The 70,844-nt window shown below is 48.8% G+C and overlaps 2 protein-coding genes across 2 annotated transcripts in view; both read left to right on the forward strand.

Annotated features, from left to right (window-relative positions):
- The first annotated feature begins 217 nt into the window (after positions 1-217).
- LOC115403027 (aryl hydrocarbon receptor-like) lies at positions 218-36,094 on the forward strand. The gene is made up of 11 exons (XM_030111779.1): positions 218-582; positions 11,003-11,193; positions 24,708-24,814; positions 26,281-26,370; positions 26,654-26,768; positions 27,898-28,028; positions 28,115-28,305; positions 28,605-28,714; positions 28,816-28,957; positions 30,151-31,627; positions 32,689-36,094. The coding sequence occupies exons 1-11, from the start codon at positions 524-526 to the stop codon at positions 32,764-32,766; spliced, it is 2,691 nt and encodes an 896-aa protein (XP_029967639.1). The 5' UTR covers positions 218-523; the 3' UTR covers positions 32,767-36,094.
- Positions 36,095-45,978: 9,884 nt separating this feature from the next.
- The window catches only part of LOC115403662 (aryl hydrocarbon receptor-like), a 26,665-nt gene continuing 1,799 nt past the window's right edge, over positions 45,979-70,844 (forward strand). Inside the window, exons 1-10 of the mRNA XM_030112637.1 lie at positions 45,979-46,112; positions 50,571-50,758; positions 59,230-59,336; positions 60,021-60,110; positions 60,894-61,038; positions 62,895-63,028; positions 63,535-63,737; positions 66,526-66,635; positions 69,201-69,342; positions 70,268-70,844. The exon at positions 70,268-70,844 is cut by the window's right edge and continues 118 nt beyond it. Of these exons, the coding sequence (XP_029968497.1) occupies positions 46,072-46,112; positions 50,571-50,758; positions 59,230-59,336; positions 60,021-60,110; positions 60,894-61,038; positions 62,895-63,028; positions 63,535-63,737; positions 66,526-66,635; positions 69,201-69,342; positions 70,268-70,844 (1,737 nt within the window). The 5' untranslated portion in view covers positions 45,979-46,071. The remainder of the gene's footprint in view (positions 46,113-50,570; positions 50,759-59,229; positions 59,337-60,020; positions 60,111-60,893; positions 61,039-62,894; positions 63,029-63,534; positions 63,738-66,525; positions 66,636-69,200; positions 69,343-70,267) is intronic.

Below are 70,844 nucleotides of genomic sequence, written 5' to 3' on the forward strand. Positions count from 1 at the left end.
GAGCTGCTGTTCTCTGGAACTTCTAGAAGGAACCTTGAACGGCAGCAGAGCAGAGCTCCAGTCCACCTTAAACACACTGAACACACACATTTCCTGAAAACGCCCCGAGAGAGAGAGAGAGAGAGAGAGAGAGAGAGAGAGAGAGAGAGAGAGAGAGAGAGAGAGAGAGAGAGAGAGAGAGAGAGAGAGAGAGAGAGGAGAGAGAGAGAGAGAGAGAGAGAGAGAGAGAGGAAACACCGACACACCGACTCGACGCCGTCTTCCTCCACCAGCCGCGGAGGCCTCACTCCGAGATAAAACTTTTTCTTTTCCTCTCAAACTTTTCCGCCTCCACCGTCCGCACCGCACCGACCCGCGGTCCGGAGCCGCGCCCGCCCAGAGGAGCCTCCAGGGCGACCCTCCCCGCCCCGGCTGAACCGGCGGCGGACTCCGGGACACCGGGACTCCGGCCGATGGAGGGTGCCTGCGCTCGGGACTAGAGCCCCAGAAGAGAGCTGCTGGTTCGGACCGGACGGTCGACAGGATGTTGGGGAACCCGGGGACGTACGCGAACAAGAAGAGGAAGAAGCCCGTCCTCAAACAGTAAGCTCCCGGGCCCTGTCACCGGGCCGGGCCGGGCCGGGCCGGGCCGGGCTCCCTCTCCTCCGCCGCCACCCCGCTTTCACCACCGGACACCCGAACACTGCAGTCGCGCGAGGCTGAGTTATTTAAAGTTTCCATGGAGGAGAGAGAGCAGACTCCATTTCCCAGCTGTGCTCAGCTGTGGCTCCTGCCCCTGTTACCTGTGTCTGAGGTTTAGTCCTTCATTCTGCTGCACACTGCCCTGGTTCCCTCCTCTAGACCTCCACTCTGTCCGGTGTCGATGCACTCTGGGGGGTCAGCAGTGAACACTGTGTCATAACACACTCAGGTTTTGGTCACTCATCAATACACAGCTGCTCTCCATGTCCGACATGTGCACTGTGAGTGATCTTAAGGTGAATTAAAGGTGCTCTGAGAGCACCAGACTGTCGTGTTAGGTTCTGAGTATTAGACTTAAACAGAACATTCAGGTCTTCCGGGAGTGGAAGAACGATTCTGTTGAGCCGACCTCAGGTTGTGTCTACACATCTCCCGCCATGGAAACTACCATCTGACCCAGTTTGTTTAAAGGACTGACGAAGACTCCTCCATTTACACTCTGTATTGAAAATTACCTGCACTGATACAGTCTCCACTCGCTGAAGTCACTGAATAGTTTTTACACCTATATAGAGTGTTAGATAACACTGACATTGGGTACATAAGATATAACGCTATATCACCATACGTATGCTAAGATGCAGTTTATTTATTTTCACACAGCCATGGTTCAGACAAAGTGCTATAAACTGTAAAATACAACAGCAGCAGGGATTACAAAAACCAGCTCAGCGTGTCACGCTGGGTCAAGAGCCAGGGCACGGTGCTAATGATACTTCTATGAAGAAGATCTGTCCAAAACATTCCATTATTTTGTGTTTTGTGGGCATATATAAAGTGGAACTGTACTCGCTCACTACAGTGAAGTTCCTTTGTGTTTGCTCAGCCAACAAGTTATCAAATGAAGTAGTGTTAAAAGTGGAGATAAGAGGCATTAAGGTGGACTGCAGGCTCTGCTCCAGCTCCGTCACCAACATGACTGGTGTTTATTTGACACAAAACGTCCAAACAGGTCAGATTTTTCCACTTGCAGCGGTTCCGTGTGGCTCTGGCGGAGTGGTTTTCTCTTTTTCTGGTAACTGGGAGTGACGGCTGGCTGCGCTGGCTTTGTGTTTCCCACTTCTCTTCCAGGCCACCTTAAGAATGTGTGTCTCTCTTTGGATCTGGCATGGATATGTTGCCCTCTCGCATTAATCACAATCAAGTTGGAGAGTCGGCTGCTGCTCTCACGCGATGCTCCGAGGAGGGGGAGGCTGCCGGGCTCACACTGTGTTATTGTAATCTGATACTCCGTCTGCCGCTTCCCCTCGTCCTCCCTCCCTCATCCCTTCTTCAGCTTGCCTCAACTGCACTGCTCTGAAAACACGAGGCCGGAGAGAGCAGTGGACATACTTTACGGAGCGTCTGTCCGACGGCGGGACAGACAGGATTTTCACGACGCTCACAGACGCTTCTCTGTTTTTGTTCGTCCCGTTTACACGGTGACGTCTTCGCCTGAAAACAAAGACTCTTGTTGTGTTTCGGGTGTCTGTTGACTCGACAGTCATGACCCCAGCCACTCAAAACGCAGCTTTTTGAAGAGGGCTCCCAGGGGGCAATTTTTCTAAAACAATATCTGTCTCTGTGTAAACAGGGGAAAACTCAACTTTCCTGAAACGCAGCTGCTGCTCATGTGAACCACGGCCCCAGTCCCAGTCCACATTCTCCTGGTCCTGGTCCTCGTCCTGGTCTCAGTCCAGATCCTCCTGGACTTGGCAGTTTTTGGAGTTGGTAGTCACCGTAACGACAATCCAACTGGGTGTTCTGCCAGTATGAAAGTCTGAGTTCTCCACTGGTGATATTTACAGTGGATTGTTCTTGGTGTTCTCCCGTTATTGATGTTTAAGGTGGATTGTTCTCTGTGTTCTCCCGTTGTTAGTGTGTGTAGTGTATTGTCGTCTCTGCAGAATGTGTGTGTGGTTTCATTCATTTCATGCTAACAGCCTGAAACACGTTTACTGAAGTAAGTTTCCACCGTGTCAGACTTTGTGATGTTTCTGCTGCGCTTTGTGCCAGCCGTATTAAATCTAACAGACGTCTCTCATGCATCGCTGAGTTTCACTCGTTAATATTCCCATCAGCTCGTAACAGGAGCTCGCTGAGGCTGTTAGAACAGCTGAGCCTGGCCACCGGACTGCGGCGCAGCCTGGTCAGAACGAGGCTCACCAGTTACTCTTGGCATCAGCATGTGGAATGAATCCGACCCTGGTGATGCTTCTGAGGCACTGTCATCGCTTCACTCGTTACCTTCTGGAAGGATCACTCAGTGGAGTAGTGGAGAGCTCTCACTGTTTATGGCGAGGACTTCCCTGGTTCGATTCCGTCAAGTCATTTGAGTTTTCCCTCTTTACTTAATGTCCTTTCATTACAGATACAGGTTTTTGGTGAAGAGGCCACTCTGAATTGGCTGTGTCGGTGAAGCAGATCGGGTGTATGGTTCTCTGTCTCTGTCTTTTCCTGTTAGCCTCTGTGATGGACTGTCCAGGGTGTCCAGGGTCTGTTTTTCCTGTATAACCTGGGATCAGCCTCTGCACTGCTTGACCCTTCAGTTTGAGAAATGGGGTGCAGGAGATGGGTAAACAGATACAGCTCTTGACAAGGTTTACAGAGAATGTTTCAGAAAAGCGTAAACAGCGGTTTAAAGATGTCAGAGGTCAAAGGAAACAAGTCAGACGGGCTGGAGATTCAAATAAACTCCTGGTACGACTACCTTATGCAGCTATTTCTGATTGCACAACATGCTGATCTTTGTAGTTGGTGGACTTCTGCAGGCAGCGAGTCCAGCTAATGCCGACATTCAAACAAACTCGCCAGAGCTGCTCAGGAGAAACTCTGTCCTCTGATAAGTCTGGATTCCTCTGCTAATGGCCCAGCTCAGTGTGGTGTAAACAGCATGTCAGCCTGGATCCATCCTGTCTTTATCAACAGTTCACGCTGCAGCTGGTAGTGTGTGCGTGTGCGTGTGTGTGTGTGTAGAGGGGTTCTTGACGTACTCTGGTGTTGTCCCTCCATCCCTGATTGACTGTGTTATTTTCAGATGACCACTCTCGATTTTTAACGGGTCAAAACATTTGAGACTGGCTCAGCGGCTCCGTGGGTTTCAGTCTCAGCCTGACGCTGCTGAGGATTTCAGTTCCATTAATGTAGAGCTGAATAACAGGGCAGCAAAACACTGATTTACGACTGTACTGGTGATTAAGACATTATCAGAAACATTCACCCGCCGAGGCTGAATCAGTCATGTATTCATGATAGCGTTTTCTTGTCTCATTGCGATCCAAGTGTTGCTCCTGTGTTTTCCACTAAATAGCGGTTCAGTGTTCAGTTCAATGGTGTATATTCAAATTGAAATGATAAAGGACAGTACTTGAAGTCTTCAGCATGAATGGAACAAACTGCAGGAGAGCGTCCCAGATCCCTGAAAGAACCGTCTTTTTAGACATGTCTGACTTTCACACATTGATGGACAGTGCTGTATGAGCTCTGTCCACGTCCCATCGTCACGTCAGTGAGGTTCTGCTGGTCTTACCGTCACACGTGGCTCTGGAGCCGTTTTCTTAAAACAGTGAATGGAATGGTCGGACACGGCCTGTTATTTCAGGGGTGTTTGTCTTTTACAGGCTCAGCTGTCATTAAACTGGTTTGTGGCTACAGAGAGGCTGGTCCTCTCAGTCTAATGAACCATTGTAGACAGGAAAACAATCACTTGGTTGCTGGGAAGGAGCTGCAAATTCAAATGGTATTTGTGGAAATCTGAACTGAGCCAAGAGAAGAGTGAATATTTAACATCTGCCCAGTCGCTTCAATAAAATAAAGAGATGTTCTCCAGTCTAAATAAAACAACACCAATCACTAGTTTCTATCAGAATTGAAAACATGCCCCTGGACCATTTCTGGTGGCTGTGGTCTGATGGACACAACCGTAAATGCAGGGATTAATTCTTGACATCAAACCAAGTGAAGTTGTGTGTTTACATGCAGCTGCAGACATATGGCGTTTATAAATCCTCTTTCAATTGGTAACACTTGTTTTTTGCAGAGAACGTGCATCAGGCTGTGCAGCGTAAAGCGCCGGGCTGGGCTGGGCTGTGTGTTGGCTGTTCCCAGTGTAAATCCCCGGAATGAGAAGGTGGCCTGTGTGCAGACGGCTGTGTTTCTGGCGCAGTGGGGCTGAGGTTTCCTGCGCTGCCAGCTGGCCTCGGCCGCACAAAGGCACCATTGAAGCCGACTGTAAAACGCTGTGGTCACTGTACAGGGGCATTCCAGGCAGACCTGCCGTCCAGATCCCCGGTTCATCACCCCGACAGTCACTGTGTGCTTCTGCTCCTCCGAATTACTACAAAATGCCAGATTAAGGTGTTCTGTAATGAGAGAGCAGGCCTGGGAGGAGCCTTGTTGTCATAGTCACACACACACACACACACACGCGGCTCCCTCAGACAGGCCTCCAGTGCAGGGTAAAGCTCTCTGTAGATGATGGATGTATTTCTGTAGCATGACCTGAAGTCGGCTTCCAGCTTCCTCCCTGGACAAACAAACAATGCAAAGTTTCCACTGAGCGCCGCTTTAATCCTAACAAGCTCGTAAACGGGGGAACGGTCCCAAGAATGTTTCATATTCATTATTCATCCTTGTATTTGTGCATGAAGTCGAGCGTATTTATCTAACTTTCCTTTGTTTCTTTATTGTAATCGTGAACAGATTTGGAAAAAGCCCTTGAACTGAGGTGAATCACAGAATCGCTCCAGCCCTGCTTTACCTTGTTGTTGTGGACGCTTGTTGTAACCACCGCAAGGAAACCAGCGATGGAGTCGGTATGTTGACTGGCGAAAGCGGCACAACATGTAACAGCAGCAGCAGAGAGTAGGACAGAGGCTGAGGCAGTTCAGGCGAACAGGACTGGCAGAATGCAGAGGTCGGTCCAGCCGCCCAGTCTGACGGCGGGCTTCAGTTTTCCTGCTTTGCTCTGGGATCAACCGCTCCAGCGTCAGTGCAGCTGGACTCAGAGTGATGCTGAAGGACGGGGGGATAATAAGGTTTTCCGGTCTGGTTTGAGGCTGCAGCTGCAGTCTCAAAGCAGGTCAGCTCCTCTCGTGGTACAACAGGAAAACTATGAATCACTTTACTAAGTTATGTTAGTTTGTTCTGCCAATTCAGAGTTTTATGATGGCTGCTGTTTTCTCTCGTTATGTAATCCACACATTTCCTTTGAAGCACAATTAAGTCGTAAAGAAAGAAAACAAAACACAGTACTGTCCATCGGCTCAACACTTCATCTGTAAATCCACAATAATCAATACGGTGCTAAATACTCCAGGACCAGTGATTCACTGCTTCAAACATGAACTCTCGGTAATCACCTTGTCTTGGGCCTTTTTTCTGCAGTTATATTAAAAAAGCCTTACTTTTTGTCTCTTGGTCTAACAGACTGCTGTGCAACAAAGGTTAATTACAGTATTTTAAACTAATTAAAATCCTCAAAGACTGCAGTCATAACAGTAGTATGGGTGCTGGGAGGTGTTGCGTGGATCGAGGGGGGGGGGTGCTGTTGATGGCGTTAGGATGTGCTGGTGTGACCTGCGGTGGTTTTAATGCCGCGGTTCTGGCGGTTCTGGCAATGCATGCAGGCGGACGTGCTGATAAGAGGTGTGGCTCTGCATTGAGCTTTGTTCTCCGCTCTTTGTTTCACTTTCAAAGAGGAGCGCTCATAAACACACCGCAGGTTTTTTAAACAGTCTTTCAGTATCAAAGGCAAAGACACAAAGTCTCAGCGATACGTGTCCTCAGATAACCTCGGTCCGTCCAGCAGCAGGATGGAGAGGAACGTTCTCTGAGCCCAGCGTTTGGGTCGGTTCTGAGCGTCCTTTACTGGTTTCATCTGACTGGCTTTTGATCTGGACTTCTTTTTATCGCATTGGGACTTTTGTTGGAGTAGTGTTGGCTTCTTTGAGATGGATTTGGAAGCTGGTATTACTGTACTCTTGTTTTGGATTTGACCATGATCAAGTTGTAGGTTTTAGACTTCCTTTAGACTGAGCTTTAGTTTTAGACCTGGTTTAGGTTTGGAATACTTCAGATTAGTTTTATCCTGTTGTGGGAGACTGATTCCTGAGTTCCTTTAAACCTGGTTTGGGTTTTATCTTTCATTTTGACGCAGCATAGAGCCATTTTACACCGGCTGCGTTACGGATCCGGATTGGATCCGCAGCCAGAAATTACGTCGCGCAGCAGGAGCTACAAGCATTTATATGTCAAGGCTCGATCCGGAATCTGGCCGGCCCACATTGGAATGTCTTTCTGAGCCGGAGAATGGACTGGACAGCCAGATACTGTCTGTAGAGCATGAGTTGCAGCAAACATGTCCGGTCAGATCTCTTCCAGAGTTCACTGAGTTCATCCGTGTTTGATGGAAATTCTGGCTGGTAGTTATTCTGAGCTTTTTATAAAACGTAAAAGCAACGCAAACGGATGTTTGTCTGCCGAGGAGAGAACCTTCTTCCCAGCAGCAGCAGCTCAGACTCCAGCAGGCTAAATACAAACCTACCGTCACTCCACGGGCTGCTCATGTAATTTGTCGAGGTGGAAGCCGTTTTTTTTTTTTTTTTTTTGACCGTGACAGCAGCTCTGATTGCTCTGTTGGACTTGTTGTTTTGACCACCCAAGTTCAAGTGAAAAACACCGGCTCACGAGGCTCAGCGGAGATTCATGTCATGACTCTTAAATCAGACGCACATGCTGCGCCGGGACTGAACCCAAAGTATTGGCAGAAAGTGAGAAATGAAGACAATGCACAAAACTGCTGCTGTCAGCCGTCCAACACACACACACACACACACACACACACACACACACACACACTCTGGGTCACGGTGGTACCCCAAAAAGACGACCTCCTCAGAACTGAGCAGACGGTGTTGGACAGCTGTGACACCTGACAGGACGTTGGGAAAACGAGGGGTGCTACACATGAGAGAACCTCCCTCCCCTCACGGCGTTTGGAAGTGTGCACTGGCACTGCGGGGTGTGTGTTTGTGGCTGACTAACACCCGTACGTCTCCGACTCTCAGTGTGACTGAGCTTCGTGGGCCCAGTTGTTGAGCGTAGTGGAGAGCTCGGTGACTAACGGGGTGACAGACCCCGCTTGATGGATGGTGTTTAACTCAAACTGAGCTTCAGCAAACACCAGGACTGAACACTCACCCCAACAACTCCGCTGTGTACGCTCTGAAACTAAACTACCGGCGGCGTTTGGTGGAGTCAAACATTTACCAGGCAGCGGTGTAAATCCTGAGCTGGACGCCGCGGACTTCACTCTCCGATAATGAGCTTTTATCTGCAGGCCGCAGCCTTTGGAGCTGAGCGCAGCAGGCTGACGGGACAGTCCTGATACCGTCCCCGTCCTCCAGACCAGTGGAGTCTGAAGGGACCATGGACAGCGGTCCTCGCAAGGGTTCAGAGACGATGGTCTTCAGAACGCCTCAGTCGATTCTTTCCCGCTGTCTTCTCAGACAGTGGTCGTGTTTGCAAATGAACGGTAACAGGCGTGTGTCTCATTCATTGATGGCTACATACATTGCAAGTATTTGCAGACAGTGGTTTGCCGAATGGCTCACAGAAATGTCCAGACAGTTTCCAAACTTGTTGGCAGACAGTGGTTCTCAGTAGTATTACTCGTATACAGCGTATCAGAGAAGCGTTTACAGACAATGATTTCTAGAGGTGTTTGCAGGCAGGATTGTCTTTTCACTGTGAGTTTGAGACGGTTCAGCAGTTAAATAAATATGATGTATTAGTTGGTGAATGTACTTAGTCCAGAGAACACAGCCTGAGCTGCAGCGGCTGCAGCAGCAGAGAGCTGAGGTGAGGTGTGCGTCTCTCCACTGAGGAGCTGATGGATAAACTGCAGCAGTCTAATTGTGATCGCAGTGGATTCCACACTCTGAGCTCCATTACCTCCCCGGCTTCTTCCTCAGCGTCTCTTTCCCCACACTCTTGGTAATGACAGGCTATTAAGTTTCGCACGCCGGCCTCAAACCCGAGCCGTCCTTCTCAGAAACGACGCAGGAATGATCTCACTCTCGAGAAATGCCAACTGCAGACAAAAGCTCGCATTCAGGAGCATTTTGTCCACCTTGATTTGCGGCGGATCACGGGGCTGAGCAGCAGACGCTTGCTGACGGCGCTCGGCGGTGGAAAAGGAGGACGTCTCAGCATATCCCCCCTCATCTCTGTTTGGATTTCTTATCGCAGCAGGACAATAGCAGCAATATGCTGGCAGAAAGCTGGGCCTCAGACCTGAAGGCAGAGCAGCTGAGCGCCTGCCAGATGCACAGGAATGACTCAGATGTGCGAGGGGCGTGTTGTTGTGTGCACATGTACAGCTGCCGACAAACAAAGGTCCCCAATCTGGATGTAGGATAGTTTACAAAATCCGGCTCAAGCCTTCAAAGACTTTTCCAGATGCAAAAATAGAAGGGAAAAAAAAAGGCGCACAGTGCGTTGACTATGTAACATATGGAAGACATTGAAGAAGACGTCAGCTCGGGCTGAGAGGGCTGCAGCAGCAGCCGCTCGCGTCTTCAGGGAAGAAGCGGTGATCGTGAGGCACTTACCGTAGTCACAAGATTCCTGTTTGGGACTGGCGTCTGCGACCCACTGACCTTTAGGAAAAGCTGCTCACATGCAGCACCAAGCGTAGAAGAAGGACAGATTTCATCTGTGAACTCAGCACTTTGCAGTGAAGCAGGAAGTGACGCCTAACCCAGGGCAGCTTCCTGTGTCTCTTCGAGTCTGAGAGAGAACCTGTATGTCCTCAGAACACATTAAAAACTAAAGAAACCACAAAACCAGCCACTGGCCTCCTTTTGCCAGCATTCTCTTTGTTATTGTGTGAATACACCTTTTAACTACTGCCTTGCTCTGAGGTTTATCAGTCTGGACCTGGACATGTGGGTGGAGGAGGCAGGACACATATCAGAGCATATCAGGGTTCACACAGGTGTGTGTGTGTGTGTATCGACCAAGCCTTTCGGGGGCGACTGTGGCTCGGTTGGCACAGTGGTCGGAAGGTTGTTGGTTTGATTCCCCATCTCCACTGAAGCAAGACACACACAGGCACAGACTGCTCCCAGTGGACAGACTGGCCGGGATGGCACAGCAGACCGCTCCTCTGGTGTGTGAGTGTGTGTGTGAGAGTGTGTATGAGTGCGTGAAAGAGCTCTATAAGCAGGGATGGGAACCGTTCACACTTGGACCGATGCAGGATCAGTTCTCGGTTCCGGTACTCAACATCACCAGTTTTCGGTGCTTTCGTGAGTTTATGTGGTAATAAATGTTAATTTGTTACCGGCTGCAGTCAAGTTGCTAACGGATGCTAGCATGCTAATGGATGCTAGCATAGGAGTTGTCATCTGGACTCCTCAGCTTCCTGGGATTAGAAATATTCCCGCCGCAGCGAGTGGAATTTGCATCGCAGTTTTGAAAGTGGGGGCAGCGCTTGCTAGCATGCTAGCCACTCAAGGCATTATGCTCGTGTGCATGCAATGCTGTGATCAAGTCCAGCTTGGAAAATCAACAACTCTTCTACTCCATCACAGGTACAAGGATGCGTTCAGTAGCGAAACATGGTACCGTTTTACATGAATCGGTACTCGGTAGAATCGACGGAATTCGGTGGGTACCTATAGAAATACCGAGTCCACCCCTATATATATATATATATATATATATATATATATATATATATATATATATATATATGTTGTAGTGTGGTGTGGGCTATTTACCGTCGGACTGCTGTTCTTTTTTTGTTTGTGTTGAGAGGAGCGTAGCCTTCAGCTTGAGGCAGCTCTTCAGTATCACTCTGTTTCACGTGTGGCACGCCGGTGGGTCTTCTCTCTGATTGGACGGTTGAACGGTGAAAGTCCTTTTCAGTGGTGCTGCTCATTAGCGTGGTGTCTCTCGGGTCCTGCCGGCAGTGACGGGACGTTCGGCTGAAGCTGCAGTGTCTTCTGGTCGTATGTTTCCCCAGTAAACCGTGAGTGTGGGCCGGCAGCCGGCTGACTCATCCACACTCCGCTGTCTGATCATCACATCCGTTTCGTCCTAATTATTTTGTCTGAGTAATTGTGAAGTCGCAGAAGTGGCTGTGGGTGGAGCATGTGTGCGGCGCGTCGCCATCCGGCCCTCTCCAGACCACCGGCTCTGCTCCGGGTGGGTGAGGGTCACTGCCACGACCCCCGCCGCCCCCACTGACCCTGCATTTCTGCCTTCTGCTCTTCAGGAAGAAGATCAGCGACGGCAATGAGGTCGTCAAGTCGAATCCCTCGAAGCGCCACCGGGATCGGCTGAACGGGGAGCTGGACCGGCTCATGGACCTGCTGCCCTTCTCCGAGGAGGTGCGCTCCCGCCTGGACAAGCTGTCGGTGCTGCGCCTCAGCGTGGGGTACCTCCGGGTCAAGAGCCACTTCAGGGGTAAGGAGCTTCCCGGGGACTCACCGCTTTGCTTTGTTGTGGTTTTCGTGCCTTTGGGCAGCGCAGGGCTCAGAACCTTTTAAGACAGAGTGAGGCCTGGAACCGCTGGTGAACAGTACGTTCACTCGCTCAGTCAGTGGAAATAGAAACATATTCAGTCCAATAATTTCTGAAGCTTCCTGACTTCTTCACCAGCCGCTTGTTTCATAATTGTTTCGTCTGTTTTTCAGTTTCCTGATGGTGACTTGCATGATTCGCCTCATGGAGGCCAGAGTAGTAACTCAGGGAAGTAGTGATAATAAGTATCGTGTGTGTGTGCAACAAACAGAGGCATGAACGACACACGGTGTTTATAAAGAAAAGGTGCAGTTTGTCTTTTAAGTAAGTAGAAGTTTTGGATGATTGAGGTTTGGTAGAATGAGCTACTTTCAATGAATAAATCAGAAATAGATTGATCCATAACACAGATCAGTAAATAGCGTCTAATGAGCTGCAGTTCTGCGATATGGCGGCTGCAGACCTGCTGCAGCGCTCACGGTTCCCGCCTGTGGAAGTGAAACCCAGCCGTGACTAAGGCATGAAAGTGCTCCGACCAGACATTTGAAAACATTTGAAGACAGGAATGACGAGAACACAGGAATCTGGTTGTAGGAAACAACACATCCTCAATCACTGTAACGCCGCCGCGCCCTGTGTCAGCAACAACTTCTGCAACCTGCAAACTCTTTCACAGGTTTTTTTTTTTTTCTTTGACCGTCGCTGTGAGCTGATTAATCACGCTCGGCGCCGGAGGTTTAAAAGAAACCCAGTGAGTCATGTGTGAGTCGACTATGGATGAGAATCATGTCTCCACCACCTGCAGTGAAAGTCGACCTTCATTTCGGCTCTCATCCGCTGGGTTCTCGCTGGCGGTGTTTCCTGAGTAAAGAAGGATAAGGCAGGCCGCCTTATCAGTGTGCTCTGATTTCAAATGAAGTGGTTACCTGCAGCAGCATTCCTGCGCTGCCTCGTCTCACTCTCACACCCTTTCGCCCAGTTCGTACGCCGCTGGCGAGACACACTGCAGTAGCATTGTGGTGTAATCACGGGTGATTGCTGCTTCCATAAACTGCTTTTGAAGCGTTTGATACAGAGGCTGTTCCACGCCTCCAGTACCTGCCGTGCCGTATCCCTCCCGGGGTTAATTCATGTCAAATCACGTAATCCGGTAGTTTTTCTACGCTGCTTCGGCTAACCGTCTCAGCTAGCGAAACGTCAGCCATGCTCCAGCTGAAGCACCATCTCCTCCACCTGTGAGTCTGCACAGGAAGCGCCGCGCTGCAGCTCTAAATTGAAGGGATTCTGTACCTTCGCTGGATTGCCTGGAATCTAGAGGTGCATGCTGCATTAATAACGGCTTCCCTCGTCTTCAAACTGCCGCGCTCCGCACATCAAACTGCAGGACACAGATCATGTTATGAAAATAAAAGTGCGATGGACTGAGACATCCCGACACAGCGGTCTTTCTCTGCTCTGTCCATTTACTGAAGCAGAAACAGCAGAGAGACATCTTCGGGGGCAAAGCTCACAGTGTGTCCAAAGTCCTGAGAAAGTGTAGATATGCTGGAAAGTTGCTCACAGCACTGATTACTCTCAGAAAATAAGAGCTTTTGAGGAGAACGCAAAAGAACAAGAGGCTAAAAATGGCAGTTATGTAAGGCAGCCGTGCAGTCGGCAGCAGCTCCATGCAGGCCGGAGTGTCTCAGCAGTGGAAGTCTTGAAATGTTGACGCCTCCACCCTCCAGCCTGTGGCGCTCCGGCTCAGACATACGACACTGGTATAAAGTCTGGATCTCACTTCACACCAGCTGACATGAAGCGAACAACTGAATCACAGAACGAGAAGTGTTTTTCTAATTCATTTATTTGTAGATGGGATATCGGTTTGCAGCATGGAGTGTTGGAGTGTTTTGTTTAGCTGAGACAGCTGCGATATCACCTCCCGGATTCACAGACACCTGATCGCTTGCCGCGAGCAGCTGCTCCATCATGAATCCCAACAACCTCCGTGAACCTGGTTCTGGACTAATTTTAGGTCTGAGGCCGTGTTCACACTGGCGGCTCCCTCTTCCAGCCCCGTGCTGAAATGAAGAGACGGTCTGGGCTCTGGTTCACTCCGGGATTTTCACCGTCCGGCCAAGAGACGGCAGTAAAACTGCTTCAGTGGAATGTTGACCAGTTTAATTCTCAGTGTATTCCCCTGTAAAGTCCTGTTTTCGTTGTAGATAACAATGAGGACGGAGACATTTTGATGGGAACTGAAATGAAATTGTGTCAGTTTGTTTCCTGAGACGTTGGTTTGAAGAGAACTCAGTCGTCCTGTTTGGTCAGACGGCATCAATGACAACATCCGCCCGCTCGCCGAGCTCACAGCACCAATCACACCTCGCTTACATGTGAGGATGAGGAGGTCTTGAGCGACAGAGATGAAGGAGACAGAACAAATGAGCTGCTTGGACACGTACACGTTGCAGACTATTGGCTTTTTCCATCTGTAGTTTTGTACATGAACATTTCAGAATCCGAGCTACTGGTTGATTTCCTCGTTTTTTGGACAGTTTTCTCAGATGTTTCTGCTTCTGTCTGCTGTCCTGTCATCACTGACTATTGTTTCATCTGGGCTGTTTTGAAGCGGTTATCTTATAATTTTTGTGAATTTGATGCATTTTTTGTTGTTGTTTTTAAATGGACTACTTGTCCATTCTGGATTTGTAAAGCAGGAACAAACAGTGCATAGGAAAATTGCGGTCATTAGCAGAATGGAAAGCATATCGATGTTTGGTTTCATGACCGAACGATGACGTGTTCTGCGGCAGTCACAGAGAACTCGCTCCAGCCCCTTTACCTGTCATGAAGGAACCATTGTTTGCCTTCTGAACAGTGACCTGGCTGCAGTTTATTCCCAGCTTTTTAAAGCTGGCGTTGCTCATGGGCGCTGAAGCTGCGGGAGTCGTGCAGGTGAGTGTTTGGGAGCGAGAGCAGACATTCCGCCCCGGGCTCCCAAGCTCTCTCTGCAGCACAGTTCTTGCACAAACACTCATTTATAGCACGACAAAAGTTGCGCTGTGCAATAATCTGTGATCTTTCGCAGCGCTACTCTGCCGAATTAAAGCATTCAAACTGTGAGGATGATTCAAACCAGCGACGGCTCTCCGAAAAACTCCGTCTTTGTTCACTATCTAAACAAGATCGCCGAGGCTGCCTCTCGGGGTTATCGCAGTCAAAACACCAGCGCGGGGTGGCTGCTCAAGTGGGGACTTGCCTCGAATTTAAGATAAGAATCCCGTAAATCGTTAGCTAAAAGAAAAGGCTGCAGGAGGAAGAACAAACAGCAGCGGCTGATAATGAAGGCCCGAGCTGCCCGTGCCTCCCTCTCTCTGCCGGCCTCATAGCGTGACTGCACGAGGCAACGCTGGATATTTTGGAAGGCTTGTGGCTCGCTGCCGCTGACATATTTGTGTGACGCGGTTCGAATTTTGAGTCAAAAAAAAGAGAGAGAGAGAGAGAGAAACGGCTCTCCAAGCTCATTGAAAACATCCAGGGCCTGTTAGTAATCACAGTTGATGTGGTAAGAGCGTATCATGTGCTTTAATTTGATGTAATTTGGTATTTGGGATATCTGAACCATGTACACACAAAACCAGACGTAAGTGGGTGGAATGATGAGGCGAGAACAGCTTTTAAAAAGTTTGTAGAGGCCCGCTCTTGTTTGTTGTCGAAGCCCGATGGGCCCATCGCCAGGACGTTGCTCTGAAAGACGTTGTCCATTTAATGTCTCGCCAGACTTTGGACGCACGAAGTCACTGGACAGACGACCTCCTGTGACCTGTGCTCACGGGAAACAGGCTTTTAGGAACATGCTCCTCAATCACAGGCAGGGCTTCATAATATTAGCGTATCACCTCACATTGCTTTCTTTGTTTGAGGTCCAGGGCTTTGTGCAGACTCATTCAGGCTGCCGCAGATACCAGCCAAACTTTTCATAGCAGCACAGCTGAAATCACTGACAAATGTTGAGCTCAGAGTTCCAGCATCAGTCAGAATGGAAAAAGAGAATATGTTGACTGTTTTGAGACTTGCTTTTACATGAGGAATTAGACGGTTTAGGCTTGTTTTAGACTCTCTGAAACTTTTGAGCCAGTGTTGACATGTGTTGCACTTTCTGAACTAGTTGTACTTTGTCTTTGGAAAAGTTGTTTGATGATTAAAGATCTAATCTTAGATAAGTCAAGGACGTGGAAGTGAACAGACTAGTTTAGGACTTGTTTTTTTGACCAGTTCTGCATCAGTTGGATTGTACTTTGAATCAGACCAGTAGAAAGTAGTTGTTGTGGTCTTGTAGTAGTTTCTGGGTGGTTCCAGGCTCGATACTTTGATTTGTGTTGAGTTTTGGACTACTTTTGGGTGTTTTTCCAGGACCTGCTGGTTCAGGATATTTTTGGTCTATGTACTGGTTACTCGCTCAACCAGGTTTTGACTGGTTTTAAGCTAATTGTGGTGTTTTTAGTGGTTCGGGTTGAGGTTACAGGCCGGCCTTTCACTGGTTCAGCAGTCAGCATGAGTGTTGGCTTCACTTCCAGCTGGTTTCTTACGGGTCCCGGTTCCACCTGGCATCAGACTACGTCCCGGGTGATCGGAGCACCAGTGACGAGCCCGAGAGACAAGATGCAGCACCAATACGTCTTCACTCAGGCCACTTCCCGAGGTGCTCCGGACCACTTCTCGAGGTGGTCTGGCAACATATGATGGCATACGTCTGGCATATGTTTGGTAGTGGAAACCATGTGCGTCTGGAATATGGTGTTGTTGGGTTTTGTTTTGTTTTCCTGTTTCAGAGTCGTGGGGGTCATCGGGCTCTGATCTGAAGTGGCCAGCCCAGAGCCGTATAGTGAGAGAGTTGCCACGGTGACCGTTTGGTTCCGCCATGTTTTGTGCAGCCGTTGTCTCTGTGCGGTTTGTTTGGGTCGGTTACTGGCCGTGTTCACACATCATGCCATCAGAATGTGGAAGTGAGGCAGCATGCCTGGATGCTGTGCAGGAAGCGCTATTGATAATGCGGTTGATTGTATCAGCTGCAGGCTGAAAAAAACTGGGCGTGTGTGTGAAGCTCTAATAGCACAAAATCTAGGCCAGGGTTCTGCAGGTCTTCTGCAAGTCTTTCAGTGACTTTCAGCCAAGTCCAGTAGTTTTGGAGCCATCAAGAACATTTAACCTTTAGAATGAGGCGAATGCAGCTCAGGAAGTTTCATATATAGTTTTGATTCACAAACGAAAACTGTATCTTGTGATGCATTTATGAAGTTAAGGTTCAGAATAATGAACATTTTATTAAATGTAACCTATATTTAGACTTGGTTTAAACCATTTTGTTCCTCTTTTCGAACATTTTTTGTTGTCAATTTAGAAATTTTCGTGGTTTTAACCTTTTTACCTCCTTTTAAGCAGTTTTGCCTCAGACCTGATGCAGACCAGGTCCGGAGCGCTGGGCTCCCCTGAGGCGTGTTGTAAAGCCAGGAGGAAGCGGGGCCACAGGGAAGCGTTTTGGTGGCTTCAGTGTGAGTTCTGGCTCGACTCCCGGCTGCTTCATGCCACGGAGGTGTAGAGTGGCGGGCGTGGTTTGTGACGCGCTCTCAGGACGGTTTTACTTCTGAAATGCTCAGAGGCTAGTGTTTAGTTTTTGCATGTTTCCAGCACTGATGGACTCATTAAAAGTTCATTTCCTTAAAGGCATTGTGCATTTGTATTTCTGCATGTGAGCTGGCGGAGGTTTCGCTGCAGTGACGGCCTTTGGCTTCTGATCCACGACTCGCCTTTCAGTATGTCGTGAGAATCCAAGCAACCGCTGGGAGAAAGATTTAATCATGTTTTCCTTTTTTTTTTCTCTTCTTCTTCCAATTTCCATTCTCTGGAAGGTTTGTTCTCAGCCTCTCCAGCGTCAGACCGCAGCTCCCGCCCTGTGCTGGCCCGCGCTCCGCTCGCCCACCGAGCCTCTGGGTGACATTTGGAGTCTTCCAGAAACGCTTTGTTTGTTTATGCACTGAAACAAAATCATCTGTCGTCCCGCTCACGGGATCGGCGGTCACATCAGAAACTCCACACGGGCGCTGTTCAGTGTTTCTTAAAAGCAGTGATTCTGATCTTTGAGGCGGTCTGAAGGAATCTGAGAGAAAGCAGCTCGCTTTCCGTGTTGATGGTAATGTGAGGTGATTATCGTCTCCAGAGACTCATACCTGCCTCTCAGTGCCGGCATTTAGAGGCGTTTCATACACGAGAGCTGTAACTGACCGCCTGCAGCCTGATGGCTATCTGTTCAGAAACCTGATGTGTGAGGCACGCCCAGCGCGGCAGGCTGAACCTGGTGTTGTTTTGGTTTGTTTCTGCATCTCGTTCATGAGCGACGGCTTGAAGGAACAGGTTTGCAGGATCCCTGACCTGCATTTGTGATGTAGAGCCACAGCGAAGGAGGGAATAACATGTATATGAACATTTTCTTTTGTTTTCAGTCTTCACAGTTCAGCTGAAGCCACATTGACCTCTCTGTCCGTACGGAGGCAGGCCGTTAAACAGGGCGGTAAAAACAAGAGCCCAGACCAGAGTGGTCCATACTGCGGCCGACGGGCCGGCTGTGGACCGGGGTCCGTGCTCAACTGGCCCACAGCACATTAAAGAAGAATGTTTCTGATGAAGACCAAAAATCTGATAAATATAATAGCCTGAGATTAGAGGTGAGTGGCTGTAATTGGCCGGCAGAGGCCCTGCCCCGGGCATGTTCTGCAGCACGAGGCCCTGAGGACGCCGCCTCGGCCAGGACCTCGTGTTTTCAGCTGGGCTGTCTGTCTTTTAGCTTGTCTTTTAGGAACACAGCCGAAAAAGTTCAGGGGGCGGGGACTGAGCTGTCCCGCTGCCTTTCCAGTCCTTTTCTGTTCTCCTGAAGCCTGTGCTTCAGCAGCAGATACCTCCAGATCGCTCTGCCGCCGCCGCAATCTCAGCTCAATATCAAACTGATGACAACGTTTTCTCACACTGCCTCGTTTTCATTTTGGAACTGAAGATCCTGGTGTTGCTGGAGGACATGTCTCCACCCCCCTCCATGGCGTTCCGGACTGAACTGCACTGTGGTGGCTGCTGGTTGCATGGCAGTTAAGCAGATTTGTGCATGAATGAAACACTAATTGGTTTAACCTACTGGCGAGGATTTGGACATTTAATCGTTTAGCTGTTTAGTCAGTGTCCGTACGGATCAGGTTAGGTCTCAGTTTGAGTGTGCTGGTCGTCGCCCGCTCGTGAAAACGAAGCGTACAGAAAGCAGGTTGCCTGTTGTGAAAGTAAAGGAGGACATCAATCAGATGGGAGGAAGACCCTGCAGACCCATGACCGCCCTCTCATTGGCTGCTGCTGCTTCAAGCTCTGCCCTTTCCTGCACATCTGCGTGAGAACACACATCTCTGTACAGGATCTACTGGAACTAAATGTTTTCAAATCAAGATAATATTCCCCTATGCATTGCTGGCATGCTTTATACTCGCTCTGAATCTGGCCGGCCTCCAGCGTGTGACTGCATTTCCTCTTTCTCTCTCTGGCTTCGGCTCCACATGATTTCACTTTGAACTCGATGCTGTGGGCAGATTGGCTTTTTTTAAATTTGGTTGTTTGTTTTGTACTTTACTTGAAACTTGGAGGCTTATTGTCGTGTTGCCTCATCTGGGACTTCTCGCCGGTGAGGAGCCAGGCGGCCCTCGTTGAACTCGCTCGATCACAGTGTGGTGAAGAGACGTGAAATTCCTGAGCGGCGGCCTCCTGCAGCCGGGGCCGGCGAGCTGTTCGTCTGGAGGCATGCCCTGCAGCCGGGCTCCGGCCCTTCCTGCTGGAGGCGTCACGTTACAGCGTCACCTGAAAGCCAGGGGGACGGTCCGGACCTCAGTGTGGAGGGGTCTGTAGAATGTTTTGTCTTTTCGTCTTGTTTTCAGGAGGTGAAATCTGACTCCGGTCTTTGGGTTCAAAGGGATTAACCACCGAGAGCAGGCTGAAGCTGCAGTAGTGCCTCCTGCTGGTCCTGCCGCACAAAACATGACGCCAGCAAGAATAAACCCAACCTCCATCATGACTGGTCTCTGAATTAATGTCAAAGGTCCCATAAGCAAAGGCATAGGAACTCCCCCCTCAGTGTGTTTCTCACCCAGTCTTTTCCATTTCTCTGCTAAGTGGACTGAAGGACTGGGAAAACCTGCAGACTGCTGAATAAAAGCTCAGAGCAGCTTGGGGTGTCACTCAGAAGAAGACTTGAGATAAATTCAAGTGTTTGATGCAGACGATGGGCTCCTTCACTGTGACTTCGATCTCCTTTCAACAGTAAAAGCTTTCAGCGGCGATACACAGCGCCGGGCTTTACGTCGACTCTGACCCGTGCGGTTGTTTCCTGCATTCCGCCACCTCTCAGAAAGCGTCTCGCCGATCGATTGGTTGGATCGTCTGCTTGGAACGGCGCAGAGAGCACCGAGGCCGTCGGAAAAAATGTGGAGTTCACCAGCGGGAAAGGAAACTGGAATGAAAACAAACAGACCGCCACAGAGAGGCCCACGGACTCACGCAAACACTGAACAGACCAGCACAGGCAGGAATCACATCAACACACCACAACAGCGGGGTGGATGTCCTCGTCCTGGACACACGTCCTCCGTCCCTACCCCAAAACACTCTTCAGTCGCTTTCCGCTCACCCTGTTCTCCACTTGGAAGTCTGCTTGCGGGCTCTGGTGTGAGCGCCGTGCAGGTCTCTCTGATGAGGGCCGCTTCCCTTCTTACAGGGAATTGCGTGACAGGACTGGACGGACGGGCTGGGAGAGGCTATATCCTGGGATTTTCCTGTAGTGGCCGTCAAGATAAGGGAAGCAAGCACTCCTGCCGGCTGTTCCTTCAACACCCCCCCCCCCCCCCCCCCCCCCAACACGGCCTCTACCATGTCTCACCCCTCCTGCAGCCTGTGTGTGTGTGTGTCCGGATATGCTGCCTGCCAGATCAGTTTTCCAACAATGAGAGAACTTGTCTTCTGGCAGCGAGCCAGCTGTTGAAGCCCGGGCTCAGGCTGAAGAGCTCGCTTTGCTTTTCTCTCTGCTCCGCCGTCCAGAATATTCCAGTCTCAGGCAGGAGGAGTGTCTAAATGCACGAGAGTCGCAAAGTTTGACCGTCAACAGTGTTAAAAAACAAACCAGTGAAGAGGTCCAGAGGGGCGTTCAGCCTCATCGCGCTGCTTCACGGCGTTTCCATCCAGACTGTGAGTGTGTCCGTTACAGCTTTAGATACGCTCAAGAGAAGGAAAAACAAAGTAAGACGCTCTGTACAATCCCAAGCAGACCTGGAAAACTTTCCATTGCTTTTATTTTGGAGGCGTCCACATTGCTTTGTGATCCGGTCCGCCAGCTTCTGGCTTCACGGTGAGACCCGAGCGAGGAAGCCCGCAGAGCTTACTACTCCAGTCTGGAGGAAAGACCAGGTGGAGGACCGCCACACTTATTCTTTATATTCAGTGAAAACAGTCAGATTTGGCATGACCGATCACATGGAGTCTGCCTGTTGCTGACATACTGTCAGTGTCTTTCACCGTCTGTATGGCTGAACTCAGTCTTCTGGTACCTGTGCTGTGAAGAACCCGGCCGGGTGGAACCCAGGGCGTCCCTGCAGAGGCCTGTTTCAACATGTGTGTGTCCAAACTCCCATTTCCATGCTTTAGAGTGAAATAGCATTGTTTTTCACTTTTCATTCCAGATAAGAACAATGTCTGTTTCCACGGCAACAGCAGAAACCCTGAGAACAGCGTCGTTTCCACGCTGTTCTAGTAGTTGGTGTTGTTTGCTTTAGTAATGAAACCACACACACACACACACACACACACACACACACACACACACACACACACACACACAAGGCAGAGAACAACACACTCTAAACATTAGCAATGGAGAACAATGGTGTGAACAGACGAAGGTGGATTGTTGTTACGACTGACTCTTAACACGGTGTGGAGTCAATCTTTCACCTTCACATCTCCTTTTCACCACTAATGTGGTGATTTGCATCGAACAGCAACAAATGTTTGAGGGACTAAACCATCCATGGACCAGTTAGTGCTGGTCTGCAAGACAGAATAAAACGTTTTATTTTGAAAGTGTCTTTATTCTCCATCCTGCTGGTTCCTTGGAAAAACAATGCTGTTGAAAATAAGTCTGTGGAGAATAAAGGCTGGAGAGCAGCGTTCTAAAGTACCGTTAAAGAACCCTTACCCAGCTTATCGATCCGCCACAATGTAAATGTTTCCCCCCCGAGGCCGGTTTAGCACCAGGGCCGGTCCAGTACCGGGTCTGATTCCGTACCGGGGGAAAGTTATCTATTTTCACTTGGTAAAGCTGTGTTGTCAACGAGGCCTTAGTTTTCCCCAGGAAGTCCAGTTCCCTGCCAAATTAAAACCCCTGCGCTTGAGGACAGTTTGTGTGACCGTCTCTGTCTTCTGTCCTGTGGCGGGCTTGTTAAACCTGGTGACAGAACCCCGTCAGAGGCCAGGTCCATGAAGCAGAGCGGAGCTGGGTCTCTGCTCATGGCAGCTTTCAACATTCACACGATGTTTGTCTGCAGTGTTTTATTCAGAGCGAAGGATCAGCGGTGGAAAACACCCAGGATCCAGGATCCTCTGATCCTCACTCCACTCACCTACATTACAGTCTGATCATGACCAGACATGTTGGGCTGCACTGAGCGAGCAGCCAGTCGGCTTCACACACACTCAGTGAGGAGGAACACACACATGTGCCATGAATCCTGCTCCTAATGGGACGGTAGGTGAAGCGGATGGTAAACGGTTCATATAAACACTGAGAGGATCCTCTTCAGCCGGAGCGGATTGTGTTTCTGATACGATTGTTCGAGGTCGTCTGCGCCGATCAATAATCCACTCCGTGTCTCATACAAACAGTGGAGCGGATTGTACAGGCAGACTATTGGTTCTGCCATGCGTTCCCTCGTACGTAGTGACGTGATGACGTGACAGGAAACAGGAAGCAGGAAACAGGAAGTAGGAAAGTAAAAAGCAAGAAGAACTGGACGGTGGCTGAGAAACACTTTTAATAAAAACCCTGAGAGAACAAACACTGGAGAGGAGAGGTGGAGCCAGTTGTTGAAAGAGCTTGATGGTAGACTACCAGTGGAGAGCGGCGCCGGGGGAGGAGCTCTGGCCGGGGGAGGAGCTCTGGCCGGGGGAGGAGCTCTCTGAGCAGGGTCTCATGGAGATGGTTGGACATTATTGATCAGATAAAAACACTCTGAGGACTGCTGCTGCAGAGAGAAAGACCAGAACCTGATGAGACCTGATGAATATGTCCCAGATGGCTCGTCCATTTGGGAGGACGCCGAAAGTCCGCTTCAGAGGGGACCCTGGTGGACCAGGACTGAACGATTGTTCCTCGACTGTTCCTGGACCAGTTTATATGCTGTCCAACGCCTTGAAGAGGATTGTCTTCAGTCTAGGGATGTCCCAATACAACTTTTTCACTTCTGATACGATACCGATATTGCAGCCTTGAGTTTTGGCCGATACCGATATTGGTCCGATACGATATCAGCACGAATCATACATACTTTCATTACTTATCTTGTGGTGTGGAATGTTGGAAAAAGGCTTGATCAAGTGATGTTACACAGAAAACAATAGTCAGCAACAGTAGGCATGAGAAAAACTGACCCGTTTATTATTAACCGATTAGTAACAAAAATTTTAACCTTCAACATAATACCTGCAGTGTTCTACAGTTAAATAATAAATAAATAAATAAATAAATTACAAGATGCTTAAAAATAACCTAAATAACTCCAATAAAAACAAATTATACTTTTAAAGTGCAAACAATTCCAGTCCACTTCAGTTATTTTTTACTGTCAAAAGTACTGGAGCGGAAAATGGACAGCTTAACGGAGCGCTTATATCGGAGATTTTAGATGCAATCCGATAAAATCCGATACTCGTTTTTTGGCTGACATCGGACCGATATCCGATATCAATATCGGATCGGGACACCCCTAATTAAAGTCTGATTAAAAGTCTGATTAAAAAAAAATTAAAAAAAAACTCCTATGTAAACTAGACCAATGAGGATGATCACAAACACACACACACACACACACACACACACACACACACACACACACACACACACAGCTGGGTCAGGGAGCTGAAGAGGAACACTAAAGCAAACATTCAATGAATATCTCTGCTTCCTTCATGAGGACTGTGCTTGTTTTGTTGGCAGCTCCCTCAACTCCCAACAGACACACACACACACACACACACACACACACACACACACACACACCAGCTGAGAGGCGTTGCCAGGTTGGAGGTTTCTGTAATCCCTGGCTTGGAGGAGCTTGTCTAAACTGGCTTTGTTCTGCCAGCCGTCCTCGGAGTTCCGCTCCTCTAGAAAACCCGGCCAGGTTATTTTCAGGTCCCTCTGGAATATTTTTAGACGCCCCTAAAGGAGCTTTTCATGAATCACCGCGTCTCCTCTAATGACGGTATATTTAGTCTGACTCCTGAAAGCCACGCTGCTCTGGTTGACCACACAGCGCGTCAGGCATTCCTGTAATTTGACATCTGCCTCTTCAGGCCTGGAAACACAGTTACTCACATTTCATGTCACTGTCCAACATTGTGGCTTTGGATTATGAGACGGAGAACTTTCACATGTTGCCTTTCTCAGGATGCTGCCCTCTGCAGGCAGGTGGAGGTCAGAATGCAGTGAAACTCAGGGAAAGATTTTTTTTATTCTATTTTATTTTGAAATGAGACTTTCAATTTTGTATATTAACAGCAGTATATGCCCGGGCCCCCTCCCTGCAGCCTGCAGCGCCGGCCGCTGTCGTCATGTGACGTTAGAGCCGGCGCTCCTGTGGTAACAGACGGGCCTGTGTGTGGGACTCGCTCCGGCTCACATGCTCCGTCTGGGAGATTGATTAGATTGTGCAGGGCTCGCAGCGTATCTGTGCTCACATCGCTGCACATCCTGAGAGCTCCAGGTTAAAAGCCATAAAACGTCTTCTGAACGGGAGTTTACAGCTGTGAGAGACGGCGCGTCTGTGATAAGCAGCGGAGGAAGACCAGAGTCAGCATGCTGGGTGTTTCCACACTGTTCTTGCTCGCAGCCCAGGCCTGTTTTCATCTCAGACCCTGAGTCTTGTTTCATGAACTGAAATCATCCTGAAGGAGAAACAGCATGGAGAGTTTCAGTCGACTCAAACTGAGAGTTGAGATGATGTGTAGAGGAGCGTGATGTACAACGCTCCTTTATCCTAACACGAATCACTAAATGGCTATTTACGAAACCCTTTAATGATCTTTTTCTGTGTGTGTGTGTGTGTGTGTGTGTGCGTGTGCCTGTGTGCAGACAGCTGGCATATTTAAAAACCCTTGGTTTCCCTCCTCTTTCTGTGCAGCGACCATAAAGGCCAACAACGGCGGGCTGGCGGTCCCCGGAGTCAACGGGCAGAGCAGGAGCAACGTGGAGGCGGCGCCACTCTCTGAAGGAGAGCTGCTCATGCAGGTAGGCGGCTCCGGGCCAAAACCCAGAACCCTCATAACCCAGATAAGCGGCGCTGGATGGTTTCATTTCATGTCACTCAAGGTTGTTAATCAGTGATTGGTGAATCGCTGCTAAGCCCCGCCTCCTTAGGCTGCTGTTTCCGGCGCTCCAAGCAGTTTATCTGCTGCTTCATTGCAGATTATTTAGTTTATTTTTCTGAATCCGGAGCTGGGGGGTGAGCGTCCCCTCCTGACCAGCCGCCAGCCGACCCCTGATCAGGACGGAACACCCAATTCTGATCATCTTTGGGAGTCATTGTTTGATTTTTGTGAGAATATAGGGCATATTTTAATTTTCTTTTCGTCGTGGGGCTGAAGTGAAGTGTGTTGGACACCTCTGATGTTCGCCGCCGGTGCGTTCAGGAAATAAATCAATAAACTGTAGAGGCTCTGAGGTGCAGGACGGCGTTGCTTTAACGTCTCAGTGTTTTCTGCTTAGTTTCTGTTTGTGGTTTGGAGCCGCGGTGAGGCAGCAGTCACTGTGTTGTGCAGCCGTTGTCAGATTGTCCACCTGTCTGTAGTTGCACCGCCGTGACAGCAGACGTCTCAGAACCCACACATGGTAGGACAGGCGGACTCGGTGTGAAGCCGTGTGGACCCTGGTGCTGCACTCCGTCACTGTGGAACCACAGCAGCTGGCATTTATGATAAATATCAGCATTTCAGTAGATGATGTTGATGTCCTGTAGCGCTGATATTTGTTGTCCTGAATAACAGAGCTCTCTTAATTACTTCATGTTTCACTGACTCCTGGTGGTGGGTCGTTCGGGCAGTGGGCGGTTATGTTAGCATGCAGACCCTGAATGGAGCTAACTGGCTCTACATTGTGTATAAATGGCCTTTTCAAGCCATGTTGACTGTCTGCAGTGATCCAGAGCGCCTGCTGACTGATCTGTGACCGTACGTCTACGCGTGCAGACGAGCGCCCGTGTCTCCCAGTCTGCGGTGTTCCGGTCAGCTGGTAGAGCTGAGAGGCGGCCCGCCGCCCGGCCCCGCTTCCCGACAGGTGAGGCTGCTGGGACCGGCGCCTTCCGCCAGGACTCCGCCACGCTCGCCGCCTCCTCACAAAGGCGGCGGCAGCGCCGTGTTTGCTGAGGTCCGGGCTGAGGCTGCGCTCTGCGTCACGACCTCGCCGTGCCGTGAACGTTCCATTCAGACGGACGCCCGGCGGCGGCGGCAGCTGCAGAGCAGCTTCATGGCTGAACCCGAGAGCTGCTGACGTCCAGAGCTCTGTGGCTGCTGGGAATGAGGCGGTGGCAGCATGAAGCTGCGTTCAACATGAAAAATAAAGGAAGGTGTTCCTTCCACTGGGTTTGGATGAAGGAGCTGCCCTTAACACCTTTAGCTCTCTGTGAATAGAATCTCACAGTCAGGAAAACCTGCCTGTGTGTGTGTGTGTGTTGATGTGCGGCGCTGCTTCCTGTGCAGGCGCTGAACGGCTTCGTGATGGTGGTCACCTCGGACGGCCTGGTCTTCTACTCCTCTCCCACCATCAAGGACTACCTGGGCTTCCATCAGGTGAGCTGAGCCAGCAGACAGGGGGACGGACGGCTCATTACGGTCTTTTCTATTTTTTCAGTCCAAGCCGAATATTTATCAGTCCTCCTAAAATCATTCTTCTCATCTGGCTTTGGGAAACAGCTGCTGACATTTTCCAAAATTACTAACCGATTGAATAATCTCATGTTCGTCTGTCCAGTGGATTATTAGGAGACATTGTCCTTCAGTCCCTCTGGACCGGAGGAGTCCCCCTGTTTTCATCGTCTCCTAAATACCGCTGTCCTCTGACGTTGTCTTGCAGTCGGACGTGATTCACCAGAGTGTGTTTGACCTGATCCACACCGACGACCGCTCCATGTTCAGAGAGCAGCTGCACTTCGCCCTCAACCCTCCTCCTCTGGCCGGGGACGGCGACGGTGAGTCCGGCTGCTCGCCACAGCAGCGCTTCATCCACAGGCTGCTGGAAACACGGAGCGCTGTTGTGCTTTGAGTAATGTGTGCATCTGTATTGAATTAAAGGGTCCCGTTATCGATCCTTGTGGAACACCATATCTTTGATTTGTTTATTATTCCATTGGGTTTAAGGTTAGCCCTAACCCTAAACCTTAACCCTTTCTCTAAACTGGAGTCGTCGTTAACTTTCTCTGTCAGGTGGATATTTTTTCTGCTTCTGACTGAATGAATTCAGTAGGGCTGTCAGAGTTTTTAATGTAGAGCTGTCAAAAAATGAATTTTTTAATCACGATTAATCCCATAATTTGGCTTAGGACTTCTTTTCAATTCAGACAATGTTTTGATTTGATCTACATGCAATTTATTTTGAAAGAAAATCCAACAAGTTCCAAAAGGAAATTCTTTCTTTGATTCCCAATCAAGACGCTCTGGTGTTAAATCAGCAGCTGCAGGAAGGAAGGCCTTCACAGGAAGTCTTCTGAACTGATGGTTTGGACTGATGAAGGCTTAATGCTATGGGCTGAAAACTGCCTTTAATTGCAAAAAAAACCCATCATTTTAAACATGTCATTCAAAGCGTGATTAATCGCGGTTAACTTTTTATGATTGTTTACTCTATGTACTCCATTCACTATCTGTGACTCTGTTTATTCTGTACTATTATAATTTATGACTGTTTAATAGGTATGGACCCCAGGAAGATTAGATGTCACCCTGGTGGCAACTAATGGGGATCCATTCACAAATAAACAAATAAACAAGTAAACTAAGGAAATCCTTAAAATCTTTTGACAGCCCAAGAATGTAGTTTTCCTGTTGTTCTACTCAGATTTACTATGTATTGGTGAATTGATAGTGGCAGTAAACTGCAGTGAGAGTGTGTGACATGATTTGGAGGCGATGCGGTCATGTGAACGGAGTGATGCAGAGAGGACTGATGGTTTAGCAGACGCCACCGGCTGGCGTCTGTTGTTCCACACACCCGTCTGATTGATCTGACGCTGCTGAAGGAAGCCGTCACACCGCGAGGCTGCGCAGTGCAGCAGCAGGGAGTCAGGAAGTGACGTGTGTGTGTGTGTGTGTGTGTCTCAGCCCCGCAGGGCGGCGGCGGGCCGGCGGTGACGTACCGCCCGGAGCAGCTCCCCCCGGAGAACTCCTCCTTCCTGGAGAGGAGCTTCGTGTGCCGCTTCCGCTGCCTCCTGGACAACTCCTCCGGCTTCCTGGTGGGTTTTCCCTCCGTCTGACGGGGTGGGCCGGGCCAGCCGGGTCAGCCGGCGCCGTCTGAAGCCCTCCTCCCCGCTCTCCGCAGGCGCTGAAGTTCCAGGGTCGGCTGAGGTACCTGCACAGCCAGAGCGTGGCGAGCGGCAGCAGGCCCCAGCTGGCGCTCTTCGCCATGGCCGTGCCCGTCCAGCAGCCGTCCATCGTGGAGATCAGGGCCAAGATGCTGCTCTTCCAGTCCAAACACGGCCTGGACTTCACGCCCATGGGGATCGACAGCAGGTGCAGGAATCTGTCCGGGTCCCTCTCTGCTCCCAGCATGCTCTGCTGGACCCACTCTCCCTGGAGAGTCGGACAGCAGCTTTCTCTGGGTTTACAGTCCAGATGAGACCGACTGAAGACAAAGCTATCATTTCAGACTGCTCCTTTCAACGCTTCACTTCATCTCAGACAGTCCATGTTTTGTCCTTCTCCCAACCTCTTCAGAAATCTGTTACTATTCCACATTTCGTCTTCATGCTGCGTTTCACCTTGTTGTTGTTGAATTCACCGCAGACTGACGTGTTCCTTCTCTTTGTCAGGGGGAAGATCATCCTGGGCTACTCGGAGGTGGAGCTGTGTATGAAAGGCTCCGGGTATCAGTTCATCCACGCAGCGGACATGATGTACTGCGCCGACAACCACATCCGCAGTGAGCGTCAGCTTTTCCATCTAACGCGACTAATCGTCGGTTCGGATGTTAAGAACTGAACTAGCGCTCACACAGAACCTCTGCCGCTCCCTGTGCCGCAGTGATAAAGACCGGCGAGAGCGGCCTGACCGTCTTCAGGCTCCTGACCAAGTCGGGCAGCTGGGTGTGGGTCAAGTCCAACGCCAAGCTCATCTTCAAAGGAGGACGGCCCGACTTCATCATCGCGTATCAGAGAGCCTTGACGTGAGTGTTTGAGCTCTGCAGCCACATCACACACCTCTGGCTGAGAGCAGGCAGGGACGGACAGACGTCAACACGCTGAGGGCAGCTCAGGGCGATCTGTGCAGCAGGCAGTGAGCAGGTGAGGAGGGCTGGATGATGAGGGGAAGTGAGCAGAGAAGAGGAGGAGGAGAACTCCTGCTGTCATCTAAAACCAGAGAAACTGAGGATCAAAAGAAAAACTATTCTACCTACGTTTACACCGAAGGTTTTATTTAATGATCTTTATTAGCTATTGTTTTATTTGTTTGTTTTAGGTTGTAGTACCTTCCTTTAAAACATGTGTCTGCGTGTTCACAGTGTTTTTCTTTTTCTTTACACTATAGGCCAGGGTTCTGCAGCCTTTATGACCAAAAGACCCATTTCAGTGACTTTATGTCAAGTCCAGTAGTTCTGGAGCCATAAGGAACATTTAACCATGAAAATGAGGCGAATGCAGCTCAGGAAGCTTCATATATAGTTTTGACACACATACCAAAATTATATCTTGTGATGCAATTATGAAGTTAGGGTTCAGAGTAGTGAACATTTTATTAAATTTAACCTATATTTGCACTTGATTTTAACAGTTTTGTTCTTTTCAAGCTTTTTTTTGTAGACAGTTTTGAACTTTTAGCCATTTTATCTCTTTTTCAACAGTTTTCTATGCTTTTTTTCTGCCATATTTCATTGTCTTATTTCAGAAATTGGAGACATTTCAGGTTTTTTATGTTGTTCTATCATCTTTTTTCCCCATTTCTTGTGGTTTTAGCTATTTTTCCTCATTTTACTTCAACCTTTTTTGAATCCTTCATGGAGCCACTACAGAGGGACTAAAGAGCCACATGTGGCTCCAGAGCCGCAGGTTGAACACCCCCGGTATACAGTAAAGAATTACTGTTATAGTATCAGTAGAGTGTCATATTATCTGCTATGGTATCAGAACAATGTAGTATTATTACCATGGCATCATTACAGTGTGGTATTACTACTGTAGTGTCATTAAAGTGTGGTATTGTATAGTCTAGTCTACGATGTAATGTTATGTTAATAAATAGATCATATGGATCCATCACTGCGGGTAAAATGATCCTGACGGTACAGGATCGAGCCCTACACCTTGATTATTGATGCTGAAGTTCACCTTGAACTCAGTAACAGCTGCTGTTGTGTGGCAGGAACCCGGAAGGCGAGGCGTACCTGCGCCAGCGGCGCCTGCAGCTGCCCTTCAGCTTCACCACGGGGGAGGGCGTCCTGTACAACACCACGCCCACCGTGGACCTGGCTCAGCTGCAGTTCAACAAGATGTTCCAGGACGAGACCTCCGAGAAGAAGCTGACCCCCACCTCGCTGCTGGACTGCTTCCTCAGCCAGGACGAGGCCATCTACTCCCAGACGGCCGAGGCGCCTCTGCCGGTGGACCAGGTGTTCATGGAGAGCCGGGCCCTGCTCAGCGTGGCCAGCAACTCCTGGCAGGACGCGGCGGACGCCGCCAATGGCGGCGCCGTGGTGAAAGAAGAGGCCAAGCAGTCGGTGACGGTTCTGATCGACAGCCTGGAAAAAATGGCCGACAGCGGAGACCTGAGCAGCGTTCTGCAGAACCTGGACGTGGACGACGCGGCGCTGATGGAGCTGGAGGCCGCCCTGAACAGCATGAGTCAGGGGGAGGAGCAGCCCAGCGCCATGACCTCTGACCTGGGCGGCCTCCTCACCAACGACATGTTTGACTACATCGACAGCGTTCTGTTCAAGGACAAGGCAGAGGACTGCCTGAGCGCCGTTTCCCCGAGCTGCCTCGGCGTGGGACAGGAGGACGCCCCCATGACCCCCCCGTTCTCCGAGGCCTGCCAGCCTCACCTGTTCCAGACGGCTAAAGGCGGCGCGCCGAACGGCCTGTACCCGCAGCAGCAGGCCGCTAACGGAGGGGGCGTGGTCGAGCCCGCCCCCATGTTTACTCAGAAACTGTCTCACCAGGGTCCGCTGATGGCCCCGCCCACCGGCGGCCTGCCGCCCATCCAGCAGCTGCAGCTGCAGGACATCTTCAGCCCGTCCATCGAGCTGCCGCAGCTCACCGTCCCCCCGCCCCGCCTCCAGCCCCACGGCGCCGCGGCGGTCCGGCCGGCCGGCCAGCTCCTGCCGCACGCCGACGTCCCGCCGCCCCTGATTCCCTCCAAAGACTCCAGCTCCCCTCACATCCCCGTGCGCCTCTCGGTGTCGTGCGGGCAGGAGAGCCTGCAGGCGTGGCCGCAGGGCCCCCAGGGCCCGCCGCAGACGCTGCCTCAGAACAGACACGACAAGATGCTCTCATTCCACCACTCAGACAGCCAGGCCTTCTTCCCCGGGGGTGTGCCCGGACTGAACCACGTGCAGCAGCAGCGGGGGGGCCCGGCGGGGGCCCAGCCGGACGCCCTCAGCAGCTGTATGTTCTCCGGTCCCGCGCTGGGTGGCGTCACGGCTCACCCGGGCTCCGCGGGCCTGCAGGGGGGAACCACATATCAGGACCAGAGTCCTCCGCAGGGGTCCTGCTACTACCAGTGGGGCCACAACGAGCCGGTGGTCGGCACGGCGGTCATCAACCAGGAGGACGCCAGCGTCAGTCCTCTGAGCGCCGCCTCCAGCAGCCAGCTCCACATGGACAGCAGCAGGCTCCTGCAGGTAACGCTTCCACCGGTTTCTTTATCGTTCTTCAGTCAGCCACCTCGGATGGAGCGTGAGATTGACAGGCGGATCGGTGCAGCGGCTGCAGTGATGCGGTCGTTGTATCGGTCCGTTGTGGTGAAGAAGGAGCTGAGCTGAAAGACAAAGCTCTCGATTTACTGGTCAATCTACGTCCTCATCCTCACCTATGATCATGAGCTTTTGGTCATGACCAAAAGGACAAGATCCCGGATACAAGCGGCTGAAATGAGCTTCCTCCGTAGGGTGGCTGGACGCTCCCTTAGAGACAGGGTGAGGAGCTCAGTCACCAGGGAGGAGCTCGGAGTAAAGCCGCTACTCCTCCACATCCAGAGGAGCCAGCTGAGGTGGCTCGGGCATCTGGTTAGGATGCTTCCTAGGGAGGTGTTTCAGGCATGTCCCACCGGGACGAGACCCCGGGGAAGACCCAGGACACACTAGAGAGACTATGTCTCCTGGCTCGCCTGGGAACGCCTTGGGATCCTCCCGGAAGAGCTGGAGGAAGAGTCTGGGAACAGGGAAGTCTGGGCAACCCAGTCCTGGATAAGTGGTAGAAGATGGATGGATGGATGGATGGATGGATCTTAAGTCAGCCAGCCTTCTGAGCCTTGTGTTTAGAAACCAGATCAGAAAGACGCCACCAGCGCCTTCACCCGGCGCTGGTGGCTTCAATTTTATGTCCGGTCTTTATTGCTAATCAGTGATTGGTGGAATCGCTACAAAGACCCGCCTCCTCTGAGCTCTTTCCAGCCCCCAAGCTGTTTATCTGCTCCTTTATTTCAGTTTACACCCGTTTATATTCAGTGTTCTGAGGATTTATACAAAGACAGAAACACTGAGTAGAATGTAGTTCTCCTGTTGGGCCACTAGGCGGTGCTGTTGGTTGTTTGTGCAACAAAACCACAATTTGAGTTTTTCTCATTTTACTTCACTTATTCAGATTTAAACATGTTTCTCTTAATAAAACAGAGAGGATCTTCCATTATAGAACTGAGGAAATGTAAAATAAGAGAAGCTGAAACCTGCTCTTCTCTTTCCAGAACGGAGGAATTCCCCCTGAACACAACGGCTACTTCCTCCGTCCTGCTCACGACGTGGCGGCGTACATGATGGAGTAAAGTCCGGCCGGAGGTCGCTGCTGGAGCGCCACCTGCAGGACAGCGAAGGAAGAAGCCCCGGATGGTTTTTTCACCCTTATCGGTGCTTTTCCACAGACCCTCGACCTCTGACCCCTTCCGCACCACATCGACTGTCCGCTTCCTAAGAGCTTGTCCAGCTGTTGCTTTCGTGAAGACACACTATGAAGACAATGAAGTATATGAAGCCACAGGTGCATTTAAGGGGAAGCACCCTGAGCCGGCCAGGAGGGGGGAGGGTGTGGGTGTGTGTGTGTGTGGGGGGGGGGGGGGGCACGGAGGGGCCATCCCAACAGCCAAAGATGTTTTTTATAAGGGAAACAAATTCATTTCCAGGAATTTAATACGTTTTTATGTAATCTTTCTTAAATTTGATGCTGAGAACGTTAAAACTTTTTCTATGAGAATTTGTAATCTCACAAAACAGCTGTGCCTTCACAATATTACTATTTAATTATTATAATTATCATAATTTTTATTACTGCCATTAATACACATTTACCCATCTGGTTTTTGAAAAATGAGTCCCTCAAAGTAGTGGACGAAAGTGTATAAATATTCTTTCTTCTTTATCGATATTCTTGCTTTATCAGTTATCTTCAGCTTCAAAACCACAGAATTTGGTTTATCTGCAGTAAAAAATGTGCTTTGAGAGAATCGTGAGTGGATTCCTGTCAAACAGCTCAAGTCTCAATATTTCCCACCGACGTACACAGATTACAGACATGTGTTTCACAAAGGGAAACATCTGGTTTCACTGGCTTCTCAGTCAGGTTGAACTGGACCTGGACCCGGTTTAGACTGGTCTGAGATGGCTTTGATGGATTTGAAATGGTTTTAAACCAGCTTCCACTGCCTCGTTCTGGTTTAGACTGGCTTTAAACTGGGTCAGACTGGTTTAGACTGGTTTAAAAGTCACTCATACCGGTTTAAAACATGTTATGAACTGGTTCCGACTGGTTCTAGACTGGTTTAAAGTATGTTCTGAACTGGTTCTAGACTGGTTTAAAGCATGTTCTGAACTGGTTCTGACTGGTTCTAGACTGGTTTAAAGCATGTTCTGAACTGGTTCTAAACTGGTTTAAAACATGTTCTGAACTGGTTCTAGACTGGTTTTAGACTGGTTTAAAGCATCTTTTGAACTGGTTCTGACTGGTTTTTGACTTAGACCTCACTCGCTGTTTGGGTGTCCAGGTGTAGCTCTTGTGTAAACCTCCAGAAGAACCGGATTAAACAGGCTTAGGCTGGTTTAGACTGGTTTTCGTACTGGTGTGAGTGGTCGTAACTGGTTTGAAACATGTTTTAAACTGGTTTAGACAGGCTTAGACTGTTCAGACTATCCTTATTTGGGTTATACTGCTTTTAAACTGGGTCAATACTGGTTTTAAATATGCCTTCAACTGGTTTAAACTGGTTTAAACTGCAATGGCTCCCCAGTACTACCGTACCTGCCACAGCTTTTATCGGTCGTCTCTCCTGGACCAAACTGTTTTTGGCGTTTTCAGAAAGGTCGAGTTAGAAATTCTACTGAACTTGTGCAGAAATTGGGTGTGCTCGTTCTGTACTCATCATTCATCTCAACTCAAAGCCCGGTGGAGGCTGTGTAGGAGTTCCGGGAAGGTTCATGCTTCCGCTGAGCGATCCGCTGAGCCTCGCTCGCTGTGTTCAGACTGTAAACCTGATAATCTAACCTTTAATCTGTCCGTCTGTCTGTCTGTCTGCTGAAGCCAGTCCCAGCTGGTGAGCAGCTCTAAACTCACTGCAAAATGCACTAATTAGGAGAAAAGAAAACAGATCTGAGGTCAGTCTGACTGGATTAGTTCATGAGAAGAGGCTTTAAAAATGGTACTTGTGCTCCAGACTCCACTGTGTTAATGGTCCCGTCATCATTCATTAAAACCCGTGGCTGCAGCAGTGTGGGGGGTCGGGAGGTCACGACTGCTGGGGTTATCAGGAGCACGGAAACATCGTTAAAATGGAAGAAACTTCACTCCGCTGTGGGGAAACTGTAGGCGTCTGCAGACCACTACAGTTTACTGATCGCACTGCTTTTTCACAACAGTTTAGAAAGAAGCTCCGCAGTATGACCTTTCTTTTTCTGCTCTTTGTCCCCTCAGTATCTGGGATTTCTGCCCTTTGCCCTTTGTTTGCTTATGCAACATTAAAAAAAGACCACCCTTTTTATAAAATTGCACTTTTGTTAAAATAATCAATTCCAATGTGCCCAAATTACCTGCATCAGTTTTTACTTGTATAACCTATTGTGGAACCATTTTGACATGTAACAGCAGTCAAAAAAATGCTGAAATATATTGACTTGAACCTAAAGTGGCCAAACTTTGAGATGGTTTAAATGTTGAGAGGGATTTTCTCTAGTGTGGCTGAAGACGAGGAAAATGAAACAACCTGACGGCGGGCTGGTGTCTGCTGTGTAGAGCAAACGCTTCCCACCAAAAACCTGTTTTAAAACTTCATTCTTTTACAAGGATAAATCGTCCTTTTGTAATGATATTCTGATGACCTATTTTACTACTATGAGGGAATTATTATGTTGGAGTCAGACTGAGTCTTGTAGCTCCACTACCCCGTATTTATGGGATAAATGGACAAAAACTCCAACTAAATAATTATTTTAAACTAAAATATACTGCCTTCTCTGGTAATGAATGTTGACAAGTCTCCACAGTATGTATAGCTATATTTTTTTGACCACCAGGGGCCACAAAATAGAACTGGGAAAACAATTTGCATGTGACTGCTACTCGCTCATGCAGCTCATTTTGAGCTCCAGCTCTGCTCTCGCCGCTCTTCCCTCTTAAAGCTTTCGCCGTCCTACATTGCTGTAGTCATAATGACTTCGGCCACCAGAGGTCACCAGGAAGCTCCAGTGGGAGGAGGAGCTGTTAAAACCCTTCAGGATCTGCTGCTTTTATGAGAAGCTCCTTATTAATGAAACCGTTTGCTCGGTGCGACTCCTGGAACGTGATGCAGACAGTTTTGTTTTGTTTTTTTTTTAAATCTCGTATGGAAACATATTTAGCATTTACCCACACTGAGCCATATCCAGCATAACCCTCATGTTATTCTTTCTACGCCTTCCTGCTGCGATAAGTATGAATATATAGAAATGTGCCTTCTTGTAGTGAGAGGTTTCTTCCTCTGTAGTTCTTTGTTTTGCACTGATTTAAGGGAAGCCATATCCACCACAGCAGGAGATACTCTCACGAGAAACGAATGAGGGCTTCTTGTTGTTGTCGTTTGTTTTTTTAAGTGCATTTCAGCCTCTGGGGTAAACAAGGAAAATACACTCGAAAAAATGTACCAAGCAGAGTATTTTGCTGTATCTGTTTCCTTTTTCATGATCATGTTTGCAATATTGACTCAGTTAAAGCAACACAGGAAGCGACCCGCAACACCAGGTGGCAGCTTTTACCGGACTCCTGCAGTATTTTTATTTTTTTAACTTTCCCAGCGACTCTTTGGATTTAACTTCTTACTGCGACGCACAGAAAGCCTGAGCCTGTAGACTCGGACTGGTTTAGAGAACCAGGAGATGGACTGGTTTGAGAGAACCTGAAGACTGGTTTGTCAGAACCTGAGGGGGGGGGCTGCTTCGCTCTCAGCCGTGTCGGTGTCTCTGGGCTCAGTGCGTCTCGACGGCTGCTGTATTTCAGTCCTTTGCAAAAACAACCAAACAAAAAAGCATATTCAGTTCATTGTAATCCACTATTATTTAGCCAAGTACTTACTCCGTCTCTATCATAAGATATATATAATAAATAATCAGATTTTGTTCTGACAAACGTTTGTTTTTGTGTTTTTATAAATATAAGTGTGCCTTTATTCAAAGTGTGTTTGTTTTATTTGATTCATTTGATGAGTTTTGTGCTTCTCGATGTCCACAGTTTAAAAGCAGACAGTCAGAACATTCAGCCCCAATGCGCCTTGTTTTTAGCGTCTGTTTACAGAACTGAGGCGCTCAGAGCCACTGAAAACTCCTCCCATGTGGAACATCTATGAAATACTCTGAACAGCGTCACCTCGGTGGGGGAGGAGCCGGAGCTTGTGAGGGAGGTTGAGAGGTACCGGCTAGATATAGTCGGGCTCACCTCCACACACAGCCTGGGCTCTGGAACCCAACCTCTGGAGAAGGGCTGGACTCTACACTTCCTTGGCGTTGCCCACAGTGAGAGGCGGTGGTCTGGTGTGGGTTTGCTTACAGTCCCACAACTTGACCGCAGTGTGTTGGAGTTCTCCCCAGTGAACCAGAGGGTCGTCTTCCGGTCGTCGGTGTTCTCCACCTCCATTGTCGAAGCAGCTGCTCGGAGCTGTGGTCTCCCCCACAACCCCCGAACCCGGTGGTGGACACCGGAAGTAAGGGCTGCCGTCAAGCTGAAGAAGGAGTCCTATCGAGCCTTGTTGGCTTGTGGGACTCCAGAAGCAGCTGACAGGTACCGGAAGACCAAGAGAACTGCAGTCCCAGCGGTTCTGGAGGTAAAAACTGGGGTCTGGGCCAGAGTGGATCTCATTTTAAGCCCTGGAGTTTCATGCCTCGGACCGGCCCACCTGAGATCACCACCTATCAAAATCTCGTGATGTGCAGATGAAGCTTTTGAACCACTGTCTTATCTTATGAATCTATAGCACTTTTCACAGACCAACCGTCACAGAGCACTTCACATTGGCAGAGAATCATATAAAGATCAAGATAGAAGGATAAAAGACAGGCTGCTGCAGTAGTCTGGCTGTGAGGAGATGAAGGCATGAATGATCATTTCAAGCTGGCTCTGAGACACCGTGGTCCTGAGCTGAGCGATGCTGAGCAGCTGGAAGAAACAGGTTCTAACCAGCTGCCTGGACTGGTGGTCTGGAGACATGGCTTCGTCAAAGACCAGCCCAAGGTTCCTCAGTTTGGTTTTAGCTGAGAAGCTCAGATCACCTCAGTGCTGCTTAATAGTGGGGATGGTTCTGTCCGGGGCAATGATGAGAATCTGTTTTTCTTGGATTTAATTTGATTCTGTTATCACTTAACCACAGCTTGGTTAGGGACAAGCAGTTTATTAAGGAGCAGCTCGTCAGCGAATAGGAGACGTCACTGAATTTCTCGATTATCTGACCCAGAGGAAGCACATACAGCAGGAAAAAGAGGGGTCCCAGAACCGAGCCCTGAGGCACACCACACTGCAGGTTGCCTGACTTGGACATAATGTTGTTGGCTGACACACTGAAGCTCCTATATGAGGACAAGCACTGGAGCTGTGGACCTGACAGACCAATCAGGTCCAACACCTCAGGAGGGGAAAGCAGGTCTCCACCGAAACTGTTTACAGTGGAGGAGTAGAGCTGCTGACCTCAACAGGGGGTATTAACAGATGGTGGAAGGAAAACTTCGAGGACCTCCTCAATCCCGTCGGCACGTCTTCTGTGGAAGAAGCAGAGACTGAGGTCTCAGAGCTGGACTCATCCATCACCTGAGCTGAAGTCACCGAGGTGGTTGGCAAGCTCCTCGGTGGCAAGGCACCGGGGGTGGACGAGATTCGCCCTGAGTACCTCAAGTCTCTGGATGTGAAGGAACTCTTGGTTGACACGTCTCTGTAACATTGAGTGGCGGTCAGGGACGGTGCCTCTGGATTGGCAGACCAGGTGGTGGTTCCCATTTTTAAAAGGGGGACCGGAGGATGTGCTCCAACTATAGGGGGATCACACTCCTCAGCCTCCCTGGAAAAGTCTATTCCAGGGGACTAAAGAGGAGGATCCGACCGATAGTCGAATCTCAGATCCAGGAGGAACAATGTGGTTTTCATCCTGGATCACTGGACCAGCTCTATATCCTCCATAGGGTGCTCGAGGACTCATGGGAGTTTGCCCAACCAGTCCACATGTGTTTTGTGGGCTTGGAGAAGGTATTCAACCGCGTCCCTCGTGGTGTCTTGTGGGGGGGCTTTGTGAGAACGGAGTCTTGGGCCCCTTATTATAGACCATCCGGTCTCTGTATGACCGGAGTAGGAGTCTGGTCCACATTGCCAGCAGTAAGTCGGACCTGTTCCCAGTGCATGTTGGACTCTGGCAGGGCTGCCCTTTGTCACCGGTTCTGTTCATAATCTTCATGGACAGAATTTCTAGGTGCAGCCAGGGGCCGGAGGGGGTCCGGTTTGGGGACCACCGGATGTCATCTTTGCTTTTTGCAGATGATGTTGTCCTGTTGGCTCCATTGAACCTGAACCATCATGCACTGGGGTGGTTTGCAGCTGAGTGTGCAGCAACAGGGATGAGGATCAGCACCTCCAAATCCGAGGCCATGGTCCTGGACCAGAAGAAGGTGGTCTACCTCCAGGTCATTGGAGAGACCCTGGACCAAGCGGAGGAGTTTAAGCATCTTGGAGTCTTGTTCAAGAGTGGGGGACGAATGGAGCGTGAGATTGACAGGTGGATCAGTGCAGCGTCTGCAGTGATGCAGTCGTTGTATCGGTCTGTTGTGGTGAAGAAGGAGCTGAGCTGAAAGGCGAAGCTCTCGATTTACCGGTCAGTCTACGTTCCCACCCTCATCTATGGTCATGAGCTTTGGGTCATGACTGAAAGGACAAGATCCGGAAACAAGCGGCTAAAATGAGCTTCCTCCATAGGGTGGCTGGAAGACGCTCTATCTATCTATCTAGTCTGTCTATATCTGTCTGTCTATCAGGACTTGTATATAGAATAGACAACCTTCTGTCAGAACCTTTATTTTCTAGCATTTTAGTATTTTTGAGTTCTTCCAGCAGTAAAGACTCTGATATTTGCTGTCAGCTGCTTTTGGACTCTGTGGGATTAAAATAACAAACTTGATTCAGTGTGAAATCAGCAGAAGCCTTGTGACTGACCACTTCACTTTCTGGATAAATAATCTCTTTGTTCTTCACATTTCCACAATTTGGACTAAAGACACATTTCCATTCGGTCGTCAGCAGGCATGAGCCAAAACGCAGCTATGCAAAAACTATTTCTGACCTCAAAGTCTTGAACAATGAACAATTTCTGAGATTTGAAACAAACTGGAAGTGGTGGCTTATTAAAGTGTTTCTCAAGTATTTTTCCACAATCCTCTGCAGAGTAAAAACACTTCTGTCCACAATCTGTGTAAACCGAAGTGTGTTTCCATAAGTGTTCAGTTTTACTCGTAGTCGTCACAGATGGATGGTTTCCAGATATTCCTGACAGTTTCCAACCCAAACAGAGGATAAAAGCCACCTAATTCACTGAGAATCAGCTCGGACCTCATCTTAGTAGCATCCCATTCATCGCAAAAGAACATGTGATGAGCACAGAAAGCTTCACAGCTGTGATAAATAATCAGAGAAAACCACTTTCCACAGAGAAACGGTCGTCATCCAGCCAGACCGGCCCGTCCACCAGGAAGTGCTCCGGTTCCCGTGTGAACACAGGCTGGATTGTTCTGACTCCAGGGTTTTCTGGGGACCTTCTCTGCTCCTTTACATCAACATAAAGTCATATTTTATGACACGGACACAGATAAAGCTAAGAAGTCACTTCATGATTCCAGCAGGAAGATCCTCCTAAAACGGGTTGGGCTACACGGCGTGGCGTTTTTTTTTTTTTTTTTTTCTAATCGGGTTCCAAAGTGCATACATTTGACAATGCCACCTTGGCCTTGATGTGTGGACGTGCCGTCTGCCAACATCACATTTTTACCTCAAATCAGCTCACCTGGAACTGCAGCCACCGCAGTACAAGAGGAGAACCTGGTAAGAAGACCCATGGAAACCATGCAGAGGCAGATGCTGGAGGAAAACCTGAAGACTGACTAACCTGCAACTGAGAACCGGTGAGAACAGGCAGAAGTAGCCGGGGTGGTCCTACCTGGACCCGTGGTCCTACCCGGTCCTACCCGGACCGGTGGTCCTACCCGGTCCTACCCGGACCCGTGGTCCTACCCGGTCCTACCCGGACCCGTGGTCCTACCCGGTCCTACCCGGACCCGTGTTTCACAAAAGTTCCGGAGTGTTCCTTGTGTAACATGTTCTGCATTTAGATGGTTCTGTAAGTTTGAACTGCTTTGGCGCTATAAAAAGTCTTTTTTGCACAAACCACACTTTCATTGAGGTTTCCATCAGGTCCATCAAGTAGCTTTTAAATTAAATGTCCCTTCCATCAAACCCAGCAGCGTTCTGATGTGTGCATCACTGGTCCAGTTTACATGGTGATTTTTCAATCTGATTGAAAACAATTGTGTTAAACGGACGTGTATACATAGTCGGCATACAAAGCGAATCACAAGCTGGTTCTCCAAGGTCTCGGTGAAGCGGATTATATGGCGTCCTGTGACATGAGCACAAAGTCTCTCAGGGAACTTTGTCTCTGCAGCAGCAGTCCTCAGAGCCCAGCAGAGTTTTTATCTGATCAATAATGTTCCACCGTCTCCATGAGGCGCTGCTCAGAGAGCTCCTCCCCGGGTGGAGTCCCGCCCCGCCCAGCAGCACACACCGGGGCACCGGTCCGCCTGCCGGTGTTTTGAAGTAACTGGTGTCCGTGTTAACTTGTGACCAGCAAGAAAAATGACTGAAACTTGTAGAGGTTCTAGTGAACATCGGTTTTCTACAGTTACAGTAAATTTATCAGTTCAGAGTCTTCAGTGAGTCTTATTTTAACATCTGCTGTTTCCAGCATGTGTTTACAGAAATCCAGCACTCGATACCATGGGAACCAGTTAATCCAGAACACCGGGCGGCGGTCCGCTGGTGGTCTGCCACTGAGCTTTTTCAACAACTGGCTCCATCTCTACTCTCCAGTGTTTGTTCTCTCAGGGTTTTTATTAAAAAGTGTTTCTCAACCACCATCCAGTTCTGCTTGTTTTTGACTGTCCTGCTTCCTGTTTCTTGCTTCTTGCTTCCTGCTTCCTGTTTCCTGTCACGTCATCACGTCACTGCGTCCGAGGGAACACATGCATGGAACAAATAATCCCCCGTTTAATCCGCTCCGCTGTCAGGTTCTGTTTATATGAGGTACAGCGGATTATTAATCGGTGCACACCACCTCGTACAATCAGATCTGAAATACGATCCGCTCCAAGTGAAGTGGATCCTCTCAGGGTTTATATGAACCATAACCTGCTTCACCTACAATCCGATCACAAACAGGGTTAGGTTTTTGGACCCATACGTGGCCAGAGTGATCGGTGTAGCAGGAGATCGTGCACTGACACATGCACAATTTTCTTTTACAATGTTAACTTTTCTAATGAATTCATCGTAATTAATACATTAAAGCTCCACTCATCATAGCAACGTTTTCTAAATAGCATCCGTATGGCATAGACTGGGATCTGTGAGGACTGCATGCTATGTTTTTTTGTGTGTATGCACAGAATGATCAGCAGATCTTTGCATGAGTAACAGATCCATTATTTGAGCAGAGTAATTGTTCAATGTGACAAATCGCCCAGGAGTGATTTTCCTCTAAGTTGCAGTTGAAAATAAACCAAAGACCGTTAAATTCTCATCTCAAGCAACCAAAGCAGCAGCATAAAAAGACAATCTGACTCACCTTCACTGATGTCAAAAGAAATGATTCTTACTTTTCTACCAGATATTTAAAAAGTATTTTTTTTTTTAGGTTTTCTATGGAATAGTCATCATCCAGTCACCGTCACTCGTCATCAACTCACATCGTGGTAAAATGTTTCTTTTTAAGGACTCCTGCAAATCTGAGTCATTTCATCCTGTGGTTCACTGGAGTCACTCGGGCCTCGTGGGAACGACGGCAGAAGGTACTCTGCCTCATTTGGAGAAATGTTCACTAAAAGAAAAGACAAGCAGAGCAGTTTATCTTCTCAGCACCCAGTCAAGAGACTCGAAGGATTCGGGTTAATGGAAACATGGAAGTGGAGGTTTGAAGAGCCGATTCATGAACCCGTGTTGTTCAGGAACAACATGAAGCTGGCTGATCTCTGGCAGTGGGACCACAGCTGAAATCCCCTGATGAAACTGTACATTTCATTACTTAGGATGACTCTCCTGACTGAAAAAAAAAACAAAAACAAAAAAATCTTTTGCTCCTGATATCTGTGAAACAGCTGTGAACACTTTACTTGTTTCATATCCAGCAGTAAATGAAGCAGGAGCTCCTCATGGCTGCAGACCTCAACTGCTGAGTGCTGGCGCCACCTGGTGTTTACAGATGGAGGAGTTTTTCTGTCAGTGGAGTCTGACCACTAGGGGGCGTGCGGGGCTCTCCCGGTGCAAACACTCCACAGAGACAGAATGGACAGATTTATGATTGTCGGTTTAGACCAGGGGTGGGGAACCCTGGTCCTGGAGGGCCGCAAACCTGCATGTTTTCCATGTCTCCCTGCTTCAACACACCTGAATCGAATCAAGATTCATGGCCAAGTCCAGCAGAAAGCCAGATAACGAGCCTCATTGCAATCAGCTGTGTTGAAGCAGGGAGACATGGAAAACATGCAGGTTTGCGGCCCTCCAGGACCAGGGTTCCCCACCCCTGGTTTAGACATTCATGAAGAGAAAAAAAATTACTAAAAGAGATTGAAACGGGGACAGAAGTTACACATTTGCATGCAAACCCACCTGAGAGATAAACAACAAGACGATAGACTAAATTGAATAGATTATACCCAAACAGATGTAAAGTAAGTGTAAAAAGTGAGTCAAATGTAGGAGATGAGGGGAAAACTGAATTCTTAAACTAACAAAGATACACCTGGTAACAATGTATATTAAAAAGTATTCAAAATAAAATATTAAAAAGAGACTGAAACACACAGAGCGGCACAAACTAATCACTTCATATATAAAAAAAGAACTTTATGAAAGTCAAATGAAACATTAAATCTTGGTGAGTTTATCCTGCAGGAATCCAGAGTCCAGACTGATGACGAGAGGATCTGCCAGCAGCATGAAGCACAGCTGGATCAGAAATGGTGAGGGTTGACTGGAGAGGAGCCACAGGTAATGATGGACATGTCAAGAACAAATCTGAGTGATCTGTAATCTGAAGGGTAAAGTGAGGGTGGCCCAGGTGTCAGCGCCTGGGGCCCCTTCCCCTGGGGGCCCCAACGGGGTGGGGCTGGTCTTCCCTGCCCCTCCCTCTGGAGGCCTGGCCCCCTCTCAGATGGTTTTCTGGGGCTCCTTGGGTCAGGTGGGGTGCTGGGCATGTGGGCGGTGACAGATCTAGTTCTGTATATACATGTTGACAGCTCTCTCTCTCTCTCTCTCTCTCTCTCTCTCTCTCTCTCTCTCTCTCTCTCTCTCTCTGATGTGGTCATGTGACTTAATGTAAACATGTAATGGCTGCTCACAGCAGACACGTGTGTGTGTGTGTGTGTGTGTGTGTGTGTGTGTGTGTGTGTGTGTGTGTGTGTGTGTGTGTGTGTGTGATGCTGTTGGCACATCGTCTGAGCCAGCGACCCCCCCCCCCCACACACACACACTGTTCACTGAATATTAGACATGTGTGTCTGTGCATATCACACCTCCTCCCTTAAAAACGAAAGCTAAAAGGTTTCTTTTAGAGAGGAGTCAAGTAGCAAATAGAAAAAAAAGACATTTTTATTCTTCAGCTTGAGAATGATTCATGTTTAACTTTTACTTTTGCTGGAGTTATGAATTTGTGGATTTTTTTTTTTTACAAGTAGAAGCTATTTTGATAGAATCTGACATGCTTGCTTTTGTCCTTTCCCTTTAAATTAGCGCTAAACTGAGACAGCTGATTGAACACAACACAGCTGCTCCCCAGGAGGCGAGGACTTCCCATTTCCAGCCACTAGAGGGACCTTTACTGTCTCCTTCAGTCTTACTTTCAGGACCAGTCATGTCGGCTGACTCCCAGTGTGTGTGTGTTTTGGAATTCATCACTGAAGTGTGTTTAAAGGGTGGCTGCCTGACTTTAAGTCATGTCTCAGTTGGACACCGGGTGGCAGTGTTGAGCCACTTCAGGCTGTCCTCCATTGGGCTTGTGCTCCAGATGTGGGTAAAGGATGTGTAGATGCTCATCATGTGGACCCGCAGAGGCCAGGCTGACTCACTGCACCACCTGCTGGTGAAAACCTGCAGTGCAGGACAACCTGGGTTCAAACAGGCTGGACCGTAACAGAAATACATCTGTTTTCTGGGACTTTTGTCCACTTTGCTTGGTGGTTCGTTGGTTTGGTGGTTTGGTGGTCTGGCTGTTTAACGGGTTGGATCCGACCCGCTGCTGGCCACATTTCCCAGTAAGCTTTATGTTTGACGCTGCTGTTGTTTTAAAGTGACGTTCTGACCGCTCTTTTGGATCCTCCTGAAGTAAAACATGCGATGTTGCACCTTTTTAAGGTCTTTCTCCGCTCGACATTTGCCTTGGTGCCGCTTCCTCCATGATGATGATGATGATGATGATGGTGATGATGAAGAGCTGGAGCCTCCTGGTCTCTCTGGAAACCTGCACACTTCAGATGGATCGTTCCATTATTTAGCAGTCTAACCCCTGACCCACATTCAGCTGCACATTAAACCTCCAGCTCTCAGCCGCGCGCTGATTGGTCGGCGCCTCTCGCTAGTGCGCGCGCAGGCGTAGACAAGCCTGGCCTGTGTTTCCAGGAGACTCTTCCGCGTGCCCGCGCATTCATCTTTTCCCCTCCTCCCACCGAGGCGCGCGCCGCGGAAAGGCTTCAGTTGCGCAAAATCTGTGTCGGGCGTGCCCGTCGGAGGAATGCGCGCTCCCGCCGCTCCCTCTCCTCGTCCTCGCGGCTCCTGCGCTAATTGAAAAGCACCGCAGATGTTGAGGGTGGAAAATGGAAATATCTGAATCCTCATCTGCGACTTTTTGAGCCTCTTCGTTCGCTTTTGCGCGCAGGAGGAATGAGGCGGCTTGACGCGCACGGTGCGCCTCTTCTCAGGATGAGCGCGTCAGGATGAGAACTCAGCATCCCCTCTTCCCGGGAACAAGTTGAAGTCCCCGCGAGGCCGTGTGGAAACTCCGGCCTGTCGTTTAGTGGATTTTGCCGCTGCTCTGCGGACCCCGTCCCGCTGCGCCATCTGTGTGTTTGCGGACTTTAATTCGTGCGGAGGAGCTCAGCTGCGTCCCGATTACGCACAACTTCTCCCCGCCGCTGCGCTCAGTCTGCACCGCCGGAATTCTTCTTTATTTTCTGTTTGTTTTGTTGTTTTTTTTTTGACGTGTTTGCGGTCGTGCGTGAGCAGGATTGCTGCGGAATGTTTGCGTGAGGTTCACATGTAGCGGAGAACGAGCGGTGCGCTTTGCGGGATTTGACTGGAGGCTTATATAAGAGGAGCCGTCATGTATGCGGGACGCAAGAGGAGAAAACCGGTGCAGAGAGCGTGAGTTTCTTTCATTTCTGCCTCTAGAATCATTTTCAGATTCAGCCTGAGGTTGTTTTTGATTTCTGTGTGAAGTCCGGAGAGGGGAAGTTAAATTTGCTGCAAATGCGCAAATCTGCTCCAAATGTCAGAATCTCTAGTTTCTTTATTTTCTCTTAACGGATGAAATAACGGCGTCCCGTGACACAGGTTGTGTATTGTGGATGTGTTGCTGCCGGTCCAGCGGTGGATATTTGCAGCGCGAGGTGTTTAATGCCTGCGGATTACTCCGGGCCTGCAGCGGCCTCTAACCTTCACTGCGCTCCCTTCATCTGCTTCTGTTTGTGTTTCCACTTGTTTTGGTGGCACAATCCTTCATCTGCACGCCGAAATAACACAGATCTAAACTTTGTGAACTTGAATTTTCTTGTCTTTGCTACATTTCCCTGCTTTGGTGAGGAGCGCAGGGCCGTTAACGCCATTTTCTGTCAAAACGCCCTTCAGAGGATCAGCGGGCCTTGATTCACGTCTCTCTCCTGCGAGAAAAACCCTTCATATTTGTTAGTTTCTTTCATTAGAATTATGAATTTCTCCTTTTTTTCCCGAAATAATAGCCAGATTTATCAACTAGCGCATTCTAAATAAATAATAATAATAATAATAATAATAATAATAATAATAATAATAATAATAATAATAATAAATAACAACAACAATTTAATAAAACTAGAATAAAAGAGAATACTATTAGAATGTGATGTGGAGCGGGTCGTTGTTTGTAATTCTGTCAAGACGCTTTTCTTCGCTGTCAAACTGCAGTGTTTGGTTTGGTTTGGGTTAATGCAGTGATTTCTCATTAAAAAGAGGAGAAGCGCCTCATGTGTCGACACAACACCGTTTATTGCAGATTTACTGTCATATATGTGAGATTTGGTGTTTCACACCTTTTCGCTGAGATTTGATCGTTCTTGTCTTGAACTGTTGATTATTTGTTGCCTTTACAAGCTTGGAGAACAGATATATTTTCCCCACTGTGGATGAAAAAGCTCATTTGTAAAGTCAAACAGGAGATATTTATCGTGAGGAACTTCATGAATGCGATTTCGTTTTGGTTTCATTTTGGTTTAAATGGTTCTCGTGTTTCTAGAAAATCATCCACGTTCTTTAGTGGAACGTTCGCCCTGCAGCGGCTCTGCTGTGGACGGATGTGTCCGCTCTGCAGGCCGGGGCCTCGGGTTGATCCCCCGCCGGGTCCTCTGCGCTCCGTGGCCGCTCATTAATTCATGAAGAGTCCAGAGGACTGCGGCCTTTCTGCTGGCAGACGCTTCAGACTGTTTAATGTGAAAGAATCTGATGTGGGGCTGCAGGAGAAATCCTTAAAGAGAAAAAAAAAAGAGGAGACTCAGCGTCTGGGGGACTAACCAAAAATATCCCCCATAATCCTCCTTGTGCTGACACACCGTGAGGGTGGGCCGAGGTCGGGCACTTTCTGGATTTTTTTCTTTCTTTTCTTCTTTTTTTTAAGAGCATGTGCGAAAACATTCGGCAATTAAATTGAAATAAATGAAGAAAAAAAGAGAGAGTTTGCATCATGAACATACACTGTCCTGGAGAAAAGGCCATGCAGCAGCAGCTCTCCGCCGTGCACGATAAACATCTCCATCCATGCGTAATTACGCACAGTGACGGGAGGGTCCGTGAAGGCAGCACGGCCGATGCTCTGTTTGTGTGTGGAGGAGAAACGAGTCCGGGCCTTTAAAGAGCAGCTCAGAACAAACGAAACCAGCACGTGACGTTTTACTGCTTTCACCGGTTTTTAGGAATAAAACAAAACCTGACAGACAGTTTGGAGTTTATAATGAGATGAACGGCTGAATGAGTTCATCTTGGCCTGATTGGCTCATTTTGTGTGAAATCCTGGAGACGTTTATTCAAACTGAATCGTGTCAGTCAGTCAAAAATCTCAAATCATTTCCAGCCGGTGTCTTTTCCTGGTTTTTAATTTTTGCTTCCAATGCGGGGAATAAATAACCATTTTTTGAGAATTCAGCATTTAACTTTTCAGACTAATGTTTTTGCTTAATTGATTTTGTGAAACAGTCTTTTTAAAATGTGAACTTTTTAACGGGAACATTTAGAAAAAGATGCTTTAGGGAAAAAAAAAACACATTTTCAAGCAGTACTCCTTTTTTTTTCCCTAACAACATTTAAAAAACATTTTTAGAAATTCAAAATGACATTTTGCATACTAAGTTGTTGGCACTTTTATAATATAATTAAAATACACAATACGTGTCCTTCTCTTTCTAATTTGTCTGAATAAACACAAAATCCAATCTCATTTAAAGTCGGTTAAATTAAATTGAAACAGGCAAACCAGGCTTTGGATGATTAATCTCCAATGTTTTGACACTGGTGTGTGTGAACTGGTATTTTTATTTCTGATCGCGTCTCGCTGAAATCGAATTTATTTTACTCAGATCACTAAAAACTCTTAAAATGTCTGAATTCTCTCTTTGCTCCCAGAAACCAAAAAATTGCAATAATAATAAATATGATCCAAAGACAAAGGAAGGATTTTCTTTCCTTATTTTTTAGTTTTACAGCTTTTGGATGTTTAAAGAAAATCTGTTCAATTCTGATGAACCTCAGTGCTGTTGCTTTTTTCCAAGTCATCAAATGAATTCAGATTTTCAGCTCAAGCGAACATTCACCTCCTGCCAGATTTACCCTCTTACTGCAAGACAATAAAGAATCAGGGTTTTCACACAGCAGGAGGATGCTGTGAACATCAGAGAGGAAACAGCATGAAGGCACCGATTTTCAAAATAAAACCAAATGACAACAACCTGGACAAACCTATAAAACTCTATAAATATAACATTTTTCCCCATTATTGTTGATCGACAGATCTGTGTTTTTATAAATGTTAATAAACTGACAAATCAGCTGCTTTCGTTCTTCTGAAGTTAAAGTTCAATTAACCCGTTTGAGGAGAACTTGCAAATATTTGTCAAAAAATCCATTTTAATGGAGTAATACAGTCCTTCATCTGCTACCTCCAACTTTTACTGAACTTTTAATGTAATTTATTATCTCTTCATGAAGCTCTTGACTCCAGAATGATGGTTTTTATTCTTTCGTTTCTTCTCTTTCAGTGAGATTTTAGTGTTTTATCTCTAAATACACGTTTCTGTATATCTGCAGATGAATAAAATGAACCTCCGCTTGTGTGAAAATAGAAAGTTTCCATTCATGACTCAGTGAACTGGGAGTCAAACGAAGTCACCATCGTCCTCAAAACCCAGAATCCTCCAGTGGATGGCCTTCATTCCCATGATGCCACGGTGTGTTCACTGACCAGCTGAACGCTCCAAAATGAGAGGAACTGATAAAAACCAGCTGCTCAGATTCAGTTTGTTCATAAACTTTAATGGTTTAAAGATTTAATGGAGAAATGGGCAAACTTTTGCACAAATTCTTTATTTTGGTGCAGAAATGAACCCAGTTCACCAACAGATGATTCATTATACATTTCAATGGCTGAGAGTTATACATTTTTAAGAAAAATTTTTTTGTTAGATATTATTAGACTTCTAATCTGCTTGAACCTCAACAGAATTTAAATAGAGAAATATGAAAACGTGAGGATGTAAATTATTTATTTTTCTCTTTTCTGTAAAAATAGAAACAATGAAAGTCAGTAGAGTTTAAACTCAGGGTCAGAGTTTATGATGGATCTGAGGGAATAAAACACTGAAGCGATGATATTTATGAGGAACTGGGTTCATGAAGGAAATGAGGAGGAAATCTGCTTTATGGGGGAAAAAACTAAAAATATCAGACTTTTCTCGTATATTTTTGATAAGTTTGTCGACCTTGTGAGCGGAGGAGTTGGCATTTACAGTCAAAAGAGAACAAAATAAATGCATTAACGTTCATTAGGATAGTAAATCTGAGATTTCTGGAGGATTTGAGAATGGAATAAGTCTATAAAATGTGTTTGACTGTAAAACAACATTGTTTTGTAATTCTGAATTTAGAGTTTGTCCTAATCATAAAAGATTTTACAGCCAAAGGTCCTCCAATAGAATCTGGAATTAAAACACCATTATAAAATACTTTTGTTTCAGCAGTAATTCCAGTTCTCTGTTGGCGTCCACAGACGCTGTAATCTTCCCTGCTCGACGAAACGTTTCTCTAATCTCTGAAAAACAATAAAATCCACTCAGTGGTTTCAGGGTAAAGCACTGATGGAGGATGCAGCATGTGTGGGTTAAAACGAGGTTTAAAATTGGTGTCATAACATTTGAAAACCAGTCTGGAGTCCCGGAGCGACTCCGGAGGACCTCGTCCTCAACCAGTGTTTCCTCAGAGCTGTGTATTGATTTCTTCCTGTTTGCGACTGGAAGCCGGAGCCCGGCAGCATGTGATGTGTGTGTGGAGCTGACCTCTTCCTCCCTCGCTGTGGACGTTCAGGGTGAAGCAGCCGCCGGCCGAAGGGGCCAAGTCCAACCCGTCCAAACGGCACCGGGACCGGCTGAACGGGGAGCTGGAGCGCCTGGCCAGCCTGCTGCCGTTCCCCGAGGAGGTGACCACCAGCCTGGACAAGCTGTCCATCCTGAGGCTCAGCGTCAGCTACCTGAGGGCCAAGAACTTCTTCTCCGGTGAGGTCCACTGCTCCTCTCTGGGTCTCTCCTGGTCTCTCCAGGTCTCTCCTGGTCTCTCGGGTCTCTCTGGATCTCTCTGAATCTCTCTGGGTCTCAGTAATGGTCCAGTTCTGCTGTTGTTCCTGTTTGAGGGAGCAGCAGCTGGTTGGTTCTTCTAGAACATGGGCGGTCCTAGTCCTGGTCCTGGTCCTGGTCCTGGTCCTGGTCCTGGTCCTGGTCCTGGTCCTGGTCCTGGTCCTGCATGTCTTCAGTGCTCCCTGGATTCCAGGACTGGTTCTTGAGGCTCAGCAGGAGGTCTGAGGGGGATCCGGTCTTTCCTATCAGGACACATGGAAACCGAGCAGGAAGAGAAGCTCATCATATGTGAGTCTTCACTTCAGAAAAGTTTCAGTTTCAGTTCAAGTTTACATGAAAACAACAGAAACTCTGAAAACACTGAGGGTTTCATGGTACTGGGAGAACACGGAGAGCCACACACTGTACTGCAAACACGAACACTGGAGAACACAGACATCCACATGGACAGAACACCAAGTTGGATTGTTGTTGCGGCGACCGTCAACTCTAGAACTACCAAGTCCAGGAGGATCTGGACAGGAACCAGAACCAGGACCGGCAGAATGTGGACTGGGAGTCCTGACGCTCCGGAGGAAACTTTGTTCTCACTGTTCTTGTTCTCAGCTTGTCGCTACAGAAGAACTACTGGTTTTGGTCGAGGAGTCTCAGTTGCAGTGCTGTGTTGCTGTTGTTGTTGTTGTTGTTGTTGTTGTAAAGTTTCGTTTCACCTCATTTCTACTGAGACATAATCGCAGCTTTTTCAAAAAGTGGCCTTTTGCGTGGCTCAGTAGTGTAACGGTGTGCTGTCACTGGAAGACGTTGTCATGGAAACAGGGCTCCACAGTAGAACGCTGCTCCCAGCGCAGAGCCACAGGGGTTCATGATGATTCTTTCACACACTTCTTATAATCAATGACAGCACGTCGTCACTCAGTCTGGAAACCAGCAGAACCTGAGAACGGGTCTTTAGTCTTCCTGAAACCAGAGACAGGTCAGTCCAGATCTCATGTCAGAATGTTCTGGGGCCTTACCTATAAAGCTCGCTGCGCACAAAACGAGCCCCAAACTTTGCGCAGCGGTTCCTCTGCGCAGAAGCTGGTACTAATAAAAATTGTGCGTGGGACTTTGCGGTCCTCACCGCCAACAAAATAGCTGCCGTACACGACCGCACAATTCAGAAAAACCACATGGAGACGTAGTTGAGTGCTTCAACCGCAACCCGCCCGAATGTAATTAAAATCTTAATTTTTCGACACGTCATCCGCCCGATCCGCGGTTATCTGCAGGCTCCGCGCCTGCGCCGCACCCTCTGATATACCCAAATTTCATTCATGAGTTCATTTGCATACCCATATATGGTACCAAGGGGTAGCGTTGGGGCGGGATTGTGGGTGGGATCGGCCACCGTCATGTTCTGCGCAGGATTTGGAACCATTACTTGGAAATTGCTAACAGCTGTGCTGCAGACTTTTTTTTAGCTCCCAAATTTTTTTTGCGGACAAAAGTTTGCGTTGCGTTCCCACGCACGATTATTGTCAGATTTTCCAGCAGAGTTTCATAGGTAAGGCCCCTGAACTCTGCCATGAAAACCAGAGTAAAGCGTCTGCATGTCCACAAACCAGAGAGAACCTGAACCAGGTCTAAAACCAAAACCAGCTCCTGAAATTCCTCCCAGTCCAGATGAAAAACTGAAGTCCAGACCAGGACAGATCAGACTGCTGGTGAAGTGAATTTAAAATCCAGGTCTGTTTGGAGACGCTGACTTCAGGCTGAAGACCGTGTGGAGAGGAAGCAGCACAGGAAACCATTTCAGTCTGAACGCCGGCCTGAGTCTGGAGCTGCTGCCTGCCTCGTCCCGCCCGCCCGCCCGCCATCTTTGTTACTGTGGCTCGGCGCTCCCCACGGGGATTTCCCAGCAGCCACCACTCTCTGTGCCTATCGGGCGTCACGGTGTGATGAAGCAGAGCAGCTTCAGCTTCACTCCTCCAGTCTGGACAGCTGCTGCTGGACTGGACCTGTCCTCAGTCCTCAGGGTCTCCAGCCTGACGCTCTTGGACCGGCTCCTCTCTCCATATTACCATCATGTAGTCTGTAGAATCTGTGTTCCCTGAGCTGAGATGTGTTTATCAGCCCTGCATTAGAGGAGAACATGGACTGTTCACACATGATGCTCCTGCTGCTGCACGACGACGTGGACATAAAGCCAGGTGCATTATGGGAAGCGGCTGATCATACTGTGTGCAAGTGTAGATGAAGAGGCCCCAAAGAATCTGCCAGGAAACGAGGCCGAGTGAACTCCATCATGATGAACTGCCTCAGCGCGGGGAGAGGCGGAGGTGGAGAGGTGGAGGTGGAGAGAGGTGGAGGTGGAGAGGTGGAGGTGGTGGAGAGGTGGAGGTGAAGAGGTGGTGGAGAGTTTGAGGTGGAGAGGAGGAGGAGGAGAGGTGGAGGTGGAGAGGTGGAGGTGGTGGTGCAGGATTGCTGACGTAAGCTGTGGTGAAGTTCTTGTCAGCTGTCATGATGGCGCTCCTGCTGCAGCTCGCTGAATGAAAGGCCCACTTGATCATCAGAGGGCCGCCCTGTCCTGTCCTCCCTCCGTCCTCCCTCCGTCCTCCCTCCGTCCTCCCTCCGTCCTTTCCTCCGCCCGTCCCCTACAGGGCTTATCCCAACACCCTCCTCCTCCGCCCTCTGATCACGATACGCCTCCACCAGGAATGCAGGCCACCAAAGGCAAAACCTGGTAATCAGTAGTGACCCTTCCCCAGCCTTACCCCACCCCCACCCACTCCCACCCCCACCCCCCCACCCCTGCCTCCTCCCTCAGCGCTCATGAGCGAAAATGCAGCCATGTGACGGAGAAACCTCCGGAGACACGACAGCAGCAGTGCGTGCCTCCCCCGCTGCATTAGCCACCGCGTGTTCATGCTCAGCCGCTGCATGTGCGGCGCCGCGGCCGGCGTTTCCGTGCATCCATGTGTGTGAGGGGGGGGGATCGCGTGTTCATGCAGCACGGAGGCGGAGGGGTGAAGGAGTTGAAATGTTCTATATTTACTCGCTGCCATTCACACTCTGCAGGAATAATTAACACACAAACACACTCACACACATTCAGCATGCGTGCAGGACTGCCCTGTGTGTGTGTGTGTGCACATCCTTACACACACACACACACACACACACACACACACACACACACACACACACTGTGCTTGTGGTACAGACACAAAGGGAGTGGTGCAGGAGTGCTGCTCCCACAGCTCCAGAGTATTTCGGGCATGGCAGCATGTTGTCACATTATATAATGCTGCTGCTGCTGCTGCTGCTTTCATGCTGACAAGTTTCAAAGTTGACGCTGGCTCCTGATCGGCTGCTGACATCTGCTTCGGTTTTGATTGGCGCTCGTGCAGAAGTGTAAAAGCAGCACGTCGCCTGTCACTGACGATGTCCATCCAGACGTCCTTCCCTGCAGAACAACACTTCAGACGAGCAGACTGACTCAGAAATAATGTAAACAGCAAATGCAGCATGCATTTCACTTCTACCACTTCAGATCTGTGAGACAGTCAGTGTCATGGATTAATTCTGTCTGTCTTCAGACTGTTGGAGGACCCAGATGCCCAGGAAGAACATGTAATCTCTACACAGAGGGCCTCTAGGTAAAGAACTGAACCAGGGATTTTCTTGATAGATAGACTTAGGGTGCTTTCACACCAACAGCATTTGGTCCGCTTGAAGCGGACTAGAGACCCAAACTCCTGCAGGTTCGGTTCGTACGCGCTTGTGTGAAAGCAGACCAGTTAGTTTTGGTCCGGGACAAAGAACCGCACCGAGACCTCCTCGAGGAGGCGGTCTCGGCGTGGTCCGCTGCTGGTGTGAACGTTGACCAGCCTCGCTCCTGTCTCTGTTGTGGAGAAGGCTTTTTGGTCGGCGGAGGCTTCCGTAGCAAGCCGCGCGGCACATCACGTCACACATGCTGGCCAATCAGGGCTCACTTCCGTCACCCAAAACACACTATTGTGTGAACAGCGCCACCAAGAGGCAGGAGGGTCATAGTGGATAGTTCATCTGCAAAAACAAGTGGTGTGAATGTGAACCGAACTAGTTGACAGCTGCGACGTTTATGAATAATTTATGTCCAAACCGAACCACTCTAGCGGACTAGTAGGTATGAAAGCACCCTTATACGGTTTTTTACCAGATAGCGGGCATCGGTAGTCGAGGAGGCCGATAACTGATATTTACAGCCCATATTCGTTTGCAGTAAACGTGAAAATGTTGCTGTCAAATTTTTGAATAGTCCAGAGCCTCTCGGGCTTCTGTAGCTACTTCCTGTTTGTGTTTTAGAGGCTAACGGCAGAGTTTTCAGAGTTCTGATTGAGGGAGATATCTGACTGCTAGGATTGAAGTGGTTAGTGTTCGTGTTTTGGATTTAATCAGTGAAATGTAGCTTGTTCCAGCAAGCTTCATGACTACTGTGCTAACTGTTAGCATGTCAATGGATTTTCTCATACAAGTTAGCATTAAGCTAGTGGGACTTTTTTTCATAATGCTTGTTTTGTCTTTTGGGGCCTCACGTCCATGTGGGAAGCGATATTCCCTGAACTCTTGAAGCGGATACCGTCTGTTAATGACCGCCGTTCACTCTTGTTCTGGAGTTTGACTCCGTTATGCCGCTTTGGTCTTTGCTGTTGGTGCTCTTTCCCGGTGGCCTCCATTAATGACTCCTCCCACCTGCACATGTTGTCTCCTCACCCCCGTGTTAATTCTCTTTTTTGATAACCATGCACTGCTCAGTCTGAGTGGTGGACTCAGTGGAACAGTGTCCCTGGGCGGTGGACTCAGTGGACGCTCTGTTGTTGGAAAGCATATTAAATTTCATTGCTTGGATATCATCCTTGGCTCAGATCCAGAACAAACGCGAGCAGCTCCTGAGTGTTTTGGTCCTCCCTCACCCCGCCGCCCGGTAAGCGATGTGGGCCACGTGGGCGGAGCCTGAGCTCTAATCGTCAGCATTAACTCAGCAGCAGCCCCACCCCCACCCTCTACCAGGCTTAATACGCTGGCTTAATGCCGTTCAAATATAGCCCCGCTTCATGATTCAGACTCCTGCTGGTGTTGTCCCATGTGACCTGGAATACGTGGAGTAAACAAACACCGAGTGATCAGTTACTGATCACAAAGACAAACCAGACTGACAGCAGAAAACTGAAATGGTGCAAAAATGCCACAAAAACTGATGCAGAGAGAGAAATGTGTTTCTGAAATGACCTCAGTGAGCTGGAAAGGCCAATGAAGGAGTGAAAACAGCAACAATAACAAACAGCGCGTTGCAGAATTAACCTGTCGAGACGAGAAATCACCAAAGACAGAAGCAGGACTGGGCTTAAGAGACACAAACAGCCATGTCTTCCATGATAAGCAGAGCGATCCTAAAATAACTGTAGATGAGAACAAGCAGCAGTATGTTTCCCAAAACACAGGAGAATGCTCAAATCAGCTGACAGTGGCAACAAGAAGTTTCAATAAGGAGATCGTCTTGAAACGTCTGGAAAACCTCTGGTTCCAGTGACGTCCAGAGCACCAGAAAGATGAAATAAAACACCAGCATCAGTGTGAACAGAACCCAGTGTCCACACACACACACACACACACACACACACACACACACACACACACACACACACACACACACACACACACACACACACACACACACACGCTCAGTCTTGTATTTCTATCCTTGTGGGGACCGTCCATTGACTCCCATTCATGTCTAGCCCCTAACCCTGGCCCTTACCCTAACCCTAACCCACACCACAACAAAGCCTAACCCTAAAGAAATGTTTTTGCACTTTTACTTTTTTCAGTAACAACAACATGGTCAAGAAAACACTGTTTCTCCTACTTAGGACCGGAAAAAGGTCCCCACAAGGCACGTCGTTCCACGTTTTGCTATCCTTGTGGGGACATTTGGCCCCGACAAGGATAGAAATACAAGAACACACACACACACACACACACACACACACACACACACACACACACACACACACACACACACACACACACACACACACACACTGCAGCTCAGACCTCCTCTGTGATTGGTCGCAGACACTTTAAGTGTCTTTTGGCAGTGTGTGTGTGTGTGTGTGTGTGGACTCAGAACATCCCTGCTAATCCTGATGTAAATAGCATGCGGAGCTGCTGTAATATTTCGCTGAGGGTTTTCACTTTGCAGCTCCGACCTTCAGCGTCTGCAGCAGCATCAGCTGAGAGAGAAGCTCTGAGGACCAGAGACGTGTTTCTCCTCTGCTGCTGCCGTATCTTGTCTTTAGCTTCAATAAGTAATGACGAGCAGAAGTAGAGGAAGCTCTCAGCTTCGGCTGTGTCCAGCGCCGTCAGGAGAACGCCGCTGAGGTCTGACGAACCGTCAGATTTTCGGGGTCAGTGCTCCGGTGTCAGGTCTGATCTGTGGCCAGCGGGGCGGACGTGTCGGCCCCAGGGCCGCCGGGGGGCCCCGCCGCAGGAGAACCCTCCGGAGGGCCGGGCAGACCACTGCACCGGGCTGGAGGGAGGCACTGGTTCTCAACACTCCTCCCACTGCAGCAGCAGCCAATCAGATGTCTCTGCCATTTAGGACAAACTGAAATTCTGAGGAAAGAAAGAAAATATAAAGGATTTGAGGAGTGGTGGCAACATTACTGTTTACTGCCAAGACAGAGACACACACACTGATCAGCACACACACAAGCTGTGCTTGATCACCCACCAGTGTGATGTTGGTGGTCAGTAGCTCCGCCCACCAGCAGCCGGGTTCAGGTGTTTCCTCGTGAGCAGCAGACCTGGGTCCTGATGAAGCAGTGGGTGGAGCAGCGGGTGGAGGAGCAGTCGGGTTGGGTTCTCCGGTCGCTCAGTGGACAGGCCTGGGGAGAACGTGAGTTTTATACCACCGGTCACTCTGTAGGGGGGCTGTTTCACAGGTTTGGGACTTTTTCTTCACTTTCAGGATTTTATTTTTGAGTTCCTGAGTTGAAACTTTTTGTCATTTTAAAATGTGTACTTCTTTGTAGAAGTTTTTATAAATAAATCATAATAAATATCAATGATGGAATCATTTGGCATCATTCTCATCTGACCAGAAAACGCAGACGTCAAACAACGACGGCCTGAGGACATTCAGATTCATTATGAACCCCCCCCCCCCCCGTTGTTACCTCAGATCATCTCTGGCCGTCTGTATGGGAACGGGGCGGAGGGGCGTCGCACCAAAGCGTCCTCTCGTGTGAAGGTTCGAGTCCCACAAAGCGCCGTCTGCGCCGCTGTGCGGGACCCGGCCCCGCCCCCTCGCTGACGCACTCCTTCATGATCCCGATGCAGGAAAACAAAAGATGTGACCCAGAACACGGCTTGTCTGGGGTCAAAGGTCATCGCGGGTCGCGGCCCGGCCGCTCCTGAAGGGGTCAGAGGTTAAAGAGCCTGATCGCTGCTCTGCTTCATCACCTTGTGGAAAATCAGCAGACTTCAAACCTGAACCTGCTGAGTCAGTGATTGGGGGGGGGGGGGGGGCGTGCAGCCGAGCATGAGGATCGAACAGCGATTCCAACGAAACTGGAACAAAAAAACCTCCATTGCTCTTCTTTGTAAAGAGTTCTCGCTGTGTTCTTCTGTCTGTTATTTGCTCTCCATTCAGCCTTGTACACACTAATGTGTGGCATTTCTTCTTTTGTGATTTACTAATTTAACTTTTTATTTCGTTTATTATATTCTGATGTTCAAAATGTGTTTTTAAGTACCTTAAAATAAAAGTCTTGCCGGAATAATTCAAACAAACTAAATATAATATGAAGCAACGAATCAAAAGTGCTCAATCATTTCAGTTCAAAGCGCATGTTGAAAATACCATTTAAACAGTACACTGCAAACAGTAGAATCAATTATTCAAAAAGGGACATTCACCACAAATAGCATGTTTTGTAAATTTAAACAAATTGGGACTGCAGCTAACAAGCTAACTCACTCACTCACTCACTCACTCACTCTCAGACAGTAAGAGTCGTTTGCTCCCACTCTTCCCCAGACTCAGAGAGCAGCAGTAACTCACAACATGGCCGTGATTCAAACCTTCTGCTTTTTTCTTTTTCTTCACGTTTCCTGCTGCTCAGACTCTGTCAGACTCTTCCTTCATGTTCGTCACTTTAAAATCCCCGGGTCTGGACCCTGAGTGAAGCTCTCCTGCCTCAGTGGCTTCAGACGAACCAGACCTGGTCTTTTGGAGCCAGATCAGACCTTCAGACCGCAGGAGCCGTGTGTTCACAGAGGATCAAACAGCGCTGCAGTCGCCAACATCATGACTGAATCCCTCTTCTGTGTGTGTGTGCGTGTGTGTGTGTGTCTGTGTGTGTTCACAGTCACCCTGAACAATCGAAATGGAAAGTCCCCACACCCCGTGAACGACGACCACAGCAAAGCAGGACCAGCGAACAGCAGGATCCCCGAGGGCGAACTGCTGCTGCAGGTCAGCCGCTCCCACACACACTCTGGTTGTGTGTGTGTGTGTGTGTGTGTGTGTGTGTTCCAATATGTAATAAGGCCAGTGACAGGAGCTCGATGGGTCTGATCACTGATTGATCCAATTAAGACATCTGAGACACTTTATAGAGGAAAATCCACAAGAACAGGAGACACTGGCAAGGTAAACAGGAAGGAGTCGGCAGAACCAGACTCAGAGGAGACTTTCTGTAGAAACTCCTGGTCGAGTCTCCTGTTTAGTCAACTGTGCTTTAAAGTTTGAGTAGTAATGATCATAATTAGTGTTAAACTTGAGACACAGACAAAAATGTGCATTTTTCCACATGCATCTCTAATCTTCTGCCATGACTGAAGCTGATGTGTACCAGCTGGATCTCCACAGAAAAATGTCCTCCTCACTACTGAATGGTCCAATCCTGATTCCTGATGAGCTCTTCCAGCTCAAGCTCCAAGAACAGACATGGCAACAAAATGAAAAAAAAAAAAACTTATTTCAGTCAATAAGTATCTGATTATTTCCACCTTTGAATGGAATCTGGAGACGTGAGCTGCCTGAACCTTCCAGCAGATGAGTGTGTGAAGCGATGCTCATGATGACCCCTGACCCCTGACCCCTGACCCCTGACCCAGAGGGACGACTTATTTGTCAACCGCTGTGTTTGACCTGCAGGCCCTCAACGGCTTCGTCCTGGTGATCACTGCCAGCGGGACCATCTTCTACTCCTCCCACACCATCCAGGACTACTTGGGCTTCCATCAGGTACGAATCCCACCTTTGCTCATGGGAACACTGTGATCTCTTAAAAATCAATGTCTTTTGGATCAAAGCTAAATTCAGAAAACGCCTGAACAGAGGTGTTTTCTGTCCTGCTATATCGTCATAATCCCGCAGCTAGTCGTCTCTGCTGTGGCCACACAGACTGACCTCAGGTCAGCTCAGTCAGTTCAGAGCCTGCCTCCCGTTAGCAGAGTTCCACTGTCAAACCAGCACAGAGATCTTTTCCTCTGGAGAGTTGAGGCTTGCACATGCAGCGCCGCAGTCCGGCGGCTGGCAGGTGAGAGTGGATGACGGACGGCTCGCGTGCCACACTAGGCAGCGCGGGGTTTTTCGGCCGTCCGCTCATCTGCCTGCGTGACGCCGAGTCGGGCGCGGCAGGAAGACAGTTTTGTTTTTACCGTGGCCTTTGGCACAAAGCGGCGGCGACAGCAGTGTCCTGAGGAGAGCGGCGCTCACCTCAGACCCCTCGGGGTCGCCGTCCACCGCAGCTCCGCTGACCCCGAGCCTCAGCTGCTCTCCATCTTCTGCACAAAGTGTGTCCAGCAGCTCAGAGGCACATGACTGCTGCTTTAGCAGGACTGCAGTAACGAGGCATGAGCTCAGGATTCCGGCAGTTTTAAAAGCAGTAAAACATTCATGGAATAACAGTTTTCCAGTGTTGTAGTCGTTGTATTATTAGTTGATTATTGAAGTAGCAAGTCAGTTCCAGACACGTTGGACGTCCCCTGTCCCAGCAGGCTCCCATCTTGTGGTTTTGTTTCCCAGACGGACGTCATGCACCAGAGCGTGTACGAGCTGGTGCACACGGAGGACCAGCAGGAGCTGCGGAAGAACCTGCACTGGGCCCTCAACCCCCCCAACGCCGCCCCCACCACTGCCGGCGCCTCCGCCTCCCAGGACTCGCCCCCAGGTGAGCCCCCAACCCCGAGAGTAAACTTTAATGCATTTCTTTGTGGTGGCGCAGAATGCACAAGTTGAAACTGTTTTATTTTCAACCACTACTTAAAATGACTGAAACGGGAGGCGCTTCCAATCAACTCTAAAGATCCACGATGCAGTTCATCATGTGGAATCACTTGTTTTAGAGAGGAGCCGTTTAGTCCAGGGCCAGATCATAACTCACCCTACATGCCAGTACATGCATGGTGCATCAGCTGTGGACGGGATTATCCTGGACAGACTTAAGATTCAAACAAACACAGATTATAATCCGATGAACATTTTTCTGCTGGTTGAACATGAGACGTTCCACTGTTTGTCCAACATGTAGAGCTTTCTAAACCAGCTCCAGATCACCAACCACTCAAGTTAGACCCATGAAGTCTGGACAGGATTACACAAGTGAGGCTCCAGATTTAACAAAACACACTCCCACAATCCTGGAACGAAATCTGTTTTCATATTTCTACATAGAAACATTTTAAAGAGAGGCCAGAGAAAGCAGAGCTGATGATTTATTTATTTAGCATGTTTGTGTTCGTGAAAGAAGAACGAAACAAGTTGTCATCTGAAGTGAGAGAAGAGAAATGTGTGTGTCTTCAATCAAAAAGCTGTACTGCCTCGTGGTTTACCTCCTGAAAGCTGAATCTCAGGCGCACAGGTGTGTTTGAACAGCTGGACTTCAGACTGGTGGCATGTGTCGTTTGAATGAAGCCATATCTGTCTGCACACGCGCGCGCGCGCACACACACACACACACACACACAGACGCAGGGACATGAGTGTGAGCTGGTTAAGTACACACAGTTTAGGCTGTAAGCTGTAAGACCAGCCTCAGGTCATGTCACATGACCCTGTAATCTTCACTCTGGCTTATGAGGTGAAGTGGCCCCAGACCTGTATTTGGGTTGTAAGATGCTTATGTGTGTGTATGTTGATGTGTGTGTGTGTTGATGTGTGTGTGTGTTTGGCGTCGGCTCCAAGCGTCACTCTTTAGAGAAAACGGCGGTGAAGAGCCTGATGGGGGCGTCGTTACAGTAACGAGGGGAACCTCCACCACAGGAGCTGCTTCTAATCTTCACACCGGGAGGTTTTTCTTCTTCTGGACCTTTAAGGCTGAGATCAGAGATCATCTCAGTTCACCTTTTGTGCGATCAAGTTCTTACTGACCTCCTCCAGCCGAGCACACACACCCCCAGGCTGTGGCGTAGAACGGTTCTGTCAGCTACCAGACTGACCAGATGTGGTCTAGAGCGGTTCTGCCAGTTGGCTCATGGGTAATCCATTCGGCAGTCTGGTCTCTGGTCTGACCCGGCCTCCGGTGGGCCTCCATCTAAAGATAGAGTTCCTCAGCCTGTGTTGTCACCTGATGTAGTTTCGTCGCTCCCTCCGATCGCACCGCAGTGGTGTTCAATCGAAGCGGGCAGCTGCAGGGCCTCCCTATTGGCTGTGGTCTTGCTCAGTAGATCAGGGAAACCCCAAGCCCAGTCAGGAGACGTCCTTCTATCATGAATATGAAGATGTACACGTTTGACATCCCCCGATGACTGAACCGTTAGGAACATGACTTTCCACTTGTTCCAAGCGTCCGTCTCGTGGCCTGCAGGAACAGTCCCTTTCGGATATGTTGGCTCTCCAAACCTTCATTCCTCAGTGAGAAGACCTTGTTTCATGGCGTTGAAGGACCTCAGTCCTGAGTGAATCCAGTTCACTCAGAAACCCTGCGATTGAGATGAGCTGTTATTGTCCAAGCTCCGAGTTCATCGTTACAGAACCTCCAGGCGAGGACGTCCGTCTCGCTGAGTGTCTCATGTCTTGTCCCTGCAGAGATGGAGCCTGACAGCAGCTCGTCTCTGGTCACCTACAGCCCCGAACACCTCCCCCCGGAGAACTCCTCCTTCTTGGAAAGGAGCTTCATGTGCCGCTTCCGCTGCCTCCTGGACAACTCCTCCGGGTTCCTGGTGGGTGAACCCTAAACATAGTACCCGAAACCCTACTAACTGTAATACTACTAACTCTAACCTCTACTACTAACTCTAAGTGATAAACTTCTGCCTATACCCTTTCAGTCAATGTATTGTTTTAAGTGTAAGAATTATGTTTCTTGTGTTTTCCTGTAAAAAGATGACTGAAATAAACTTAACTAACTTAACTTAACCCTAACCCTAACTCTCTAACTCTAACTCCTACTAACTCTAAAGCCAGGGATACTTTAGCATGTCCCAGCTTTCAGGTTTCCATTGTAAAACTGAAAAGTATGTTTCATTAACCTTCATCTGATGAGTCAGGAACAGCCTCAGATATGAGGAGGAGATGGTACATAAACATGTTCTACAGACCTCTTTAGAATGAAATCACCAGAGCTACTCACTGAGCTGGTCCATACCGGAGTGAGGAAGGTTCCTGAGCAGACAGAACGTTCTGCAACGATGATCTGTCATCTGAGCACTCTCTGTTTGCCGTTCAGGCTCTGAACATCCAGGGTCGCCTGAAGTTTCTGCACGGACAGAACCAGAGGCAGGAGAATGGAGGGAAGGCCCCCCCGCAGCTTGCCCTGTTCGCCATCGCCACGCCTCTGCAGCCGCCGTCCATCCTGGAGATCCGGACCAAGAACATGATCTTCAGGACCAAACACAAGCTGGACTTCACTCCGCTGGCCTGCGATGCAAAGTAAGAGCAGCTCTTCCCTCCTCCTGTTGCAGGCTGAATGTGTTTTTGGAGAGCTATCAAAACGTGACGGGCTGGATTAAATTCATACAATATATAACATCAACAGTATTATGGTAATAGAATATGATGAAAACATGAAGTGAATAGGAGAAATTATAAGTAAAGTGCAGCTTATGGTGGCTGATATTTTCAGTTGTGTTTTTATTGTCTCCAGAAACACACAATATTACTCCTAATATGAGATGTTCCTGGTTAGAAGATCACCCTCCTCCTTCACAACACGCTAAAAGCACAAACAGCAGATCATATAAACACACATCTGGAAAGACCTGGACTCACACACGGCTCCTCAGTGTTCCCAACAATCGCCTGACCTCAGTTCAGTCGTTTCTTCTTTACATGTATTGTACTGTAATTTATACTGTAAGAAAGTGGAGCGACGTCGCAGGAGAGATCAAAAAGTGAGGAAAAACGGAAACATGGACATGCTCAGGATCAGTGGCAGCTGGTGGAGGATGCTGGGAATTTGGCCACCAGGTGGTGCTTTGGCTTTATGTGGGAGCATCATCACTTTTTGATTACAATGTCTGTACAAAGACACATGCATTCATGCCTCTAAGGAACCAGAAAAACAATGCGGCATCTGCTGTGTTTGAAGAAGAAAAAGCCTCTGAGAGGAATTAGAAAATTGCCAAATTCAGTACGTAAGTTTCCAAAACAGTCTGCAGTGTCCAGTCAGTCCTGACAGACTTCCTGCCAAAGCTGTCCTCCATCGGCTGCTGCTCTGCTGCTTCAGCCTCCAGCCTCCTCCACCCTCCTCCAGCCTCCTCTAGCCTCCTCCACCCTCCTCCAGCCTCCTCCACCCTCCTCCAGCCTCCTCTAGCCTCCTCCAGCCTTCTCCAGGCTCCTCCAGCCTCCTCCAGCCTTCTCCAGCCTCCTCCACCCTCCTCCACCCTCCTCCACCCTCCTCCAGCCTCCTCCAGCCTTCTCCAGCCTCCTCCACCCTCCTCCAGCCTCCTCCACCCTCCTCCAGCCTCCTCTAGCCTCCTCCAGGCTCCTCCAGGCTCCTCTAGCATCCTCCACCCTCCTCCACCCTCCTCCAGCCTCCTCCACCCTCCTCCAGCCTCCTCTAGCCTCCTCCGGGCTCCTCCAGGCTCCTCTAGCATCCTCCACCCTCCTCCAGCCTCCTCCAGCCTCCTCCAGCCTCCTCCACCTTCCTCCAGCCTCCTCCAGCTTCCTCCAGTCTCCTCCAGTCTCCTCCACCCTCCTCCAGCCTCCTCCAGCCTCCTCCAGCCTCCTCCAGTCTCCTCCACCCTCCTCCAGCCTCCTCCAGCCTCCTCTAGGCTCCTCTAGCATCCTCCACCCTCCTCCAGCCTCCTCCAGCCTCCTCCACCCTCCTCCAGCCTCCTCCAGCCTCCTCCACCCTCCTCCAGCCTCCTCCAGCCTCCTCGAGCATCCTCCAGCCTCCTCCAGCCTCCTCCAGCCTCCTCCAGCCTCCTCCACCCTCCTCCAGCCTCCTCCAGCCTCCTCGAGCATCCTCCAGCCTCCTCCAGCCTCCTCCAGCCTCCTCCACCCTCCTCCAGCCTCCTCCAGCCTCCTCGAGCATCCTCCAGCCTCCTCCAGCCTCCTCCAGCCTCCTCTAGCCTCCTCCAGCCTCCTCCACCCTCCTCCAGCCTCCTCCAGCCTCCTCCAGCCTCCTCCAGCATCCTCTAGCCTCCTCCAGCCTCCTCCAGGCTCCTCCAGCCTCCTCCAGCCTCCTCCAGCCTCCTCCAGCCTCCTCCAGCCTCCTCCAGCCTTCTCTTCCCCACTAAGTCCCTGCTCAGTGTTCACATATGACCTTTGACCCTGTCAGTCGGCAGATCACATGCTCAGTGCTCCTCTAACCTCTGAGGCCACCAAGAACCAAACATTACATCAGGAGAACCCTACGTTATCACACCTGTGTCCAGGAGAGCAGGACATTTGGACCAATAGGTGTTCTTTAATGATCTGTACACCCGTCTCTGTAGCCGGTTGATCTCAATTCATGTTTCTGTCTTCACTCTTTCATTGGGCTGCCGGTGTTCATCAGAATGAATTAATGCAGTCAAAAGAGTGATTTTTTTTTAAAGCAAAATAGTTGGTTCTCAGAAAAGACGCAGGAAAGAAAACTCAGTTTATTTTAGTTTTTCACTCTGATCACTTCAGCTGAATTCAGAGGATTAGATCCTTCATTTGAAACCTGGAAGTGTTCCAGATCTCCTCCTGTGGCTGTCTGTTCTGGACTGTTCTGTTTGTCATAAAGAACAGATCTCTCTCCAGTGTTCCAGATCACCTGCTTGATGTAGACATTGTAATAAGTTATTCTACTTGGAGCTTTACTTTGAAAGAAAATCCCAAACTGAGTTCATCTGATTGAAAAGTTAAGACACTCTGGTTAGAAATGTTTTACATTAAAGCGACCTTCAAATGAAAAATAACTGGATTTTAAACATGTGATTCAAAAATGTGATTAATCGTGATTAACTATGGCAATCTCCAATGAATCGCTATTTAGAAAAATGATCTTTTGGCAGCCCTACTCTTTTATATTTACCTGTTTTTGCGGCCTGGAAGCCCCCCTGGTTAAAGACGGGTTTATTAATCCAACCAGTACTTTTACACCAAAACACTTTCCAGTTGAATCACTTCATTAACACAAGAGCTTCTTTGCAGAAAATACAAACACATCTATCCGTTCATCGGGCAGAGCTGTGGTGAGTTCGGTGTGTGTTCTACAGTAACACTGGCTGGATATGTGTGTGTGCAGGGGGAAGATCGTCCTGGGCTACACAGAGGCCGAGCTGCGGGTCCGAGGCTCCGGGTATCAGTTCATCCACGCAGCGGACATGTTGTACTGCGCAGAGAACCACGTCAGAAGTAAGTCCCGTCAGAGCGTCCTGCTGGTTCAGGGGTCAGTGCAGGATCGCCGACCTGCAGCACGCTCCATCTGAGCCCGACCGCAGGCCTTGGCTTAATCTCCAGGCCCTTCTGTTTCCCACAATCCCTCCACTGCTGCAGTTTTCCCTACGTCCTGCAGCTGTGCTCAGGAAGTATCTCCAGAGATGTGAGTGCAGAAGAAGCAGGACTGTCAGTGCAGGGCTAAGGCTTCAGTATGCAGACACAGTGCAGGATAATCCTGCCAGAGCCTGCCGCTGGTTAGGGGTGTTTGTGTGTGTGTGTGTGTGTGTGCGTGTGTCTGTGTGTGTGTGTGTGTGCGTGTGTGTGTGCGTGTGTCTGTGTGTGTGTGTGTGTGCGTGTGTGTCTGTTTGTGTATATCTGGCACAAACACGATGCTGTTCCAGGCTCCGGCTTGTCATTTAAAAAGTTGAGGAGGTGCGGTCCAACATGGTCAGAGAGTTCAGACAGCTTTCGTAAGTAAATCCCGCTGGATTAGGGAGCAGATTGAGCAAAGCTACAGAGCTGCCAGGGCAAAGGATCGGAGCAAACAAATCCACGGCAGGAGCAGAGCAGCACCCACTACCCACAGAGCGGCAGCAGCAGGGTGGAAGCATCAGTGACAGATCAGCTGCACTTCAGCCTGAAACTACATCAACAATGGAGAAGTGGGCGGACTGAAGTTGGATCAAATCTAAAGACCAAATATGTAGAAAAGCAAACAGCTTGTTTAGTGATGTAGAAGCTGCTGTGCTGTTGTTATCTCTTCAGAACGTTGTAGATTCATTCAAATATAATGCTACAGAGTGTTTGATATAAAATCCTACAGCTTACGGTAGAACAGCTGGAACAGGAGACCCTTAATATTTAGGACGGAACGATTGTGAGGTGATGATCTACAGAATATAGTAACTCTAAAGTTTTGGGCCTTTGTGTGTGTGTGTGTGTGTGTGTGTGTGTGTGTGTGTGTGTGCTATAATAATTTTCAGGTCTGCTTTCATGATTGTTTTTTGTTGGTGTTGAACTGATCCATCAGTGTGTTGGTGTTGAACTGATCTGTCAGTGTGTTGAGCTGATCAATCAGTGAGTTGAGCTGATCCATCAGTGTGTTGTTCTGATCATTCAGTGTGTTGGTGTTGGTGTTGGGCTGATCCATCAGTGTGTTGGTGTTGAACTGATCCATCAGTGTGTTGGTTTTGGGCTGATCCATCAGTGTGTTGGTGTTGAGCTGATCCATCAGTGTGTTGGTGTTGAACTGATCCATCAGTGTGTTGGTTTTGGGCTGATCCATCAGTGTGTTGGTTTTGGGCTGATCCATCAGTGTGTTGGTGTTGAGCTGATCCATCAGTGTGTTGGTGTTGAACTGATCCATCAGTGTGTTGGTTTTGGGCTGATCCATCAGTGTGTTGGTTTTGGGCTGATCCATCAGTGTGTTGGTTTTGGGCTGATCCATCAGTGTGTTGGTGTTGGGCTGATCCATCAGTGTGTTGGTGTTGAACTGATCCATCAGTGTGTTGGTGTTGGGCTGATCCATCAGTGTGTTGAGCTGATCCCTCAGTGTGTTGGTGTTAGGCTGATCCATCAGTGTGTTGAGCTGATCCCTCAGTGTGTTGGTGTTAGGTTGATCCCTCAGTGTGTTGGTGTTGAACTGATCCCTCAGTGTGTTGGTGTTGGTGTTGGGTTGATCCATCAGTGTGTTGGTGTTAGGCTGATCTATCAGTGTGTTGGTGTTGGTGTTGGTGTTGAGCTGGTCCATCAATGTGTTGGTGTTGAACTGATCCATCAGTTTGTTGGTTTTGAACTGATCCGTCAGTGTGTTGAGCTGATCAATCAGTGTGTTGGGCTGATCATTCAGTGTGTTGGTGTTGAGCTGATCCATCAGTGTGTTGGTTTTGGGACCTACTGAGTGCAGTTCATTTCATTTCGGATACAGTCATATTGCCAACTGCAACCTGATAATTCCATGGGACTTTTGGTGAATTGCGCCACACCTTAAGCATGGATGGTGTATATAATGGACACAGCATGTGGCTCCAAACAGGAACTATGACATGACTTGACTTGATTTGCCCAAGAAGAAGGACTTGAGACTTCCTTGAGCCTTCCTCATGTGTGACTTGGTCCCATGTCTGACATGAACATGAACAGTAAAGGTGAAGAAACCTTTCAGGACCAGACTGAGAGCTGAAGCCAGTGGTTTTCAAGTTATAGGAACAGAGAGTCGGTCCAGTCAGTCCTTGCTTGGTGTGGGAAGGCGATATCTGTGTCTCGGAGAACAGTTATGTTGTAAAGAAACACTGAAAACTCAGTGACAGTTTTCCGTTTTCACTTGTGTTAATGATCTGGGTCTTAATGGGATAAAAATGGGTGATTTAGCAAAAAGATCTGGCGTCACGTTTCTCCTCTTCTCCCAGCAACAGTCTGAGGAGTCAGCAAACCAAGAATTCCGTCCCTCCTCATGAACATGACTTTATTCATCTGAAGCCTTCGCTGGCCCGTTAGAGTCCAGTTCTCTGTGTTTATCGCACTCCTGTTTCCTCCCGGCAGTGATGAAGACTGGAGAGAGCGGTCTGACCGTGTTCAGGCTCCTCACCAAGGAGAACCGCTGGAAATGGGTCCAGGCCAATGCCCGGCTGGTTTACAAGAACGGAAAACCCGACTACATCATCGCCACCCAGAGGCCGCTGCTGTAGGTGTTGTAGTCTGGCTGAAAGTAGTAGCTGTGGTCTTTAAAGAGACAGAGACTCTTTAGAATACCATCAATTAATGGTTCTTTAAGATCATTTGGGAAATTTTAATTAAAACATAAAATGTTAAAGGTGCATTAAGGAGTTTGCACGTTTTATACGAAACAGCGCCCCCTGCAGGCCTTGTGCGTAAGTGAAAAACTCGTCCCTGTGGCTCGCGTGCACGGAAGAGGGGAACTCCTTCGCTCGTTTAGTAGCGTTCAAGTAAGATTTAAGTTTCTTTTACCTGGTGGAGTCTGTGCTGGAGCTGTGGCAGTGCTAGAAGCCAGTCTTTTCTTACTTTCTGGAAGATCCTGCTCAGTTGTTGCTCACTAAGCATCTGGCGGAGTAATGGTGGACAAAATGAAACCGAACAGCCTGAGCGTGCATTACGTCATTCCTTTCAAATTCTCCCCAAAAAAATGCTGGTGCCGGACCGGCACTGCAACTTTCAAGTGACAATTTAGCGCTGTTAGAGGTACTTGTAATGAATATGTCAGGGCACGTTGTACACATCATTAAAAATGGGTAACATATTTATTGTGGAAAATAAGCATTTTTAAGGTTGTAAAACTCCTTAATGCACCTTTAAACTACGGATTTAAAATGTCATTTAAAAAAAATGCTGCTGATATCATTACAGCCTAATATCTGTGATATAAATTGTGAATTTCAAAGAACAGTACAGATTTTCCAGCTTGGCTGTGACTGAATTAAGAGTTTTCCTCTCAAAAATCTGAATGTTTGCATTTTGATGATAAATTAAGAAATTTGACCATCGATGTGACCAAACCCTGAGTTTTGGCTTGAAGAAGAAGTTAAGAGCTCAGTGAAAGTGATCTGTAAATGTTGAGTCTTCTGGGTGAGCAGTGCGTTTTCTGTTTCCAGAGATGAAGAAGGGGGGGAACACCTGCGTAAACGCTCCATGCACCTGCCCTTCACGTACGCCACCGGGGAGGCGCTGCTCTACCAGTCCAACCACCCCATCGCCGGCTTCAGGGACGCGGCACACGAGAAGAACGGCAGCAAATCGAAGAAGAACCGGACCGACAGGCTAGTGCGGGACGGCCTGGACCCCGGCTCCCTGCTGGGGGCGCTCATGAGTCAGGACGAGTCGGTGTACGTCTGCCAGCCAGCCGTGGAGCCCAAGGTGTCGTTCCACAGCGGCTTCTTTGGGGAGCAGGTGGAGCTTTCCGACTCACAGTCCTCCGGCCTGCGCGGGAGCTGGGACCGGCCGGCTAATGGGGCGATGGTGGGTCCTGGTGTCACCGAGTCCAGCGGCAGCTTCGACCCACTGCTGGCGACCCTGGATTCCCTCTCCCTGGAGGGCCAGGGGGTTGTGGACGTGGACGACGGCGGCTGTTCCAACGGGGAGCTCTTCGGCGCTCTAGAGGGACTCGGACTGAGCGCCGAGGACCTGGAGCTGCTGCTCCTCGACGAGCGGATGATCAGAGTGGAGATGGAC

Source organism: Salarias fasciatus, chromosome 16 (assembly GCF_902148845.1).
Source record: "Salarias fasciatus chromosome 16, fSalaFa1.1, whole genome shotgun sequence".
In the NCBI taxonomy this organism is placed as follows: domain Eukaryota; kingdom Metazoa; phylum Chordata; class Actinopteri; order Blenniiformes; family Blenniidae; genus Salarias; species Salarias fasciatus.

Bases quoted from the DNA above. Each gene is read 5' to 3' on its own strand.
- LOC115403027 (XM_030111779.1), top strand. From the start codon at position 524: ATGTTGGGGAACCCGGGGACGTACGCGAACAAGAAGAGGAAGAAGCCC. The intron at 24,815-26,280 runs GTAGGCGGCTCC...CTTCCTGTGCAG, and splicing joins AAGGAGAGCTGCTCATGCAG to GCGCTGAACGGCTTCGTGAT. The intron at 26,769-27,897 runs GTGAGTCCGGCT...TGTGTGTCTCAG, and splicing joins TCTGGCCGGGGACGGCGACG to CCCCGCAGGGCGGCGGCGGG.